At 42.4% G+C, this 72,089-nt stretch overlaps 1 protein-coding gene across 1 annotated transcript; it reads left to right on the top strand.

Annotated features, from left to right (window-relative positions):
* Positions 1–40,392: 40,392 nt before the first annotated feature.
* On the top strand, positions 40,393–48,508 carry nr2f1a (nuclear receptor subfamily 2, group F, member 1a). Its single transcript, XM_057327910.1, has 3 exons — positions 40,393–42,558; positions 43,397–43,924; positions 45,943–48,508. The coding sequence occupies exons 1-3, from the start codon at positions 42,126–42,128 to the stop codon at positions 46,215–46,217; spliced, it is 1,236 nt and encodes a 411-aa protein (XP_057183893.1). The 5' UTR covers positions 40,393–42,125; the 3' UTR covers positions 46,218–48,508.
* Positions 48,509–72,089: the final 23,581 nt, after the last annotated feature.

A 72,089-nucleotide genomic window follows, 5' to 3' on the forward strand; every position in this document is an offset into this window, starting at 1 on the left:
ACCGGTCACCAGGTTGGAACTCTTGGGGCTGAGCGGGCCCGGTCATACAACCTGCGTTGGGCGCGCTGGGCTTTGGCAAGGTGTTCCTGAACAAGGGGCATCACCCGATCGATCCGGGTCTTCATCCGATTGATCCGGGTCTTCATCCGATCGATCCGGGTCTTCATCTGCCATACGTGCTCGATGAGACTTCGGTGCGGAGCTGGTTGGTGCTCCTAGGCTTCTTTGGCCACATCCAGTAGTCCTCTGGGCTGCCGACCGAAGAGGAGTTCGAACAGGGTGAACCCCGTAGAGGCTTGGGGCACTTTGCGGACTCCGAACAGCACGTATGGCAGCATGAGGTCCCAGTCGCGCCCATCCTGTGCCACCACTCACCGCAGCATCCTCTTCAGGGTCTGATTGAATCTTTTGATGAGTCCATCCGTCTGAGGATGGTACACTGAGGTGCGGAGTTGTTTCACCTGTAGGAGGTGGCAGAGGTCCGCCATCAGCCAGGACATGAACAGGGTCCCCTGGTCAATCTCCGAGGGGATTCCCACCCGGCTGAAGAAAAGGAACAACTCCTTTGCTATGGCCTTGGAGGTGGCCTTCCTCAGTGGTAGAGCTTCCGGATACCGGGTGGCGTAATCAACGATGACTACAATGTGCTCATGTCCCCAGGCAGACTTAGGCAGCGGCCCTATCAGGTCCATTCCCACGCGCTCGAAGGGCACCTCGATGATGGGTAAAGGAATGAGAGGACTGGGGGGAGGCCACTTGGGAGACGTTTTCTGGCACACCGGGCAGGCTTGACAGTACCGCTTCATGTCTGCCTCCAGGCCGGGCCACTGGAAATGGTCCCGGATGCGTTGGGCCGTATTGGCGGGCTCCAGATGGCCTGCCATGGGGTGAGCGTGTGCCAGCTCCAGGATGGTGTCCGTTTTCCCCTTCGGCACCACCAGTAGCTGTTATTCCTCCCCCCGTCTCTGGGCGACACAGTACAACAGACCATTCCGGATGATGAAGTATGGGAGGGGGTGTGGGCCAGGTAGTTGGACTTCATCCTCAACCTCCCATACCCCAGCAGTTCCGGAGTTGTTCATCCTCTCTCTCTGCTCCTTTCCAAACGACCCTCCCCCGGTTACCTGCTGGAACAGTTCAGAGAAGAGGTTAGGATCTTGACACTCACCCTCCCGTTCGCTCTCCGTCGCTAGCAATGCCGGACGGTGCTCCCGAGGCTTCGGCAGGTGGCATAGTCGGTGGCGGCCCCCACGATCGGCAGTCCGGAAGGACGTGGCCATCAGCTAGTCAAAGCCTGGGTAGTTCCAGCCGAGAAAAATAGGTACGGGAAGGTCTTCTATGATCCCCACGTCCATATCCCAAGCCCCCTGTCGTGTGGCCACGGTAACCCGGCGAGCAGGGACTTGTCTGGTATCACTATGGACGCAGGTGATGGGGATCATGGCCGACCTCCTGGCCTGGGGAGGAACAATCCTGGGCTGGGCCAGCATCACCAAACTGCCCGAGTCCAGGGTGGCGGTTACTGGTTGGCCGTTGAGGTGTACAGTCCTCTGGGGACTTGGCGTGGCTGGTTCTGTAGGCATGGGCTCGTCCATAGGGGTGGGGGCCGGTGGTCTGTTGCCTGGTCAGGAGGTGCCCTCCGATGGTCGCCATGGTGTGGTTACCTTCCGGGTCAGAAGTCCCGCTCTCTCTCCTACCTCGCGTGCTGTTGATGCCTCAGCCAGCTCCACCGACTTGACCAGTTCCCTCAGTGAGGCGGGTCCTTGCATGCCGATAGTGTGGCGGAGACGTCGGGATAGAGCTTGCAGGAGACGGTTGACTATTAACTTTTCTGCCACTTGGGAGGCCGTGGGTGCTTCGGCGAGGTGCCAGAGGTGAGCGATTGTAGAGAGTTGTGCGACTGGGGTGTGCTCATCATACATCCATTGAAAAAAATTCTGGAAAGGATTTCAGCCTTGAGGGTATCGTAGTCCTCATAGGTCGGGGCAGGTAGGGCATAATAGGCCTGTTGGGCCTCCCCTGATATGAACAGAGCGAGAATCCTCGCCCACTCCGACTTGGCCCAGGCCTCCCGAGTAGCGATGACTTCGAACAGGTAGAGGTAGGCTTCCATGTCATCCTGCTCACCCAGTTTGGTCAAGAGGTGGTGCGCAGTCATCTGGCTGTCGGGTAGAGGTGTCCGGCCAGCCACAATCTCACTCATCCTCTCCACCGCGTGTTCCGTGTGATCTTGCCTCTTGGTCCGTGCCTCGGACAGCTGCTGTTGGCGAACGTGATTTCGGTGAGTCGGCAGACAAGGTCTTCCATACTCCCTTCGGCTGTTTTGAGAGAGGTAGAGAGAGCGATGATCTGCAGGGGAAAACAAAGAACGGGATAGTTGTCTAGTGGGTTGGTGCGTGTCGTTTCTCACCAATATGCCCGCATTCTCCACCAGTGTGGCACGTACAACAAAACTTAGTTTCACACGCCCCGGAGGGGAATTTATTAAAGTTAGGCCCTTGGCCGTTTCGGAAAAACTGAATATCCGTGTCTCCGTGTCCCAGGTCCGGGTGGTGAGGCGGTGTGAGGTGTCCCTTGTTCCCTTCGTGTCCCATGTGTCGGATATATCCCAGGTGTCCCTTGTGTCCTGGGTGCTCTCCGTGCACTTCGTGGTCCTCGTGCCCAATGGCCGGTGGAAGCATGATTCCGTGCTTGCTGCCGGTCGTCACTAGTCTGAACCTGTGTGAGGAGAAGGGAGACAACCATTAGAGAATTCGTATGAGGGAGTCGTAGCTCCCCGTGCTTCTGGTTCAGCCGGCTTTTATGCCGGCTGAGATTGGCTCATGACGACCGGCAGCTGCGCCTCGTTGATTCCCTCTGTTCCCATGGCGACACTGAATGTGCTATGGGTGACTCGCCACAACCACGGACATATACTGCGAGCTGCACAGTGTCAGTGTTGTCCTTCCGACTTTCTCACACAGTTGATCATATATGTTTTCTGACAGGTCAGAAATGTGCTCGGCCACTGTGTTAGCTGAAAGGCTGATGTTGCTAAACTGACCCTTCTTTTCCGGACAGACTTTACTTGCAGCTAGTAATGTACTTTTTGATGAATTCACCTTCTTTGAATGGCTTTCCGGCCCTAGCAATCATCTCACTCACCACATAGCTAGCTTCGACTGCTGCTTCATTCTCTTTGCTTGCTTTCTTGAATAAATCTTGTTGCCTTAATAGACATTTTTTTAAGATTGGCGACCCGGTTCTTTCTCTCGTCTCCCTGGTATATTGTATACTCCTCAGCATGTCTAGTTGAGTAATGACGTCTGACGTTGTATTCCTTATACACCGCAAATTTCTCTGTGCATATGAGACATGTAGGGGTGCCCATGTGCTCGACAAAAAAATATTCCGTCTCCCACTTTTCCTGAAATTGCCTGTGCTCGTCGCCAACCTTTCTCTTCATGGCACATTTTGAGAGAGACATGACTGGAACTGGGTAATGGCATATATTTTCCGTCCACTTGGTGTCACTCCAGAACACGTTTCAACCAAGTGACTAACGTTGATACTTCAGTCACACAGAAAGTGAAAGTAAAAAAAAACAAAGAAAGAGTTTTCTAACGTTGCATTAACAGCGCATATGCTAAAAAAAAGGTTGGAGACCCCTGCCATAAGTGATAAAAAAATAAAAGCGTGGCAAGACTCAGCAAAAAGGTGCGTTTGAGAACAACGTGCGAGCTGCACTAACACTAAACTTTGATGTCAAGTAGGGGGCCACAAAATATCATCCCACGGACCATAATTGGTCCCGGGTCGCGAGTTTGAGATCACTGGTGTAGACGTTATAAGGCGTTTGATATTAGCTATTTGTAATGATTGTTTAATTTTTGCTTTGTTGTTTCGAAAAGTTGCTATTTAGTGTGTTCTGAATCTGTAAATAAAAAATCCTGATCTGAAGTTTTATATAAGGTGAAAAACCAGACTGGTGTAGTCCTGTCCCCCTGCATCGCAATCTAGTGGACTTTCTAAAACGATTAACGTGAAAAACCTTATCCATTCATTGATTCTGTGATTTTGTATATTGTAAAACAAGTTTCGGTACCCCAAGACTCACCCAGCTAACCAGAATACGTGATTGTTCCGTAACTGCAACATAATCTGACAACCAAACTTTCATTGTGGCAACCTAACTAGTTACTAGTTGCATTGCATAAAAAAATATTTAATGTATTTCTGACGCTACATATGAATCCAAGTTCGAATCTGCTTTTTGACAAACTCTTCTATATCTCACATCACATATCAGATCACACAGGCATGTATTTTCATCAAAATTAAGGAAATATTTGAAAATGGCTAAAATGTGTTTAATAATAAAGTGTATGGTATTGTTAGGGGTAGTAGGGATGTCTTTATTGTCCCAATTAGTTGACATTCATTTAATAATTTTAATACAAATAATCATTTACACTCTATTGCTATTGTATAATACATAATGTACAACATTACTTTGTTTACCTTTCTGTGTCAAAACGGAATGAAGTTTAATTTATATGGACTCTCAATGAGCTTGTCAATGTCAGTCTGATTGAGGTGGCCAAACAAATGTCCAATCAAATTAAAGAAGGCATGATTTTCTATTGACAGTAGCCCAAGGTTGAGGTCTGCTTTAACTGTGAAAGAGCGCAATGTAAGTAGCTAAATGTTTAAAGAGTAAATATTTTTCAACGTACGTACAATGTATAAAAACAATTTCATTTTCTACTAATTGGCTACTAACCTTACTTCATGACTGACTCTCAAATGATTCATTGGGCGATTCATCTGTCTAATCCCTTCCTTTCTGTCAGCCAACTCTGATCTGATTGGTCAGATGGTCTAGTCTGCTGTGATTGGTCTACCGCGTTCAGCGTCGCAAATGGAACGTAGGCAGGCATTGCACCGAGTGATGCAAATCTGATCCAAGCATCACAGAGGACAGGAGGCAACTTGCTTCTGTAATAGGCCAGGGAAAACTCACATAACCCACACAGCCAGACAGTCGGTCATTACCAATCCATTCTAAACTGTGAGCTGGTGATATAAGTAGGTTTAAGACTCATAGCTTTGTTCAAGTAGAGCACAAGCTTTGTCCTGGGGGTAAATGTCCACTGTGAATGTGGCTGTCAGAATCTCGAGTTTACATTCATAAGGCAAAGTCAAGGGTTATTTTCTGCTATTTTTACAAGAAATGGGTTGATTTGTCTTAGGCCATTACCGTCTATTATGGTCAGGAGTCTCCAGGAAAGAGGTGGAAAGCAGCAAATGCTGGCATTCTGCCTAAAGAGAAATCAATGAAACAAATTAATCCTTCGCAGGCCGCATTGACACAGTAATCCATCATTCAGGGGTGCTTTTACACACCGAATCAGGGAGCAAGGACTGAGGGAGACAGCCCCAAGGGATCACTCGCGCTCACACAAGTACACACACACATGAGGCAAGACAACAAGAGACTGGTAGCACCCGCCACACAGCTGCTGTCCCATGACCCAATGTCTAAAAGGAAGAAATTGAAAAGCATTTTGTCAGTGCATGCAACATGATCCAATGCTGATGTATCCATACTAACTACTATATGTGTTTTCGGTTTCATAATTTTCAGCAATACTACCAAAAAAAGAAGATAAAGAATGTAACAATATAACATGATTGAAATGCTATGTGATAGAGAAGAGCCAAAAGTAATATAAATTATAGCCATGTAAAAAAATTAAGAGACCATTCCAGAGAGTTTTTCTGATTTTAAAATGTACCATTCATAGGTATGTGTTTAGGTAACTGTAACGAGGAAGGCGCGAGGCCGGTGACGCGAGTGATGATGAGTGTCAACTGCGCGTTGCACCGGTCTAGCATCTCTCACGGAGGAGATTGGAAGCATAAAAGGACGAGCGACAGGAGTGTACGATGAGAGAAGACCATGCCTGGACATTGTGTTAAGTTTTATTTATGTTTGTGTGGCCGGCAGTTGACTGTGAGGTTGGCCCTTTACTTTCGTTTTGTTGTTTGTTTATTTTATTAAAAGTTTAACGTTCGCCGGTTCCCGCCTCCTTCCTTCCTATTATTGGAATGTATTACAGTAACATTATCATTTTTGTATGATTCTGTGAACTACTAACAATATTTGTGCCAAATTTCAAATAAAAATATTGTTTATTATTGCATTTATTTGCAGAAAATGAACACTGGAGAAACAGATCAAAATAACAGAAAAGATGCACTGTATTTTTTCAAACCTCAAATACTGCTAAGAAAACAAGTTGATGTTCACTTTTGAGCAATACAAGGGTCATATTTTTACCTGTTTTTAGATTAAAGTAAAAAACTATATATGTGATGACCTTGGTTTTTATCACAGTTTTCATGTGCCTTGTCATGCTATCCGTCTTTCATATTTGCTATTGGATGATTTTGTCATTCCTGAGGTCTAATTTGTTGAAATTTACTGGACTGGAAAGACCACAATACATCTAGAAATGGTTATTTGAAATTATAATTAGGAATGGTCTCTTACATTACATTTTCGCAGCTGTATGTGATACTTTGCACTGTAAGGAGCAATTATTTGGCTGGTTTCCTGCAATAAAAAATAACAATGTGCTCAACATTGGCAGGACAGAATCATTACCTTACAAGAGAACAAGTTCTGTGAATAGGACACGGTCAAATGATTTTCACTGGTAAACATTTATTTGAACATATTACATTTACAACATATATCATCATCTGACTTAAAACAATTCATGTTGTTAGATGTAGTTTTTTCTTGAGACAGCACTGACACAACGTCACTGTGACAAAAACACTGATGACGACACAGCTATTTTTCGAATGGCCAGACTGTCAACAATGGTGATGTTCGGTTTATGTAAATTGACATCTTGAGCTATGCTAATTACTTAAAATTCTGTATTTTAATATAAATGCACATTGCTTTTAATGCACTCTAAAAAGAGTTGTGATAAAAACGTCTTTAACTGAACACGTTATTTCTGAGACAAGAATTTTTTTTATTTTTAACTTAATTTGTGCTGTACACTTTTTATCATAAGTTCAACACAAAATGTGTTTAAAATGAAACATAATGTGTTAAAAGGCATAACACAAACAATGTGTTTGTGAAAGTGTGATAATTTAATAATGAACACAATATTAATATCAGAAATCAGAAATACTTTATATGTGACCCGGGACAACAAAACCAGTCTTATGGGTCAATTTTTCGAAATTGAGATTTTTACATAATCTGAAAGCTGAATAAATAAACTTTATATAGATATATGAGTTGTTAGAAAATATCTGTCTGAGATACAACCGTTTAAATATCTGGAATCTGAGAGCGCAAAAAAATCAAAATATTGAGAAAATTGCCTTTGAAGTTGTTAATCAGGGGCACTGTGGCAGACCATCCACTCACAAAAATAAAGTTTTTATATATTTAAGGTAGGAAATTTACAAAATATCTTAATGGAACATGATCCTTACTTAATATCCTTATGATTTTTGGCATAAAAGAAAAATCAATAATTTTGACCCGCACAATGTATTTTTGTCTTTTACTAAAAATGTTCCCGTGCTACTTAAGACTGGTTTTGTGATCCAGGGTCACATATAACACAATTTATAATACAAATAGAAATATACATACAAAAATCAATAATTGGGCGCTGCAGTGATAGCTGCCCACTGCTCCGGGGGTACGTGTGTTCACTACTCTCTGGATGGGTTAAATGCAGAGGTCACATTTCGTTGCCTTGTACTTGTACATGTGCAATGACAATAAATTGAATCTAAAAAAAAAAAAATCCATCTCTAAAAATAAAAACTACTAAGATTTAAATAACTATACAAGTAAAAAATATAAGGTAACACTTTATAATATTTTTCATACTTAACCCTCCTGTTATGTTTGGGGTCAAATTGACCCTATAGCTACTTTGGTCCGTGTATCTTTTGGCCATTTGTTTTTCAGTTTGAACTTGAACAAAAGGGAGTGAGAAAACGGCGCCATTTTCGTTATTCGTTAATCAAAAAAACAGAAAAACGAGAATTCGGCTTTTTTTCGTTTTCAATTTAACGTTTAAAAAACGAATAAACAATTTGAAAACTAGTTTCTCACATGTGGGCGGTATGAAACGCCCCCTTCCGCTGACTGGCAAATCAAAGCGACGTCTTCGGTTGTCCCTCGGTTCCGAATAAATAGTCCTCCGCTGCTGTACAAATTATTTAAGAAAAATAATCTTGAATTGAGTGACTAAGAAAAAAGTAAACCTTAATTCAAGATTATTTTTCTTACCCCATTGGCAGATTTTTTTTTGCTTGTTTTAAGCACAAATTCACAGAAATGTCACATTTTTTTACTAAAAACTAGACTTATTTTCTTGCTCATCAAAAAAATGCATCTTGATTCAAGAATTTGTAGACATTTTTACTGGAAAACAAGAAAAAAAAACTAAGTAAGAAAGTCATTTTTTGCAGTGTAGTTACTTATTACTTATTTAATAGTTGTTAATAACAACTAAATGTTGTATGTCTCCCGCAGAACTATACAATAACTAAGAGTCATTTAAAATAACTATCCATTACTTACTGTCACGTATCTGTCTCTTGTTTCCCCTAGTTGTTGTGGACTTTTAGTTGCTGTTCCTGTTTCCTGTGTTATGTTGTAGTTCTTTGTAGTTCTTTTTGTTCATTGGTTCTCAGTTTGATTGTCTCCCATGTGTCTTGTTAACCCTCATTAGTTTGTGTATTTATACCCCTGTGTTTCTGCTGTTAGTTGTCTGGTATTATTGCATTGTATGGATATTCTTTCATTGTCTCTTTGAGTTTTGGACATGTGTGCTTTGGTTTTTATTAAATATATATAATTACTGCATTTGGATCCAGCTCTCCAGTCTCATCCTTACATTTACTAACAGTTGCGGAAAATAATTTTGCCAGCAAACCGCCTATTAAAGATACCTGTTTGGTATTAGGATTAATAGTTTTAATTAATTTGAACAAATTATTTTGGGAATTTCATAGTATTCTCCGTACTGTGATATTTTTTATTTATATTGATTCAAAAACAATCTATTGTGCTTTTCAACCAAAATAGTAAAAAATAATCCCCCTCTTAATTGTCACTAATGTTTCTGTGGTAAAATTGAAAGTTTTTCTTGTCAATCAATCATTACAGTAATGTAACCACAAATAATGCACTGTTACTTTAAGGGAGAGGGGCATGAACATAACTGCCCTGTATGCGGAAGTCACAGCAGCAGCGTGTTCAGACTGAAGGCTGCTAAAATGCTAAACCACGTCTTCAATCTACTTAATTGACATATTCAACATGAAATCACTGCTGTCTTTATAGTATAAATTATTTATACAGACAGGTGAAAGCTACAGAAAAGAGAAGCAAACAAGACACTGTGATTTACAGAAACAACTGGAAGCTAATAACCGAAACCTGGATTTACAGTTAATTGTGGAACTGCAAAATTTTGTTAGTATTTATTAAAATATATCTTGTGTCCATAAAAAATCAGCTCTGTTCTGGTGTGTGTGTGGATTGTAAGTTACTACAAGCTTTTGTTTTTACAGTACTGTTTTATTTATTGGTAATACTGGGGATTTTCATTTTTAATTTCCTTTACCCCAGAATTGCTTTTTGGGCCGAGTACCAAAACAACCTTGTAGCCAATCAGCAGTAAGGTGTACAGTGCACAGGACGGACATTAGTCGAGCTGAGCACTGACGACAGCGAAAGATGGGGGGGTGTCTGTTTTGGTGATTTGAACATCAACAATGGCTCAGATAAACGGACACCCCACCTTTAAGTTTCTTTCCTTTTAAATAAATAAAATAGAAAATAGGATAAAGATTCATTAGATTTATTTAATTGATACAATTGATATGAAAAATAAAATCTCGAAAAGGACAATATATATAGCAGCTGTTAATGAGTAATTGTGCAGGAGACAACACAGCATTCAGTATTTATTAATGACTTTTAAATAAGTAATAAGTAACTAATTGTTACTTACCTTAAACATATGGATGCTGTTACCTGCTGATTAGTTAATCTTTCTTCCTTATTAGTTATCAGTAATGACTACAGTGTTAATGCAGCACTAACCATTTGTTTTGTTGAAACAGTATTATAAAGTGTTACCAAATATAATATTACACAATAAAATAAGTTACTATACTGAATAATTATAAAGTCTGATAATCAAAGGTAAGAAAGATTTTCTGTGTCGCTCTGTGGAGCACCAAGGTTGAATAAGTCTTTGACTGAACGTACTCCTATATCTATCCAGGACATTATGAAATGGGTGAGAGGTGTGGTCCAAGATGGCCAGAAGCTTAGACAACATCATTCATTCTGACACTACAGTCAGATAGTCCAACTCAACCCCCATAACAGAAGCAGCCTAACGGATAAGTTTGTTCAGTCTATTGGCATCAGTTACCTTCAATCCACTGCCCCAACATAGAAGAGCAAAAAACATAGCACTGGCTACCACAGATTCGTAGAACATCTTCTGCATCATCCTACAGATGTTAAAGGACTCCAGTCTCCTCAGAAAATAGAGGCGTCTCTGGCCCTTCTTGTAGACCAGTCCAGTCCAGTTTTTTATTTATGTAAACTCCCAGATATATATTTATTATCCTCTACAATATCCACTGAGACCCCATGAATGGAAACGGGTCATATGTGCCCTAGTCCTCCTTAGGTCAACCACGAGTTCCTTTGTTTTTGTCACATTAAGCTGTAGATGTTTCCACTCACACCATGTGACAAAGTTATCCACTGTAGTCCTGTACTCAGTCTCCTAACCACCACTGATGCAACCAACCAGGTTTATTGCCCAATGTTTCCAGTCTGTTGTAGGTAAAGCCTTCTATGGGTTGTAAAAAGCATCCAACTTCAGCATCCAACATCCAACATCTAGCTCGTTCTTCTGAGACAAATCTCACCATCATGTCATTTCAATAAAATATAACTAAACAATAAGAAAAAACCTATTAATATACAAATATAAAATAAAATTTCAATGTAAACCCAAACAGTTTAACTAACTTATAATGGAAAGTACCTGGTACTCAAAATGTGCCAAAAAGTTGAACTAACTATTATTTTTGAGTTCATTCAACATCTATCAGAGATTTAAGTTAACAGTAAATATTTTTTTGAGTTTTTACAACTACGCTAAAGTTTAGAGTTTAGGGGACTTGAAAAAATAGATTCAACCATAATCAAATATTTTAATGTCAAACATACGCCCTCTAGTGGCGGTTTTTACCAAAATGTGGCGTCATCGTCAAGAGGCTCTTTTAGTTGAAAAACTTTTTAGTTTTTATCTGTCCAATTTGTTTATTTAAGCAGCCGTTCTCAGACACTACTCTCTTCCGGCACCTGAGAGTCCATTTAAAAAGCCATGAAGTCGTTGAATGTCCATACAAGAATTGCCAATTTAAAAGTAATGTGTACTCCTCATTCAATTCCCACAAGAGCAAGAACCACCAATTTCACTCCACCTCAGATTATAAAGATGGTCTAGTAGTCAGTCAGGAATCAGGTACGCCACAGTACTCTCATGCTACAACATCTGACACTACAGAAAATGAACCTGGTCCAAGTAATGACAGCCTTGATGAAGTAGAGATGCAGTGTGATATTGTCAAGTTGAGATGTCAATTAAAATTGAATTTGTCCTCATTATTTTTGAAGATGCAAAGCATCCTCCATGTCTCGGACACAGCTTCACAGGAAATCATTCAACACCTGAATAAAATATTTTCCTTATCAAGGCCAATAGTAAAAGAGACCTTAAGAGAGACACTTCAGAATCATAACTTGGCTGTTTCTAGTTCTGTTCTGGATGAACTAACTGAGGCTGTTATGGACTGTAATGTTGTAGTTAATGCCAAGTCAAAAGGCTCCGATTTGTCTACTGCAAAGCGCAGAAAGGTCTTTGTCGAAAAAAATTACCCTCTGGTTATGCCTGTTCAGTATGACTTGGAGATGTCAGGGAAAAAAATAGTTTATGTGCCAATTCTTAAAATGATTCAGGAGATGTTCAAAAACACAGATATTCTGCACAAACTCCAGGAGTCTGTTAGTTTACCTGGTCAGTATACATCCTGCTGTGATGGTTCATATTTTCAAATGAACCCATTGCTTTCATCAGGAGAGTTCAGTCTGCCACTCCAACTATACATTGATGATTTAGAAATCGCAAACCCACTTGGAACATCAAGAAAAATCCACAAACTATGTGCTGTGTACTGGGTCTTTGCCAGCCTTCCCAGTAAGTATCGCTCAGCCTTGCATACAATTCAGCTGGCACTTCTATGTAAAGTAGCTGACCTTAAAAAGAGTGGGTATAAAGCTGTGTTCTCCCCACTGTTGAAAGACCTTAGCATTCTTGAGGAAGAAGGTGTTTTCATTGAGTCATTAGGACAGAATGTTAAAGGAACTGTCTTTTGTGTGTCTGCAAACAATCTTGCAGCACACGGATTGGGAGGCTTCACAGAATCATTTAGAGCCGAGTATGTCTGTAGGTTTTGTTTAGCCACTAGAGATCAGATGAAATCTATGAGTGTAATTCAGGGGGATTTCCCCATGAGAACAGAGGCCAGTCATGACATTCATGTTCCTGATGTTTTGCAGAGTGATACAAAAAGCAGTCAGTTTGGTGTAAAAGGAGACTGTGTGTTGCGTGAAGGATTGAAACATTTCCACCCTGTCACCGGATTCACTCCAGACATCCTTCATGACCTTTTGGAAGGTATTGTACCAGTTGAGTTGAGTTTATGCCTTCAAAAGCTGGTAAACCAAAAGTACTTCACTTTAGACTACCTGAACAAGAAGATTGAGTTGTTTACATATGAACACACTGACAAAGCAGACAAACCACACCCAACACCAAAAACCTGTTTCACAAAAGGTAGTGTTGGAGGAAATGGTCATGAAAATGCCACCTTGCTTAGACTGTTTCCTCTGATGGTAGGTAGCAAAGTTCCAGAGGGAGATAAGACATGGGCTGTCTTAATGGAATTAAAATACATTTTTGAGCTGTCATTATCACCAGCATTTATGGAAGAAACTATCCAGTATTTGCAATGTAAGATCAGTCACCACAGGCAGATATTATTAGAGGTTTCCGCCCTAAACATCACTTTGTGGAGCACTACCCGCATCTTATAAGGTGTTTCGGGCCGCTAGTGCATCTCTGGACAATGAGGTTTGAGGGCAAGCATAGATTCTTTAAAAGAGTTGTACATGACACCCAAAACTTTGAGAATGTTACTTCTACTCTTGCAACTAGACACCAGCACATGATGGCATATCATCTTAGCTCACCATCATATTTTAAGCCACATACACATACTTCAAGTGTCTCTTCAGTGCTAGTCTCAACAATGCCTGATTGTGCTAAGGTATTCATTCAGGGACAGACAACTAGTAACACAGTCTACACCACATCTAGGGTCACCGTAGATGGCACTGACTATGCCCCAGGAATGTTTGTGTCTGCAGGAGCCTGTGGTAGATTGCTTCAGTTCTGGAGGATTGATGAAATCTTTCTTGTCAACAACATTGTGTCATTGCTCTGCAGTTCATTTGAGTCATGGTATGTTGAACATGTGCGCTGTTATGAGCTTTCACCAATGCCAGGAAGACTCTCTGTTTTTCAGATTTCGGATCTGAATGACACGATCACACTTGCTGCTTACTCCATTGATGGTCGGTTAATGCTGTCTCTCAGGAGATACATCTTGCTAAGGTATTGCTGAATTTCAACATGGGTAGTTTTATGGAAAATGTTACTGATAAACTGTGTTACAAAAAACATTTTGAGATGATTGTTCATGTAATTATTTTTTATTACTACTCTTCAGTCTATAGAAACATGGCAGCTTCTTCCTGTTTGATGCTTCGTGTCATTGTTGATACCAGGACTACTCGGAAGATCACGCTCACCTCCTATCCTGAATCATCGATGACCTGAAAAATGTGTTAAGAGAAAAACTGGACTTACACAAAAACTTAAGCCTACAATACGAAGACCCAGATTTTGATGGACAACTTGTATCTTTGGTGGACATCAACGAGTTGCCCCCAAAAGCTACTGTTACGTTTTTTTTTATGGAGAAACTAGTTCTACAACAACAACAGACACTGAATTATTATCTGATGTTTCCACACCCGAACGTGTTTCAGGGTGGCCTCGAGGCAATTTCCAGTGCCAGCATTTTCTTATGAGGTAGAACACATACTTAGAGAAGGAAATTCTGCCTTTGAAAAAACAGGAAAAGTGCTGCAGCTGACCAGAGACCAGAAGCATGACATCCTTGACAAAGTATCGGCTGCAATCTATAATTTTAAAGCCTACCCAAGTGATAAAGAGCTGTCAAAAGCAGCAGAAGCTCTTGTCACCAAACACCCATGTCTGAGAGAGCTGGGTTCAGACACCGGATGGTATGGATGGAAAACTAGCATCAAATTTAAAATGGGAAACTACCGAAACAAACTGAGGAGAGCAGGATGTATGGAGGTTGCAGTCAATGCTGGAAAACGAAGCAAAACCAGTCCAGACAATGAACCATCCCACTCTAACATAAAAAGGGCAAGACGTGCCAAAGTAAACTACTTACCAGACTTACCCCAAGGTCATGATGCTTCAACTCTAGAGCAGCAGAGGGTTGAAATTACAGAAGAAGTTCAGAAGGCTGAAAAAAATCTTGTTGTTGTTGATAAAAAGATGCAGATGACATTTGCATTACGCAGGAATGAGATTATTACCAGTCCATCACCAGTGAAAGAGATCCTTGGACGCTGGCCAGCTCTACGTTTGGAATCACAGGTATAATTAAGTTTAATTGTGTTTAAAAAATGTATTTAATATTTTCAGTCAGTTTGTGATGTGCTTTTCTTGTCTTCTGTTTCAGGTATGTGCTGAATTTCAGCGCATTACCAACCAGAATTTAGCAAACACATTTTACGCAGAGCTAGACCACCACAGTCTTCGCCTGATGTCTTTATATCGACAGAGAGTAGCGAAGACTGGAAAAACTGCTGATGCACTTGCTGAATTTCTTCGGGTTCATGACTTAAAGGTATTATCGCCAATTGTTGTTTAATGCTTCAACAGACATTGTTTTGACTTTATATACAGAATATTAAAAGTTGATCTAACTATATAAATCTAACTATGACTTGGATTTATCATGTACTAAGTGATGAGTAAACATTTTTTGAGTTTTTAGTATTTAGTGTAGAATACATTAATAACTTATGACGTGTCTTCGTGTCCTTTTAAAGGGATAGTTCACCCAAAAATGAAAATTCTGTCATGAATTACTCACCCGTTGTTCCAAACCTGTATAAATTTCTTTGTTTGGTTGAACACAGGTAGACATTTGGAGGAATGCTTGTAACCAAACATTTCTTGGCCCCCATTGACTACCATAGTAGGAAAGATACAATGGTAGTCAAAAGTGCTCCAGAACTGTTTGCTGTACTACATTCTTCAAAATATAATATTTTGTGTTCAACAGAACAACAAAATAAAAAATATTTTTCCTACTGTGGTAGTCAATGGGGTCTAAGAACTGTTTGGTTAAAAGTAGTGCTGTCAATCGATTAAAAAAAAATCAGATTAATCACACATTTTCTGTGATTAATCACGATTAATCACACATAACAATAATATTTTAAAATATACTTTTACATTTGAATAATTTCACGTTTAATCTTCAAATTGATGTAGAAACAACATATTTCTTTAACAGCGTCATTTTATGAATGAAAGAAAACATTTTGATATTAGTACTGTAACTGATGTCTCTATTAAATTGATTATTTTAACATTAATTATAGCCATTCAACAATATAATTGAGAGCTATCATGAAATATACAGAAATTGAAGGAAGTTCTCAAACACTTTACAGTCTTTAATGCTAAATTATAAATTAAATGCAGAAGAATTCTCATTAAAGCTACAAAATCACATTGATTTCTTCTTTTCTTTTGTTCTTTGATTAACATTAGTGACATGAGTCACAGCAGCACGTTTAAGAACGTGGCCCCTTTAAGAGCTGTCTCAGTACGCAGATCTGACCATCACCGCACTCCCATTTTCACAACTCTTTGCATTCATTTAAGATTTTATTTTACACTTTGAAGTCTTGCTTAAGAAAATGCTAGACAAAACGGGATTTCTCACATAATCTTGTATGGTTTTATCCATTCAAGCACGAAAGAGAACTTAACACGGATGCGATGTCTGACAGAGATTCACCGAAGCAGCCTTTAGCCCGTGACTGTTTACACCAGACTGGACCTCGCATTGCGTTTTGCCGCGTCTCACAGTTTAGAAGCTGTCTATCTTCATTGAACCTGTTTAAAATCGCGCTTAAGTGGTTTAAAAGCCTGTACACGAATAAGAGCGTGATTACATTGTCACGATCGTGGTGAGGAAAGAACCCAGATGCAGGCAGGCGTGAAGGGGTTAACAAAACAACAAGACTTTAATAAAAATACAAAACAAAAACCCACGAGGGGGTGTCAAACCAAGAACCAACTAAAATACAAAACTAGAACAAAAACTTCCCACGAGGGGGCCAAAAACAGCAGAATGAAATAACAAAAAAACAAAACACGACTAAACGTCAAAGTAAAAGGCATGGAAGTCCAAAACGTTAAATAATAATCCCAAAGACAAGGCAGGAACAAGACGAGAACTCACAGAGTAGCACTTACGGGGGACATTCACCAAACACACACATACACAACAAAATCCACGAACACAAGACAAAGAAACAAGAGGGTATTTATAGGGGAACACAAACGAGGGATAACGACATGGGGCAGGTGTGGTTAATCAAACACTCAGGGAAAGATCACAAGGAAACAAGAGGAGCGAGGCCAATGACGAGACACTGGAGAGAACGTATATTATTGTCAAATGGACAATAATATGTTTCTCTCCACACATAACCAAAGGCTTTGTCATGACTCTGCAACAGGACCAAGAAAAACATGACTAAATGAAGCAGAGCCATGACAGAAGCCCCCCCCCCCCCTTAAATGAGCACCTCCAAGTGCTCACCAAGGGGTAGACGGACGAGACAAGACCGACTGAGACAGTGACATGAACAGACAAAACATTGAAAACAAAATCAGTGGCAGACACGACAAAATAATAACAGGACTAGGGTGAGCCAATAAAAACAACAAACATGGGAGGGGGGGTGGGGCAAAACAAGGGCCCATAGGGGGCAGTCCATGGGGGTGGGGAATAGTCCCAGTCCCCGGCTGCGCTCGAGGGCGCTGAGTCCTGGGGGACTTAGGATAAGTCCTGGGAGGGACAGTCTTTGACCCTGGGAGTCTCCCAGGGACCGGCTGAAATGCCGGCTGGATCGCCGGACTGGACGCCGGCTGGAAGGCCGGCTGGACATGGCTTGACGCCGGCTGGAAGGCCGGCTGGACATGGCTTGACGCCGGCTGGAAGGCCGGCTGGACATGGCTTGACGCCGGCTGGAAGGCCGGCTGGACATGGCTTGACGCCGGCTGGAAGGCCGACTGGACGCCGGCTGGATCACCGGACTGGACGCCGGCTGGATCACCGGACTGGACGCCGGCTGGATCACCGGACTGGACGCCGGCTGGATCACCGGACTGGACGCCGGCTGGATCACCGGACTGGACGCCGGCTGCACCGGACTGGACGCCGGCTGCACCGGACTGGACGCCGGCTGCACCGGACTGGACGTCGGCTGCACCGGACTGGATGCCGGCTGCACCGGACTGGATGCCGGCTGCACCGGCCGGGAAGGAGACCACGCTGCCCGCCGTTGCCTCTTTCTCTTCAGCCAAGCCACCCGTCTGGAGGTCGGCTGAAGGAAAGAGGCAAAGGGTGCGGCTGGCTCCGGCTGAGACTCCTCAGACGTGGAGCCCCAGGACTCACGTCTCCCCCGCTTCCCGCCGAGGCTCGCTGATGGTGGAGAGGACGGTGTGGCGACGCCCCCAACCCCGATCCACAGGGGACGGCCCTCAGGGATAGCAACCAGCGGAGATGGGAAGGTGGGTTGAACTGAGACCCTGGACTCTGATCGATCCACGGCATACAGCCATATCGCATCAAAGTCCAGCGGTCTCAGTGACCTCATCTCCACACGCGTAAGTGGCTCCCTGAGACCGGCGTTGAAAAGCATCACCAACTCCTCCTCACCGAACACCGTCTCCTCTGCGACTTCGAGGAACCGGCCCGCGTAATCATCTACGTCTCCGGTTCCCTGGCGAATGCCGCAGAGGAGACGAGCCTGGCGGGAACGTATAGCGTCCATGCTGCCTGCTGGGTTCATTGGTGGTTGGTGGATTCTGTCACGAAATGCGGAGTGGAAGAACCCAGATGCAGGCAGGCGTGAAGGGGTTAACAAAACAATAAGACTTTAATAATAAAAATACAAAACAAAAACCCACGAGGGGGTGTCAAACCAAGAACCAACTAAAATACAAAACTAGAACAAAAACTTCCCACGAGGGGGCCAAAAACAGCAGAATGAAAATAACAAAAAAACAAAACACGACTAAACGTCAAAGTAAAAGGCATGGAAGTCCAAAACGTTAAATAATAATCCCAAAGACAAGGCTATGAAACAAGACGAGAACTCACAGAGTAGACATTACAGGGGGACATTCACCAAACACACACATACTACAACGAAATCCATGAACACAACAATAAAAACAAGGAGGTATTTATAGGGGGAACACAAACTGAGGGATAACGACATGGGGCAGGTGTGGTTAATCAAACACTCAGGGAAAGATCACAAGGAAACGAGAGGAGCGGGGCCAATGACGAGACACTGGAGAGAACGTATATTATTGTCAAAAGGACAATAATATGTTTCTCTCCACACATAACCAAAGGCTTTGTCATGACTCTGCTACAGGACCAAGAAAAACATGACTAAATGAAGCAGAGCCATGACATTACATAATGTAACGCTAGACAAAACATGTCAAAACAAACGGATGCTGCGTTAATTGCGTTAAATATTTTTCACGCGTTAATTTTAAAAATTAATCGCATGCGTTAACGCGTTAACGTTGACAGCCCTAGTTAAAAGCATTCTTCCAAATATCTTTCTCTGTGTTCATCAGAACTCAAAGGGAGTAAATGACAGATTTTTTGGGGGGGGTGAAGTATCCCTTTAAGAGTGAGGGATCTTACTGTGATCACTTGTTTTATGTACAGGTGCATCTCAAAAAATTAGAATGTCGTGGAAAAGTTCATTTATTTCAGTAATTCAACTCAAATTGTGAAACTCGTGTATTAAATCAATTCAATGCACACAGACTGAAGTAGTTTAAGTCTTTGGTTCTTTTAATTGTGATGATTTTGGCTCACATTTAACAAAAACCCACCAATTCACTATCTCAACAAATTAGAATACTTCATAAGACCAATAAAAAAAACATTTTTAGTGAATTGTTGGCCTTCTGGAAAGTATGTTAATTTACTGTATATGTACTCAATACTTGGTAGGGGCTCCTTTTGCTTTAATTACTGCTTCAATGCGGTGTGGCATGGAGGCAATCAGAATGTGGCACTGCTCAGGTGTAATGGAAGCCCAGGTTGCTTTGATAGCGGCCTTCAGGTCATCTGCATTGTTGGGTCTGGTAATGAACAGGGAAATTAATAAACAATAAAATTACACTTTTACCGTTACATACTCTCCCTCAAAACTAGATGTTGTCCTCAACATCAATATTTTTTTAAGAGCTACTTTACCATTTCCTTGAACATAAACAATATAATGGTTACAGATTGGAATTTATAATGGTACATTCATCCTCATTCAGAAATCAATATATCAGTGCTTTCCAACATATACCTACTGGTTACAGACTGGAACTCTTTTGATACATTCAGTTTTGTGTCCATGTTGAAACAACAATAGATCATTGGAATCTAACATACACATATTGGTTACAGACTGGAACTCTTTTGATGCATTCAGTTTTGTTTCCACATTATAAACCCAATACCTCAATTTTAGTTAATGTGGTGTATCCAGTATTGGATTGATAAACTGTTCGGTTGGACAGTAGGCATTAAATAAACCCAGTAATGTCACAGGTTTCAGACTGTAAGGTATGTGTCAAGTGTCCATATGTCTATGGGAAATGACACTCAGGTTTGTCCCATGTCCTTAACAGAAATCTGTTTAGCTTTTACACTCAATACTACAGCACTGAATATACAGCACTGAAATGGAGTGTGCAACTTGTCCATGTAGTTCAACAATAGCAGGCAATAATACTCGATTTAAAAGTTTCAAAAGTCCCTTTAAACTTTCAAGAGAGCACTGAAACAACTTGCATCCCATATGAATAGACAAGCTGTTGATGGGGCAGTGGCAACTGATATGTCCACACTTGAGGTACTGTTTGAACTGGCAGTGCAGTAACACCATAACAGGAGGGAGAACCAATTTTATCATATCTGAAGATCTTTGGTGGTCGACGTTCTTGCTGGGTCGTTGAGGCCTAGGCTCTTTTTCCGGTTCCGGAGTACTCATGTAGTGTGGTGGTACATTTTCCTCTGTCTGTGTATCGACTAAATTCTCCTCCATCTCGGGTGAGTGACTAGTGTGTGTGTGTCTTCATTTCTCTTAAGCTGGGTTGTTTCATTTACAGGCATTTCGAACTGAGGAGTCACTTCACATTCAGCCACAGCGTGTGGTACCTGAACTGAGGCTTGGGGTGACATTTTCACAAAGTAACTATCAACCTCATCGTCTTCTTCTACTCCCCCCCCTGAATCTTTCCCCACTTTAACAGGTCTATCAATGTATTTCTTTGGTTTCCCATTTCTTTCGGAGTCCCTCCATTTCTAATGGTAAGCAATCGCAGGGTAGTAGCAAATTTCTATGCATGACTCTCGATCTGCCCTTTCCATGTTCAGGTCTCAGTCCGTAGATGGGCAACTCTTTTCCCACTTGTCTGACAACAATATGAACTGTCTTACCAATGACTTCTTAGTTTTCACGTTCCTCCTCGTGAGGTCAGGTTCCGGACCAGCACTAGGTCACCAGGATACAGTACTGTGCTCCTCACTTTGCTATCATAATTTCTCGTTTCTCTGAGCCACCTTGCGTACATTTTCGCTTGCTATAGCATATGCTTCTTGCATTCCTTGTCTCCATTGTTCTGCATAATTTTGATGGCTGCCCTCAGCCGTATCAGCAGGGAGATTGAACAGCATGTCGACAGGTAATCTCGGGGAGCGGCCATACAACAGGTAGAAAGGAGAAAAGCCTGTCACTTCGGTACGTGTACAGTTATAAGCAAACAACAGCTTGTTCAGAGAACTCTTCCAATTGGTCTTTTCCTTTTCTGTGAGACTTTTAAGCATCTGCAGTAATGTCCGGTTAAACCGTTCTACTTATTCCCTTGTGGATGATAAGGGGTAGTTCTTGAGCCAGCCACATTGCAGAGCTTACTGGGGTGCGAGAAGAGTTGGTTTTCGAATTCACCTCCTTGGTCGTGATGAATGTGTGTCGGGAATCCAAACCGGAGAGCGTAATCATTGAATATTTTTTCTGCTACTACTTTGCCTGACTTAGTCGTTGTGGGGTATGCTTGCACAAAGCACGTGAAATGATCCACAATCACTAAAATATACTCATAGCCACCACTACACTTATCAAAGTGGAGAAAATCTACTGACACCAGTTCGAATGGTTGGGAAGTGGTGATGCTTACAAGAACAGTTCTAGTTTCACGGCTGTTTTTTTGTTTGTTTCAAGCATGCACAACTCATCACATACTGTTCTGTCTCACGCGGCATGTAAGGCCAGAAGAAGCGGTCTCTAATCAAAGATAACGTCCTGTCACTGCCTTGGTGTCCCATTTGGTTGTGCATCTCCCTCAAAACTGTATGGCTGAATTCGGTAGGTACTACCAATTGTTTCTTTTGGGTGGTTTTTCTCCATAGCACTCCTTGTTCATCCACTTCCAGTTTGTCAAATTCTCTGGCCAAACAACGACTCTGTCGACTGAAACCCTTCAGCTTCTGGTGTAATGGCTTTCCTCCCGACACTATACACTGTAACACTGATCCAATATGTAGGTCACCTTCCTGGTGTTGTCTAATCAGTTCTGGTGCCAATGATGAAATGGATGTGTCCTTAGGCACAAATTCTCGTTCAACCGATATGGCCATGGACCACGCTGCATTTACCTCGAACTGTACACCCATTGACTGAATAGCTGTGCCTACCGCATCATAGGAAATTTCCTCCGTGCACTCATCCATCAGAGCTTCTGCATCTACAGTTCCCTTTCTGTCGGTCTCTCGACGTTGTGTTGAGCCGACAGATGGGGTTCGCTCTTGAGAACCTATCAACTTCTGACTAGTTTAGAAAAGGCCAATGAAATTGGCGAATGAAATTTGCATGCCGGACTCCGCCCCCGGATATCCGGGTATAAAAGGGAGACGGCGTGCTGCATTCATTCACCTTTTGTTCTTCGGAGCCTTCACACTGATCAACTTCGAGACTTCAATCTCTACGCCGATTTACCAGGTGGAGTGTGCCGCCGCGGTGCACTCGTGCCCGCACGCGGCCATCTGGGGGGCTCGACCTAGACTCCCGTCCAAAGCATGTGGGTCTCGGCATACCTGTTGTCGAGAGCTCACATTGCAGCAGACCAAGCTGCCTCCTCTCTCCATTCTATGGCTCCTGCCAGGCCAAGGCGTTGAGAGAGCTCCACGAGGGTAAAGACAGACCCAGCGCTTATGCAGGAACTCTGCGCCGCCACCGACCTCGCTCTACGGGCGACCAAGGTGACCGCGGGGGCCCTGGGTCGGGTGATGTCCACACTTGTTGTCCATGAGAGACACTTCTGGCCGAACCTTGCACAGATGAGTAACGCCGAGAAGGTCCGTTTTCTTGACGCACCCATCTCGCAAGGAGGGGGCTGTTTGGTGATACTGTCGAGCTGCAGTTCTTGACAGTAAAGAAGCAGACAGAGGATATCAAGCATATCCTCCCCCGCCGCGACTCGGCCATTGAATCCTGTGCAACGTCTGCTTCCCAGCAGCCCTGGTCCTCTTCGACGCCCTCCGGCTCTGGCGTCCCCCACTCAGGCGGCCCCTCCGAAAGAGACATCGAAGAGGAGACCATCGGCCCATCAGCAGCCGCGGCAAAAGCGGCCCTCATGGGAAGACCCCAGGGAGATTGAGAATACCATCGGGCCCGACCCCAGCCTCTCCATCGCTGGGGGATCGGAGAGGGACGGTTCCTGCCCAGTCTCACCACCTCTGGCCCTCTCCGGGGGCTAGCGCCCACTTACACAAAAAGAGTTTCCTCTCTCTCTGGGTCATTACAGCCGCTCCCACCCTCGGCACGATGGTGGACGGCAACTTGACGTTGCGCCATGGCGAAGCACAACGTTGAGTATAAATACCAGCCCTCAGCACTCTCAGTCAGACAGTGCGTTGAGCTGCGCAATCGTCAGGCAGGAAAAACAGCAGAGCCGATCTCCTCCCCGGGGGCCTTCCCCCGGCAAGGGATCCGTATTGCTGGCCATTGAACCAACCCCCGCGGGGCCGATGAAGCAGATCAAACCCCTAGTCCCCCTGTCTCAGTTCCTGGGAGCTTGCCAGCTTCCCAGGCTGGCTAGGGAGGACGATCCGTCTCGGCTACGCGATCCAGTTCGCCAGACACCCTCCCAAGTTTTGGGGCATCCTCTCTACCTCAGTCAGAGGTGGGGATGTGCCCTTGCTTTGGGCGAGGTTGCCACCCTTCTGGCGAAGGGAGCGATCGAGCCCGTCCTATCAGCTGAGCTGTTCAATGGGTTTTACAGCCCGTACTTCATTGTCCCAAGAAAGGCGGGGGGCTGTGCCCCTTCTGAGATACGCGTGCCCTGAACAAGCACCTACACAGCTGCCATTCAGGAGGATCACGCAGAAGCGCATCCTGACGTCTGCCAGATGTCAGGTCTGGTCCATGGCAATCGACCTGAAGGATGTGTACTTTCATGTCTCTTTCCTCCCTCGACATTGGCCGTTCCTACGGTTCGCTTTAGAGGGGCAGGCATATCAGTACAGGGTCCTCCCCTTCTGTCTGTCCCTGTCTCCACGTGTCTTCACGAAGATCGTGGAAGCCACCCTCCTTCCCCTCAGGAGAGAGGTGTGCGGGTACTGAACTATCTCGATGACTGGCTCATTGTGGCACACTTGCGAGATCTGTTGTGTACACACAGGGACCTGGTGCTCCGACACCTAGATCGGTTGGGGCTACAGGTCAACTGTGAAAAGAGCAAGCTCTCCCCCATGCAGAGCATCCTCTTTCTCGGTATGGAACTCGACTCGGTCTCCATGACAGCGTGACTGACTACAGAGCGCCCCCAGTCAGTGTTGAACTGCCTGAAGGTTCTCAGGCAGTCAGCGGTCCCCCTGAAACAATTTCAGAGGGGGATACATGGCGTCCTCGGTGGGGGTGGCCCCCCTTGGGTTGATGCACATGCGACCGCTCCAACACTGGCTACAGAGTCGGGTTCCTTGGAGAGCGTGGCACAAAGGCAGCGGGCGTATGTTCACCACGCCTGTCTGCCGACACACCCTAACCGCCTGGTCTTCTATTACCTTTTTGCGGACAAGCGTCCCCCTAGGCCAGATTTCAAGTCACGTCGTGGCGACGGATGCCTCCCTGCAGGGTTGGGGTGCCTTGTGTAACGGGCATGCAGTGTCGGGGCGGTAGACGGGCCCCCGCCTGCCTTGGCATATCAACTGCCTAGAGTTGTGGGCTGTGCTACTTGCACTGAGGAGGTTACAACCTCTCGTGCAGGGCAAGCACGTGCTGGTCCGGACGGACAGCACAGCTGCAGTGGCATTATCAATCGTCAGGGTGGCGTTCGCTCACGGTCCCTAACACGACTCGCCCGACGCCTCCTTCTTTGGAGTCAGCAGGTAATCAGCTCCCTGCAAGCCACACATATCCCAGGCGTCCTGAACCAGACAGCTGATGCGTTCTCTCATCAGTCGACACCTCGTGGAGAGTGGTAACTCCATCCCCACGCCAGCTCATTTGGGAGCAATTCGGCCTGGCACAGGTGGACCTGTTGCCTCCCCGGACTCCACCCATTGTCCGCTTGGTACTCCCTGACCGAGGCACCCCTCGGCACGGATGCCCTTGTGCACAGCTGGCCGCGGGACAAGCGGAAGTATGCCTTCCCCCAGTGAGCCGCATCAGGGAAGAGGAGCATCAAGTGGTACTAGTTGCGCCTTACTGGCCCAACCGGACTTGGTTCTCAGAGCTGGTGCTTCTGATAACAACTCCCCCCTGGCCGATTCCCCTGACAGAGGACCTTCTGTCACGGGGTAGGGCACGTAACGGCATCCCAGGCAGACCCCTGGAACTTCCATGTCTGGACGGGATGAGAAGATCCTGAGTGGCCCACTCCCTGCGATGGTTGGGACATCTCTCAGGCTAGGGCCTCGGCCACTAGGCAGCTATACGTCCATAAGTGACGCCTCTTCTCGTCCTGGTGCTCTTCTCAAGAGAAGACCCATGGAGTTGCTCGATCGGGAACGTGCTGTCCCTTCCTCAAGAGAGACTGGAGAGTAACCTCTCCCCCCTCCTCACTGGGAGTGTATGTAGCCGCTACGGCCGCTCATCACGACCCAGTTGCTGGGAAGACTTTGGGACAGCACGACCTGGTCATTTGGTTCCTAAGGGGCGCGAGAAGGCGACGCCTCATCCGCACCCCGTACCCTCTTGCGACCTAGGTGGCGGGCCTCAAGAGCCCCCCCCCCTTTCGAGCTCCTCAGAGCTGCCGCTCTTTCTCACCTCACGATAAAGACGGCTCTCCTGATCACGCTCACCTCAAGAGGGTTGGGGACCTACAAGCACCCTCCGTGTCCACAGATTGCCTAGAACTCGGGCCCGGTGATTCTCACGTGTTCCTGATTCCCCGGGCCGGCTACGTGCCCAAAGTTCCCACCACTCCTCCTAGAGACCAGGTGGTGAACCTGCAGGCGCTCCCCACTGGGGAGGATGACCCAACCCCATCCGTGTTGACCAGTATGCACACTGCGCCTCTGCTTGGACCGCACGCAGAGCTTCAGAAGCTCTGAGCAGCTCTTTGTCTGTTTTGGAGGTCAGCAGAAGGGGAGGGCTGACTCCAAACAGAGGCTGGCGCACTGGATCGTGGATGCCGTCGCTACGGCAGACCGATCTCAAGATCGCCCCTGCCCGTTAGGAGTGAGGCACACTCCTCATGGGCACTGGCTCAGGGCGCCTCTCTGGCAGACATCTGCAGAACTACGGGGACGGGCTATGCCCATCTCCTTTGCGAGGTTCTACAACCTGCGCATCCTGCAAGGCAACATGTAGGACCGGCAGCCAGTAGGGCGTACGCCTGCGAAAGCCCTTCCCCCCTTCCTTAGGTGGGTCAGCGGCTATTTCTGCCTCCCTTCTTTCCCCACAGGTAAAGAACAGGCATTCCATCCATCACTAAGCACCTTCCTGGGGGCAGGCTGGGCAGAGCAGCCCTGCCCCCTTAGGCCGGGGAACAGTTGAGCCATCTACTTAACTCTAACCGGACCTAGTGCTCCAGACGTGGTAACCCCCCCCCCAGTGGGCGGTTCCGTCTGATGTATCCTCATGATTGTTTCCCACCTCAGTAACCCATGACCTCCCTAGGTGGACTTCCACCTTGCGGTTAACTCCTTCAGTCCGCACTATTTCCCATGAGTTCTCCCCTGATGTTGAGACCATGTTGGTGTATCCACTAATTCCTCCCTACGGAGGTAGTGGTCTCTGTAGCGTTTTTCCCCCAGGGGGGAATAATGCTTACCCAGTGGCCCTTACGGTGCCGGGCGGCTTCTCGTTGTTAGAGAATCAAGGCCTCCGCTCGTGACGGCCGGTGGCAGGGGCTTCCCACCTTTTCTTCAAAAGCTCTGGGACCCCCTACCTCTCCACTGGACAGTTACAATTTCGCGCTAGCGCTCGTCTGACTCGCCCAGGCCAGTCAGCGTCGCTCCGCTGGAGATTGTGACGTGGCACAGCGCTGTGGCGTTTTCCATAGGAACCCCATCTGTCGTCTCGACACAATGTCGAGAGACCGACAGAAAGGGAACGTCTTGGTTACGGATGTAACCTCAGTTCCCTGATGGAGGGAACGAGACGTTGTGTCCTTCTTGCCACAACGCTGGCTGCCCGCCGCAGCGGTCGAGGGATGCTCAGGCTCCTCAGACCAAAGGTGAATGAATGCAGCACGCCGTCTCCCTTTTATACCCGGATATCCGGGGACGGAGTCCGGCATGCAAATTTCATTCGCCAATTTCATTGGCGATTTCTAAACTAGTCAGAAGTTGATAGGTTCTCAAGAGTGAACCCCATCTGTCGGCTCGACACAACGTCTCGTTCCCTCCATCAGGGAACTGAGGTTACATCCGTAACCAAGACGGTGTCCTGGATAAAAAGTCAGCATCTGTATTTTCTTTGCCAGGGCGGTACTTAATAGTAAAGTTAAAGTCAGCTAGTTCGGCCACCCATCTACTACTGGTAGCATTTAACTTTGCAGTGGACAGAATATGCGTCAAAGGATTATTGTCACTGTAGACAGAGAAGAATGGGGCATAATAAAGATAATCACGGAATCGCTCAGTTATTGCCCATTTAAGAGCAAGAAATTCTAGTTTACCCGAGTGCATATGACAGTTTTTCTCTGATACTGACAATGCCCGAGATCCATAGGCAATTACGCGAAGCCTCCCTTGCTGATGCTGATACAACACAGCCCCGAGACCTTTATTAGATGCATCTGTGTGTAAAACAAATGGTCTAGAAAAGTCTGGAAATGCCAGAACTGGGGGGTGGATCAAGCAATCTACTAATTTCTCAAGAATCTGTTGGTGAGTATCAGTCCACTCAATGCGGGTCTGGGATGGCACTACTTTTGAATTTCCCCTACTACTGGGTGTCGTTTTCGGGTGCAGCTTTTCAGTACTTGTCTCCTCAGCAATCGTGGCAGTCCCTTTCATGCCACAGGGGACCAGCAATGCGGGAAAAATCCTTCACATACTGACGGTAATAGCTTAACAATCCCATCATCTGTCTTAACTCACCAACTGTTTCTGGTTTTCTTTCTTTCAGGATCCTTATGGCAGCAGTGTCGGCAGGATCCACCTTATTTCCTTCAGAGGACACTATCCTTCCAAGGTAACGAATTTCATTTCTGAACATCTCACACTTACTGGGTTTTAGTTTTATCCCGTTTTGTCTCAGCCTTTGTAGCTCTTTTCTGACATCCTCAACATGACTCTCAAATGTTTTACTGAATAAAAGGGTATCGTCTAAATACGGGATACAGATCTTATCGCGGAGGCCCTCCAGCCACTCCTCCATACAGCGTTGGAAGGCAGCCGGGGCGTTCATAAGCCCAAAGGGTATCCTAGACCATTCATACAATCCCCAGGGGGTCACGAAAGCAGTCAAGTGTTTGCTGTCCTTTGCACAGGTGACTGTGCGTGCAAAGTTGCACTAACTGGACACACAGATGCAACTGGTTGTACACTGCCAATAACTACCTTACTAGCAAGTCCAATATCATGGGCAGTTGAATTTTGCACTGTGAGAATGATGTGTGGGGGTCCTCCTTTCTTTACCTGAACTAGAGTGTCACAAAACTCCAGCCCCTCTGACCACTGGGGATTGTCATCAGGCTCAAAAATCAACATGATGTCCTCTTTTAGAGGCTTAGCATGTACTTTGCACTGCACTTGCATAATACTATGACCGGGTATGCACACTCTGTGAGTGGTTCTCACTAAATACTCACTGGTCCGCTCAACACACACAGCCTGAATGAATATTTTGGCTGTTTTTTTTCTTTAAATTTGGGAAAGCCTTAGTCACAGTCTTGATTAATCTTTCATCCTCAACAACTCCATGCCCTGTTTGACTGTTAATCACCAGCCATTCAATTACATTGAAGTCAATTATAGGACAAGGTTGTTGGTTGCCCCTCATGACGAGCATAGGAATATGAAATTCTTCAGCACTGCCGACCAGTCTAATGGTCACTTCTAGCCAGCCCACATATGGCATATCTGTGCCGTTTGCGGCTTCAATCTGCAATGGGTTAGCTGAGTCAACTATCTCTGCAATGTTCCTCAACTCAATTAGTGGTAGATGGTCAGCTTTCCAGGTTTCATCGATTGCACATACAGTACCTGCAAGCCAGTATCCCAAAGCACTTGAGTTCTCTTCCCTTGTATATAGCAGTTGACAAGACATATTTTTCCCACTAACTCAGTCACTGTAAAGACTTCTTCGTGACAACATTTCTTTTTTTGTCAGTAGTCGTTATGGATGAGTTGCATTTCTTTCTTTGTTCTGACTGATTTCCCTTTTTCTTCTTGTAGATGCTTCAGTGGGACACTTTGGCCATTTCAGTTACACCCTGTCCCCCGGGGGCAGCTGATCCATGTTTAAAGGAGCCCCTCTCTTCATATCAGGCGTTTCTTGGTATGCCCTGCAACCAGCACGAAAGTGTTCACTACTCCCGCATCGGTAGCAATGTTGACAATACTCTTCCCCTCGCTGCTGGCACCCCAAACACCTGGGTCGAGGACGTGGAATAGGTTACCTCTGTGGTGCGAACCTCTGCTGGAACTGAGCTGGTAACATGACTCGTCTTGAACTATTCCAAGGGGTGGGTGGCGGCTGAGCATTTGCTAGTGGGTGGTGAGCTGTCTCATTGTTAATTTCTCTACTGGCAGGGAAGTTCCATCCCGTAAAATGATCTGAATTTTGGACGGTCTCTCTGATCTGTGCTACCTCGGTTTTGAGCTCTTTTAACATTACCATATCTGCTTTTAGCCCTTTTAATTCTGACAAAATATCTGGGGGCAGGGAGACAAATTGCTGCTGTGCTTTTTGCTTTCCATCTCCACTGGCATCTTTAGACTGTACAACATGCATACCTGCTTGCCGCTGTGGTGTTTGTCGCCTCTTATATTGCCTCTCTTTTTCGTAGCTACATGCTATGTTAAGTCTCTCTAGTAGTAACTCATCTGAGGTGGTAGGATTCAACAGGTAGGGCTGGAGGTCACTTTTGATGTTATCATTCTGCAGACCTGTAAGTATAGTGTGCATAAACATGCTCTGTATGAGAACAGGATCATATTTTAGACTCGACTCTGCCTCTTGTGACGCAAACAATATTTTTTGTCTCAAGTCCATTGCTCCGATTAGAAAGTTCTGGGGAGTTTCTTTACTGCTCTGCACTTCGGTGGTAAGCTGTTTATAAAGCTCTGTGGCACTACGTTCCTGATAATGTGATCAAAGAATTCGCCTAAGCTTTGGCAGGGACAGATCCCTTTTGCCTTCAAGGTAGCTCCGTAGTTGTAGCCCTGGAACAATAGCTCGGATAACAGCATCAACTATGTCTGCTTCAAAATATCCCTTGCTGAGGCCATATTCAATCTGGCGGGCTAGGCTGGAGAAGGTGAGTCGATCCTTCTCTCCCGGTTCGCCAATTTTCCCTGAGATTTTATAGTCTTTATGCCATGTCAAGCTATTCATTGCAGTTGCTTGGGGGTTTCTTTGTAGTGTTTCACCGCTGCCCCTATTTTCCGTTTTCCTTGCTGCCAGTTCCCACATTTCACATTCCTTCTGTTGAACTGCTAGTTTTAAGCTCTCCAATTCTCTTGTTAGTTTGGTCTGTTCATCATCTGCTTTCATTTTTTTCTCTTTGTCATCTACTCTGAGCGTCAATATTCTTTTAACAAAGTCTAACAAACTTAACAGTTCTGCCATGCCTTCGTCTTCGAGTTCAGTTACTCCTTCACGGTCAACATACTGACTGGTGTGTGAAACAAGGAAACCTCGACTTTCATTAGCAACCTTTTCTTGATTAATCCCTGAAATGTCCAAAAAGTCACTCACTTGTATCAGCTGTTCAATAGTAAGTTGAAACAACAATCCTTTAACCTCAAATCGCAGATTCTCAACCTAAGACTCCATCCTGACAGATGAGCAGTGAGCAGGGCTATGAGTGTATGTTTTGCCTTGCCTAGTTGTAGTTGCCTCCCTAGTGGACACAGCACCTCAGGATGCACTCCTTCCAGGACTGAGCTCTCACCACTTTCGTAGTCAATGCGCTGTTCTACCTGTCACCTAGGTGAATTCTACAGGATAGTTGATGGAAGATGCTCCCCTCTGATGCAGGACACCATCCTCGCTCCAACCATCCCAGCGGAGCCTCCAAATGTATATACACACACACTAGAAAAGGGAACATATAACAAATGAGCACGAGCACGAGCACGTACTGCGTTTCCCTCAATCAGTGTATTTTAAGTGATAGAAAAAAAAAAAAAAAGTTCCACCGTACACAACATGAGAATGATGAAATGCATAACCTACACGTTATACAATAACATTACATGACCTCTACATGAATGAATCTACCATTGCCTTTAACCGAGCAGATTACAGGCATTAACTAGTAAAGGCAAAAGACTATAATCCAAACATGTACATCGAATCAATAACGAGACACTATTACTGTCTTACATATTTTTAGAAACGCGGTAATTCGTGCCAACCATTGCACAGGAAGTCACAATACATTCAAGAGCGATGTAAACACAAAAGTGAAAATGAATGTTAGAGACAAAACCATCGACAGTGTTATCACAATGAGCAGGCTTACAGCATAAACTTCATTAAAGTAGTTGCTTCATCAACTGTCAAGCTAAATTACTGTGCATAAATCACGCTAATATTAGCAGCATAGCATCGCTGTTATATTTGACCTGTGCTTCTCTCTCCTTTATCCTAAATGTGTGCTCTCACTGAGCGTGTGTGTGTGTGTGTGTGTGTGTGTGTGTGTGTGTGCGTACTTGTCTGTGTACGTACGTGTGTGTGTGTGTGTTGTGTGTTGTGTGTGTGTGCGTGCGCATCCGTGTGTGTGTGTGTGTCTCTATGTCTATGTGTGTTAGTACGTGTGCATATTGTGTGTGTGGAGTGTTTTGTATGTGGGTATGTCTGTCTTCTGTGTTTTCAACCTTTTCTTGTTTCTGCAGGTACAACTTTAATTATTTTGCTTATAGTCAATATGTCTCATGTACAGCTGCTTTGAAACAATGAAAATTGTAAAAGCGCTATATAAATAAAGTTGAGTTGAGTTGAGTTGAAATTAATAAACAATAAAATTACACTTTTACCCTGTTACATAGTCACTTAGGGAAACTCCAGCCTTTCAGTAATAACACCACTTACCTTAAGGCTTTTCCGATAGATGAGTAGCAATACATGTTGTTCAAATAATATAAAACGATTTTTTTAATAAAAACGTTATTCATTGTTCGTATTTTAATGGTAAGCTGCATTTAATGATAGTCTAGTCTAGTATGGAAGAACTTGACTTGTCTGCTTATAGCCCAGACCCGAACCCAGCTGAACATCTCTGATGTGATTTGCAGGGTTTCAGCCAAACACTTATTACCCATTAATATGTATTGTATTGCATTAATATTTGTTTTGTTTGATAAACATGTTTATTAGAAGGGCGTGCCCCAGTACTTTTGTCCATATAGTGTAATTTGAAGGACAAGTCAAATTGTTGTGCTTGTAGTCAAGACCACCAAAACAAGACCAAGATTTTGAGGGGCTGAGATCAAGACAAGACCAAGGCATGGCAATACCGAGTCAAGACCAAGACCATCACTCCTTAAATTAATCTAATAGAGCTACATAACCCTAAAAAGCCAAAGCGGAAGTTGGTTCGCCAACCGCCAAACTTCAAAAGAAAAAGAAGAAATGTGGAAAATGTCATTCAAAACAGCATGTGGATGAACTTTGTAATCAAGTCTCAGAAAAAAAAGAGAAAAGCTGATAAATGTTCAAAACAACAGTAGGAAGACTTTGTTACCAAGTAATTAGATCATCAAATTGTAAGTTATTTATGATTTATTATGCCGCCATGCCTCAATTCATGCTGGTTGCTGAAGTGCACACTTGTTTATGTTGACAAGTGATTTTGACTGTGGTCAGTCTTCAATTTAACATATTGTGCATATTTGCTGTTATTCTGCATAACAGTGACATTTTATCAGATAAATGGTATATTTACTACGGTCAGTTCCATATGTTTAGGTCACTGTAACGTTACCAGTTTAATATTGAGATTTATTATAATCATAGATTATTCGCTGGTGAATCTCTGTTTACTGTCTGCTAGTGTAGCACCGGTTTTCTTTGCTGAGAGCGCTCTCATGAGGTATTGCTTTTTAATCTGGCATTGTGTACGTTTGTCTGTTGGTTTTATGATCAGACTGGGAGGCAATGTCTGTCATGTGGTCCATTATTCTGTTGAAGAGCAAATACACGCGGCATGCGAACATAATGCATATGTGATTTGATGATTTGTTTTATTTTTGTGATAACTGTCTTGCTGTGCTGTTCGGCTTGTTGCGTTTCAAATCTGGAGTAGCATTGTAAATGTATCATGTGGTAAGGATGTATCATGACAGGATTTTTATTTTGGGGTGAACTGTCCCTGTTAACTACAAACAAGAAAAATAGTCCATAGAGTCTTTAGTTTTATCACAATTATAAAAGACAGATACAGCTGTACGATTATTTCCGAAGACATACGGCGCGTGTAGGGGGATGGGTGGGCAGAACTAAAGCACGTGCGCACCCATTGCCAACAAAACACAGACATGTGACTCAGTTTCATTTAACGCGTGCAGCATCTTTTAACGCTGGGACCGCGCCATCTGTCAGTTTCAAACGATCTCCAAATCCAGCGTTATATCCACCATTTATGTAACATCCATCACTGAAATGCCATGAACAAACAAAGACACCTCCACTTCTCTCACTATTGCAAGAGTAACAAGCTGCAGGCCCACAGTGCAGCCAATCTTTAAGCAGCGCAGCATATCTTGATGGTAGGCTGGAGTTCCTATCTCGTCGGTTGACACATGAGCAGGCTATTTCTTTTGTTTTTCAGTGAGAATTGCCCAATAAGGGACTAAGAAAAGTTGTTACGAAACGGATTTTCATGTTCGATTTTTTTTTCCAAAACCTATACAAATGCTAGGGGAGTGTATCGAGCACAGAGATACTATGTCATACATCCAACTAGTTTTTTGATAAGTTGACCATGAGAAGCATGAGAAGACAGCACGTTTAACATTGTAAATAAGTCAGAATGCATGAAACACCTTTGCACGGCTGCTTTAAAACTCTAAACCAGGCCCGGCTGCTCACCGTCACAGAACTCAAAAATTGCTGCAGGAACGTCAGCTTCTACAGTGAAATGGCATTGGATCGTATGTTTCTTGTGACTGTTTGCCTTGTTTTCAGAGGAATCCACGGTGAAATGAAGCGAACAAATGATCAATGTTTTAACTTACCCACGTGAGCTGGAACGTCTTTAAAGATAAACTTCAACCATGCATTCCTAATATCAGAATCCGAAGGAAGCGACTGTGTTCTTACACAACCAGGCGCTGCACAATATGTTGCATGTTTTTTGCTTGGTCGCTCTAAATAAAAGTAACAGTGAAAGAAGTCCTCACTTTTGCACATATGACACGGGGCTAGCCGCTCTCGAGACCCCTTAGCTAAAGTGACAGGGTTGCCAGATCTTTACTGAAAAAATAAGCAAATAAAGACGAAAATAAACGTTAAAATGCAAATTGTTCATAAATTTTATAAAACCAAAAAATCTCAAAATCTGCAACTGACCATTTATTAAAACCTAAGTGACGAAGCTTTTTGATCTAAGACCAAACAACAAGCATAAAAGCACTTACTAACGAACATGGCAACACTGCAAAAGAGCACTGTGTGATGCAACCTCCCGAGCATAAACACAACACAGCGAGTATCATTTAGTCATTTCGCAGACACTTTTATCCAAAATGTATCAGTGGTTTAGTTTAAACTGACGGACAAAACAAACCTTTAGCCGAAAAGTATGTCGCTTTGGTTATCAGTTTGTGAATCATCACAAATGCGAGAGTGTGTACTGTGTGTACATGACTAATTCACGAACCAGTGGGCGGGCTAGAGAAGTAGTCGATGATATTCTTCTGTGGAGGCGGTGTTCAAACCTCAATGATAGGTGTATTCCAGGACCTGGCGTTCGCTGGGGCTGGTGTCAATAAAAGTTGTCAATTCAGTAACAAGGACGACTTCAGTTCTGACACTTACAGGATGTTCATTTGAATACGATGAGCTTTTACACAACAAAATCTCAGGTTAAAATTGATTTCTTAATTCATGACACCTTTAAAGGAGCGATGAATTAAGACATCCATTTTAACCCATGCTTTTGTTATATAAAGTGAAGTGAAACAACCTGTAAGTGTCAGAACTGAAAATGCCCTTGTTACAGAAATTACAACTGTTATTGACACCAGGCCCAGTGAACGCCAGGGCGTTCTGTCAGGTTCTGTCTTCTGTTAGGTTCGCGATCACGGGTCTCAAATGCTGACAGGTACGGATATCATTACACCATACAACTATAGGCTATACAAGCTATACACAAAGTTATCTAATCCCATGCAAATAGGGTGAATGTGTAACCTAACGTTACGTCTCTAACCAAATTCACAGAAGGCTCCAACTAAGTTTACTACGCCAACTGCTATCCAATCATAGCAGTGGGCGTTTACTTCCAAGTCTTCAATGTGGCACGCCCATTGAAACCGAGTCGGCCTCAAAATCCGGGTAGAAATAGCCAATTACTTATTGATTTTGATGTTTTTAAATGTAAAAACAACGTGAATGTCATAAGTAGACCGCATACAGTACAACAGTATAAAACAATAAACAAGCCCAGTTTATGACACCTTCAACTTCTTAGAAAAAAACAAAAGACATAATTGACATTTTCTGACAATCTAACATAGCATTTATTTCATTTAAGTTTCATCGGTGTACATTGCATAGAGACAAACTTGTAATAATACCATTTATCTTAATACCTTATACTCACTTTAATGTTCCCCTTTTTACTTACGATGTATGTAAAGCTGCTTTGCAACAATGAAAATTGTGAAATATAAATAAAATTGAATTGAATTGGCAACAATTATAAGAAACCATTTTGCTAAATGACAGGAAGGTCAATATGTAGGTAAAACTTGAATGCTACTTTTAATCTAATTCTTGTTTCTGTATTTTTGTAGTCAGTTCTAAACAGTAAAACTTTTACAACTTTTACAATTACAGCTGTTTTTCCTGTATTTTAATTTTTGCACTGCACTGAGTTGTAATTTAACATTAATGGAAATTAAATGAACAGATAATTAATGTTAAATGTGGCTCAGGTTTTTAGTAATCCATGTACATGGAGTCTGCAACTGTGTACAGACTGAACAGATATACATTGTTTACTTGCTGTACATAATGTGCACCCCACTCTATACAAATAGCCCTGTCATTTGAGTTTTGAATCCTGAATCCAACAAAATAGATCTTCAGCAATCCATTCCATACAGTAAATATTTAAGTGACTTTATAAGTGTTAGCATGATTATATTTCAGCTAGGGTTCTGAGTGGAATTATTACAATTGTTAATCAGTGTAAGTCCAATCAGTCAGACTCAGGATACCTGAGAACCATTTTACTTCTGGAAAAAAAATCTGTTTGAATCTACACTACACCTCTGTATAATGTGTTTTGTTTTACTTTTTTCAAAGCACAGCTGTCAAGTAGCCTTAATCACATTTTCTTAGGCATTATGCAATAAATATCACATTTACATGTGTACTCATGTGTGTAACCAGTAGGCTTAATACAGTTTTACAAATTTGTAATACTGTTGATTATAAAACATGTACTGGAAATATTGTTTAAGCTATTGATGCCATCCTGTACTTTAATAAAGACACTAAATTTGCATGATTAAGAAGGTCATAAAGTTAGCAGCCTGCTGGAGCTCAAAATTCTCAGTTATAGGCATTATGAATGTTCGATATAACTCTTTTTACCTAAAACAATAGAAAAGGCGATGTGCATTTTCTTAAATGCGGCCACTTATATTTACTAAGAATTCTATGGATCAGTGTAGTAGTGTACTGGTTGATACATTCGTTAAAAAAGTTATAAAACCCATGAAAGGCACGATGGCAGACATAGGCTAGATAGGCATCTCATCTCTGTCAACGGATTTAGAAATATTAGGATATGGTGTTAAATGGCTACATACAGTTACTGTGACTGTAAATTTGAGTTTTTAAATTTAGTTTCCTAATATTACCTAAATTAAAATTAAATTAACGGTTAAATCATGTATAAACGTTTAATAGTCTGCCAAAAGATTTGAAAAATAAGTGTTACATTAGGCATATATTGTAAATAATATAAAAGTTTTGCCTCCACGCTACACGACCGTTTCCTTGTACAAATATTTATAATAAATATTTACTCGTGCATTTTCTCAAAAGAATGAAAACCAACACCTATAGGTTTACTTTCATTATGCGCTCTTTAGACTGTTTCTCGTCTGGTGTAAAGCAGGCAGGGCCCAATGACTTATCTGAAAGTGGATCTATCTTCTTTAGAATTTGCTGACAGCATATGAAACGTGTGCTTTGATGTCCTCTTATTGTGGTTTGCATGTCTTTGAGAAAATGTCATTGCTATTGAAGTCTAAACTGCTTGTATAAACTGCTAACGTATGTATATAGGCTACCCCTGCCAATTAGCACAAAAACGCTAGATGGTTAAGCAATAAAACCATTACATACTCCTGCCACAAACTAGGGCCTCCATTTAGAATACCTGCTATTTTATAATGATTTCGGAATAATTTTCATTTTTGAAAATGCATTCAATTTTGTAATCCACTCGATATGGCTGTGAAAAAAAATCTACCTGTTTGACTGAAAGCACCTACCCACATAAAAATCGTCTAAGCATACGTTTTATTTGATTTGATTTTGAATATAATTAGTAAATCCTTTAAATCAGAAATGTTTTAATATTCCCATTTGCCCCTTTCATTAATAGTTATAATACTATTTACTAATGATACCGAATAACAGTTGAAGATATTTTGACTACCCATTTCATTAAGAGCGATTAGATGATGTCCTTTGAAAGTTGCTGATCCATGAAACTAGGAGTGGGTAAAAGCCGGCTTCAATTGACCTGCTCGTCCTTTTCACACCAATCTGAGCCCTCAAACTGTTGGGATCAAACTAAACAAAAGGCACCTCCTCTTCCCTTTCAACTTAGTTCTTCTACAAAGTAATAAAACCCACCATTGCATTAGAGTGGCACGCAACGGGGTAAAAACCATTGGAGAGACCAACATGTAAAAAATCTGTCATTACAATAAAATTGTTTAAATAAAAAGCCAATTGCCAATCGCGAAAGATACATTTAGATCATAATATTCTGGTGAATATAAATATATACATTTAATGGATATTACAATTAGTTACAATCATCAATAATCTTAAACATGACAATCCAGTGATTGTGTTCTTTGCTAACTTTTCACATTGAAGCTTACATATTTTTATATTACAAGTGTTAGTATTTTATAAGTATACCTTCATGTACTCTATATTTGCAAATGCCTTTTATGTACACGATCCCTGTTTAGATTGTCTCAATACGTGAAAATTAGACCCAGTTCTTAACATTATACTCATAGCAGGCCTTGTTTGAAGCAATGAAGACACTTTTCAGCCATTTATTTATGTAATTTATCCAGAAAAAAAACGTGTCAAATAAATCCTGTTTCTATGCAAGTTATAGTGCACTTGACCACAGAGCTCTTGACCACTCTTATGGTCGTAGCCTAAATAAAACGACAGAACTAAAATATGGGACTATTACGTTTGTTTTTACACCTGGAATTAATAACGATCTTTGAAAAGCAACAAGAAATACGTATTTTATGCGTGCGGTTAAATGTCGCAGCATAAGTGTATGATACAATTTGAAAGGGGGAAGTATTTATCCAAGCTTTTTTTAGACTCTCGCCATTTAACAATATAGCGTCTATTCCTTCGTTTTCATTTGGTAGTAGGTCTGTTATTCGTTCTGTTTAATAACTTGAGTAGATCTTATGTAGCATGTATTAGACTTAATTGCATGGACTGAATTGCATATTTGAAGCAATTAATTGTTGTTATAACTATTATTATCATAAATATTGAGATGTTATTATACCAAATGATGATAATATCTATCACAAAGACTCTGATCTGGTTTTAAATATTCCTAGCATCATCACTGCTTAAGCTTTTTGTGTATTTACAATTATGCTAATACTTATTGCCACTTACTGTATATTGACACGAAAGACATTGTGCTATGCTTTACCTTTGTAAAATATTTTTGTATACTTTATTAGACGTTGTACTTCTTAGTTTCAGTTTTTTTTACAATGATCTTAATAAATATGCTCTGTATCTTTTATCTTGTAAACTATATCAGATTTTTTGTCCAAATTATTCTTTGCGTGCACCAGCCCCTCTAAACTGTATCCTTTTTTTATCCGTTGATCGATCTTCCCATTATGAGATCCCACAAGCCGAAAAACAGGTGAAAGGCGTTTCTAAAAGCCAATGCTCATCATCGCTATATATGTATAAACAATCGGCCAAATTCTGCACAGATCTTACGTATTTCTTGTCGTCTTTACCAATACTATATTCATATTGCTTTAACCTTGATGTATCACGGTTTAAGAGTTTACGCACATAAGAGTTGGCATTACAACTAGTGTTGGTATTGTTTAAAGCAATAAAATGAACTTGCCTTTTAAATATGGACCAACTTGAGAAACCGCCGCTGTTAAAACCGCCACCGGTAACTGGGCGCTCGCAATTTTAATGTCCAAGTGTCCACTTTACCATTCCTTCAGCGCTGTTTTCATGCTTTCCTTGTTTTCTCATTCGCTGCCCCTCTCCTCCGGTCCCCTCTCACTCCCTTCCCTGTCCGTGGAGTAAAACCGTGACGGTACATTTACAGAAGTTTCTTTTTGTTCACTTTTAATCTTATTCGTTTCACTTTTTCAAAGGACAGAGGACAGCCTCGTGCGTTTTGCTCCGCAAAAACACATTTGTAACATGAGGGTTTCGGGAACAGTCAGATATCGATGTTTTCCTTCTGTTAACATCTTGCACTTTGGGGCTTTCGATACGGAATTTGTTTAGGAAATGTTCCGATGATACAACCTTATTATTTGATATACTAGTGGGTTTATTTCTTTCTGTCTTTATATTTATTTATTTATTGTCATGACGTTAAATATAAACCAGTTAGATATAAACCAACAGAAAGGCTTGACTTAAAAGCAATAGATTCTATAAAACAATGCTAAATAAAAAAGAGAGGTAATGGTGAAAAGTTACTTCATGGTAAATAAAGACAAAAAATACAATTCTAAAAAAAAACTTTTCTAGGATTAAGTTGGTAACATAATGGTAACAATTGGTGACAATAAATTACTTGTTATATGGCTGTAATTGTCTACTGTACACTAGATGGCAGCCCGATCCAGACATTAAGCCTGTCAAGCGCAGCCTTCCGTTTATATGCATAAAAACGGTTTCCAATACGTATTTTTTAGTTTGTTAATAAATCAGTTAAAATGCGTTACATTGTATATAAATCAACATATAGTATTAGTATTCTTATTTTCGTATCTCATGTTTGCTTGATTCGTCTAACCTACTACTGATCTGCCATACCGTTATACTGATGTATTTCAAGTCAAACTAGTGGTAGTCCTTGCACGTCGCAGCACTTTTCTTTCATCGTTTACACGGTTTACTGAGAATAATAGAGGTAGCCTATAGTACTGAGCATAATATGTTTTATGCATGGATCTAACCCGTTCCGTGGACTAACCGTCCTATTAAATTACATTAAAACTTTATAGAACATTCGTAGTTTAATCTTAAGGTGGACAAATATGTTGCACTTAAGACCACAGCTTTGAACAAAGCCCTCTAAAAACTTAGAGGGAAACACGCCAGTCCTCACGCGCTTTTGTTTGTATTTCAAATGCGCTCATAGTTCCGTCATTGCTTGCATCCTGTTTTTCGATGCTTCTTACTGGGGTTTCTTCCTCTTGTTGTGACAATAGACGGCACATTCTAATCGTGTTTCAAAGTAAATAGCAGGGCAGGGTTGAGCGCAATGTATATTGTGCTTGTCAGAGCCCTTTAGTCGTAGATAGCGAGGACTCTAACCAATGGAGTGAAGGAGGATTGGCTAACCTTAGCCTCCCATTTTCTCCATCCCCCCCATGCAGGGTTCTGACCAGTCAGTCGCCTTTGATTATCAGTTGCCAGCAGCCCCTCTCTTGGCTCATTGACAGGAGCACCATATAAGGCGCAGCGATCTCCATAGAAACGTGTTAGTTTCAATAGTAGTGTCAAAGTTCACTATATACAGACGTTCGCGCAGATCAACGTTTAGGAAACACTGCTTCGCTGGTACTCCAGTTTAAAGGCGTTCTTTTTGGGTCTCTGCTTTTTACATATTCGATTAGATGTTTTTTTCTGCTCCGTTCCTACTGGTGAGGTGAGACAACATCTGCACTCAGACGACGTTGTTTTTTCCTGGACCACTTGAGCTTCATTCATGAACATAGATAGAGAAATACGTTCTTCGGTGTTTCCTCCTCTCCAGCCGCGAAAACGGAGAGAGGGGCAAGGAAGAAAAAAGAAGGGAATGTATTTTACACTCCACCAGAAAGCAATTATTTTTGCGTCAGCGTCAATGTGAAGCAATTTTGTTGCGATATTTTATAAGAAAACTGTTGGGTTATTTTACGTCTTGGATCGCTTTCACTATACGATCGGGTTCCCGAATGGCTGGCTGCAATTTACCTTGGAACTGGCCTCCCGACAATTGCATATCCTGATCGGCGTTCGTATTTTGAATGTATTGATCGTTTTCTGCTTCTGCTTTTTCTTATGAAACTGTGTGCTCCGATTTGACTTCGCGCTGCCATTCGTCCAATACTTCCCTTTTCCCTGCTCCGATATCCGAGCGACCAGTTCGCTTGAAAGCACTTTTCGGGCCCAAGATATGGCAATGGTAGTTAGCGTTTGGCGAGATCCGCAGGAAGACGTGGCCGGAGTACCTCCAAGCGGTCCCAATCCAGCAGCTCAGCCGGCGAGGGAACAACAGCAGGCGGCGTCAGCAGCGCCGCACACTCCGCAGACCCCCAGTCAACCAGGTCCCCCGTCCACACCAGGAACGGCTGGTGACAAGGGAAATCAGAATTCTGGACAGAGTCAGCAGCATATAGAATGTGTTGTTTGTGGGGACAAATCTAGTGGCAAACACTATGGTCAATTCACCTGCGAAGGATGCAAAAGTTTCTTCAAGAGGAGTGTCCGGAGAAACTTAACATATACATGTCGTGCCAACAGGAACTGTCCTATTGACCAGCATCATCGTAATCAGTGCCAGTATTGTCGACTTAAGAAGTGTTTAAAAGTGGGCATGCGGCGGGAAGGTGAATATATATTCTTTAAAATTAACACGCTATTGTTCCATATAGTTTGTAGAGCACTATAATCCGTCTGCCTAGCAATATCAGCAGGCATATCAGCATGCAAGTCATTATATTTACACTGCTTGATATCGTGTAGGCAACCATTTACAAGAGATATGAAAGTCATCCATGGACATTGTGTGTGCGTGTGAGTGTGTGTGCGTGCGTGTGTGTGTGCGTGTGTGCGTGTGTGTGTCTGGAAGACTGCACAAGACACTGCACTCGACAGCTTTATGCTGTATACTAAACTGAAGGACAAGGATTAGTTTTTTTATTATTATTTCTGAAAATAAGTTGTGTAGAGCCGTTATTTTATACTGTTGCTTAGAGTAAACGTTTAGAGGCATGTGTGTATTCTTTTATCAGCAGCTTTATGAGAACAATGGCTTTAGCAACTTGCACTGTGTGTTTACTGAGAACAACATTTTTTTTTTCATTCTATGCAGCTATACATAGATAAGTAGTCTAACAAAGAATAATCTATATCGCATTGATGTGTGTGCATTTGTGTAAGGACCCCCCAACCAAAAATAAATGAAAGAGAGAGTGTGTGTATGTGTGTTCGTTAGTGGTATTCCATTCTGATGGAAATGTAAACATTATCATATACAATCGATAATGGGACATGATGTCTATAAAGACACGGTTAAATATGTGATTTATTTAAATGCCGAATTGAATTTAGTAGCTGTTAAGCAGTGGTTTTGACTATAATTTACCACCAGTAAGGTTCCAAATCAATAATTATGTTTCTCAGTTCTGGATGTACATTTCCTCTCCCTTTCTTTCTTTTTGTCAGCGGTTCAGCGAGGACGAATGCCTCCAACCCAACCGAACCCGGGCCAGTATGCGCTAACGAATGGGGATCCTCTTAACGGCCATTGCTATCTCTCCGGATACATCTCGTTGCTACTTCGGGCCGAACCTTATCCTACGTCTCGCTATGGCAGCCAGTGCATGCAACCGAATAATATTATGGGGATCGAGAACATCTGTGAGCTTGCAGCTCGTCTGCTCTTCAGTGCTGTAGAATGGGCCAGAAACATCCCTTTCTTTCCCGACCTGCAGATAACTGACCAGGTGTCCTTGCTCAGACTGACATGGAGCGAGTTATTTGTGTTAAACGCGGCTCAATGTTCCATGCCCCTGCATGTGGCCCCATTGCTCGCAGCTGCCGGTCTGCACGCTTCGCCTATGTCTGCCGACCGCGTCGTGGCCTTCATGGATCACATTCGTATATTCCAGGAACAGGTCGAGAAACTCAAAGCTCTTCACGTCGATTCTGCAGAATACAGCTGCATCAAGGCAATAGTGATCTTCACATCAGGTGAGTGTGTGAGCCTTCTCAGAGATAACAGAGTAATACGGGACGATACGCAACAATATCAAGGCTATGACTGACTACTAGTTTTTGAGCATGTTTTATATTTGTAAATACATTTAGCATTATGTATTATGTAATGAAGTGGGATCTCTTACGCGATTTATTATAAACCACTTACACACATTTATTTAATACAAAGTGTCAAAATGCAAAGTGTGCACTGAAACACATCGGCAGGCATAGCTGATGTTTACATTTTTTATATGCATGTTGCACAACATAATGCATAAAATAAAGTACAACATATTCAATCTTTGCTTTGGACAATAGTTTGGATAGTTATATGCGTATCTGGCCATTCAATTTATAAACGAATGTTAAATAAAATGTGGATATCAAGTTTGAAAACTGCCAACCTTTCTCAAATATATTCAACCAGTTAGGTTCGAAAATAATGTATGATAATGCAATGCCCATTAGTGTTCTCACAGTTGACAAACTATCGAGGCCTAGTTTAGTAATAATCGATTTCAGGCTGTGTTATATTTTGAATATGCCTTATGAATTAGTATAAAATAAAATAAAAAAAACGGTGGGTGTAAATTCAAAGACGAGTTAATTTAACAATAGAAATAAATATATAGAATGGGCTAAAAGCTGTAACCATTTTTTCAAAGCACTGTAATTAATGTTTATCATTGAGTAGGCTGTACCTTTCTCGTTAACGTTAAATAGCACAAACGATAACAAATGCAACATTGTTACGATGGCATAGAACATGTTTATTTTAATATATTTATAGTACAAGCATAAATTAATTTCATTTTTGCAATAGTGATAGACCTTAAGCTATTGTTGCAATTATTTGTATTAAATAGATCGAATAATATTTCAAAAAGTTTGAATTATATTGAGTTTCCACAGTTAGTTTCTAAGACCCTACAAAACAACTTTTTACTGGTGGCCAAATGTTCAAACAAAGGAAATATTTTATCATTAGCAATTAGGCAAATGTGTGATTTATTGCTTTTGAGACATAACAAGCAGCTTCTTGTTCTGTCTCAGAAGAACATAACACGTTTTGCCATTTTGCACCAAAGTAAAAATGGGAAGTAGGCCACTGGGCATTGTGTGTTCTGTCTTATAGAGTTATTGTTAATGAATATATGAATGCATGTCAAACCGTTAATCTAAATATACGTTTATTTTTAGATCCAACCCATCGATAAGCTATGTAACGTTGCATTTATTTCTCAGCGACGCAAGTCTCTCTTAAAGCCTTATATTCATCAGAAGGTGTCCATAAAGTCACATTTCTGACAGGTTTTTGCAAGGCAAGGGCTTAGCAGAGTTCAGAAGTTCGTAAGGTCATTATATTTGACGGCACCGCGTTCCAGTCCAGTGCAATTACTGTAAGAGCAATGCCGGACACCACAACCACACACTCCAATTATCTTTAAATGTCAGTCGCAATATTAGAAATATTGGCCACGTGATGGTTCGCATAGAACAACGTTTGTCTAAACGGATTTTAGCAGCTTAAATAGAATCATGTGGTGTGTTTGTTCTTTGATTTAACGTGCTATTTGTAAACAAGTTTCTATGTAATGACTGATTTCTAATGAACTGGATAATTGTGTTTCTGTACACTTCTAAAAGCTGGGTAATGATAAAATGACTCGGTAGCATCTAGAAATTAATTTGTTCTTAATTCCACTAGTTAAGTATATATCACAAGATATGACTGCCTTCTTTATCCTCCCCAATCAATATTAATTGTGCATCCTCTTTTATACGTAACATTTGTTTCGTCTGATTTGTGAGCGTGTATGTTGGTATGTTCCCTACAATGCTATTGAACTGCTGTAATTGTAATGTATAACACAGGCAGCATCATACGCTGTGTGATTCATGATGTTACGTTCGTGTTTGCTCATCACATTCACTTTGTCAACAACATGTAGCGCTGATGCTGAATGATAACTCGTGTCTCTTTTCTGTACTGTGTTTCGTCTGCTCAGACGCTTGCGGCCTGTCAGATGCAGCACATATTGAGAGCCTACAGGAGAAGTCACAGTGCGCCCTGGAGGAGTACGTTAGGAGCCAGTACCCGAACCAGCCCAGTCGCTTTGGCAAGCTTTTACTGCGATTGCCGTCTCTCCGCACTGTATCTTCTTCAGTAATTGAACAGCTGTTCTTCGTTCGCTTGGTAGGTAAAACTCCCATAGAAACCCTCATCAGGGATATGTTATTATCCGGGAGCAGCTTCAACTGGCCCTACATGTCCATTCAATGATACGAATGAGTGAATGAAACAAAAAGACTAAAGGACCAACATTCTGCAACCTCTTTCAAGAAGACTATATATAGGACTTAATTTTTTACCACAGTTTTGTCTTCTGGGACCGAAACGGAATATGTAATGTACAAAGGTTAAAGAACTGGACGTACTTCCGTGTAAACCCTTCGCCGTCACCAAGAACACTTACACATTTGTAAGATAGTCTTTCTTTTTGTTTTGTTTTGTTTTATAAAGAACAAAAAGCGTACAAATAAAATGAAGAGCAACATATGCGCAGTGAACGAAAAAGACATAGCGGGAAAGAAATGTTCAAGCGATTATAAGATATGTCCTGTCTCTGTATCTCTGTTTTGTATTTTTTCTGTGATTCTATACTAATGATTTTTGATATAACCATTTGCTTCTTATAATGAGTGCGATATATGTTGTTTAAGCTATGTTCTCCAAGAAAATTTAACTGAGAATTAAAAAAATAAAGAAAAAGTTAGACAAATTAGACACAGTCTATTCGCAATGGCATTATCACTGATGGTGGAACCTTCCCCCAACTGATGCTATGGATATGCAACCTCGGACATTTTAAGCACAGGACAACTGGTGAAACATTTCTTGAACGTATGTATGGACGAGTGTGTGTGTGTTAAGTCAATCGTTAGTCAGATTTTGAATACATGACAATTCTAAAGCACTTTTAATATATCATTTTCAAATACATTTTGTTTGTTTCGACTTTATATTTTCAATCATATTTTGAATACATGACAATTCAAAAGCACTTTTAATATATCATTTTCAAATACATTTTGTTTGTTTTGTCTTGATATTTTCGCTATTTTTTATTTTACTTGATGTTGCCTTTCATTTTTGCTCAAGTAAAGTTGTGTGATGGCGACTATACTATTAAAAATGAAACAAGCAGCACTGTCTTGCTTTCAGGAAATCTAATGTTGATCATGCTATAAGCAGTTGGGGTGGGCCGCCTTTCGAATCTGGCTTACACAAATTCAGTGGTGCAAATACAAAGACTTTGGTGGCCTATGAAAAGACAACCAAAAATACATGTTTTTAAAGCGGTGTGCTGTTGACATATTGCAAACAAAATATACGACCGGACAGAATTTGGAGATCGTTTTCAAATATTGTTTAAACCTTTGAAAAAATGAATATAGTAGCTGCCATAGAGGATTACAAATGCAGGCATTTGGTTACATCTCAGCAGCATATTATCATAGATTTTAGTGAACATGTAAGTTTTATACATTTTCTGGATTCATTAAACCGCGCACAGGATAAGACTTCTGTGACACTGCTACACACTGTTTTAAAGAGCTATGCCTGTTTTAGTGCATTAGTCTAATTTTCCCAGGCTGGACTGAAAGGCTCGCGCGCAGTCTAAGAAAAGATAGCAGACATTCTAGTCCTCTAAACTCCACCTAGTAAGTCTAAGCTCACATACTATTATTACTTTGTGGTAGCTTGTGTTAGGACAAATACTTTCTCTAGCAACGCAGCTGTAATATGTGTGTAAAATATGTATAATGCCGCATGTAAACCAGTCGATATAGTTGTGATTCATGGTACCAAGAGAAAGAAATTCATGAGCATTGATTGACCAGAACCAGGGAAATTTCTTGCTACTCATGCCTGCGTGATTGCTCTCCATATGCACGAAAAAATAAATTCAGCTGATACGCATGCGGTTGGAAGGAAGGTTTGCTTATACACACAATGGCAATAATACATATTCATAATTTAAATTAATAATGTGCTGCTTACTGTATCAAAGAATTATTTTGGTTCTCAATGCTTCCGAAAGAGAGAGCGCGAGTACATAAATAAAATGTTGCAGGTTTAGACCAATCCTATCCGTGATTTAGACAGGTAAATCTAGCATGTAATATTGGCGTTTACATATATTTAATACAGATATCTGTTCGCGAATGCGTCGTTATCTTTTTGTGGTTTAGTGTGTAAACTGGAGTCAAAGTGGTTCCAGAAGTCACATTAGCAACATAATCTATTTTCACTCTATTCGAAACATGCATGTTTTTTTTATTTATTTACGTTTGTGAAGGGAAAGAATACATATTGTAGCGTAATTACATTACACAATTTTGCTATATTTATAAAGGCGGTGTGAGCCTGTGGCTGATTAACTTGACGTTAATATGCTTCTGATTTTGTTTTCCCTTGCCTAAACCACTATACACATTACCACTGTTACAAGAGTTTTTTTTATCAGAAAAAAAATAAAAGACACTAACGCAAGCAAGACTGTATGGATCTTCTACCTGCTTACTTAAAAAATCGCAATGCCTACAAATACCTAAGGAAATGTAAAATGTTTTAAAATCAGTAAGTTAATTGATTTTAACAAATAATGAAAATTTAGAGTAGGCATGGAAATGTTCAAATAGAACAATAAAACCAGGAGTGTCTTTGTTTCTCTATATAATGCCTTTATATAATTTTATATAAAATAATATAGTTTCGCTGTTGATCATCGCACTAAGCCGAAATCCATAACAGTTTTATATTAAGCAGTAGTGTCATTAAAATCCCCGAAGGATTTTTCTCAGCATGAGGTAAACGCATTCTACTGAAATTTAGATTTGTTGGACCTATTTGTAAGGCTGTATAAAGAAATAGACGAAGACTGAATTCGTTCATGCTTACTAATTGACATAAAATGCATCGATAAAAGATATGAATAATATCCAACAAAAATAAGCTATTGTCGCCTCTGTAGGAAATACACGCCCATGTCATCTTAAAGAGTATACACCACTGAACTTGTATTTGTATTTATATAATACTTTATACATTTTAAATGCACTTGATCACGTTATCTCATAAATTAGCCCTGAACTGAGCTAATGCGTACGTATGGTAATACAAAAAGACTACCAGAGCACTTTCGAATGACTAATAAATCATATCAAACTTTCCTGAAGAAAGTAAAGAATAAATGTGTTCTTGAAATATAGCTGGTGTTAGCTTACTTGACTGGGGTACTAATGTTTATCTGACACATTTAGGATGTTCGGACATAATTTATGTTTTTTATATTGTCTGCATGGATAATTCATAAATGAATTAAGCCAAGGCTATCTATCTAACTAGAAACAAACAAACAATCAAAAAAAGGTGAGACAACATGTGGAAAAGGCTGTTTAAAGTTTATACCTGCGATTGCATTTAACACAAATAGTTGCCACAGAGGCCATATGCAACCCGGTAAATGTATTTTAGCAGTCTACATGATTACTGCATAAGTCCACAGAGCTCTTAGCAAGCTTAAGTTGTAGACCAAATCCAACACAACAGGATATAAAATATCCTCAGCTGTGAACATAACATGAGGCGACGCATGTGCGTCTATGGTTGTGTGTGCGTGCGTGACTTTGTTAAACCGTAGAGTTGTCTGTTCCACGTCGAGTGTGTGTGTGGTCGGTCCTTGTGTGAGGTATAGGGAGGCGAGAAAGCACAGATCGCTGTGTAGGCGATCCCTTTGTGTTGATTTAGGTAGACGTGTGCTGTATATAACGTTCAAGGATGATAATATCATTGCCTCTCCAGATAAATAACGCTTTATCCAAACCATAGGGTCAGTTATCGATCCCTTCTGCTTGCAGAGAGAAAAGGAAGGAGACTGCAAAGTGAAGGGGTGGGGCGGAGGGGTCTCTTATTAGCATTCCATACCCATGGCCTTCCACTGACAAAGTAAAAGAGATATCTAGCACGTCATACATCTCCTGCTCTGCATAGTTTTACATTGTAATGACAATAATACACTTTATTTGCTATAGCAACTCTAAAATTGAAAATTAATAGAAAATTAACAACAGTTTACTATAAGGAGAAACTAATAGTAAACTATTATGAGATTAAAAATATACTCTTGAATACACTTCCTGCAATATTTCCGAGTGTGTGTTACAATATTTCAAATACAAACCTTCTATTAAAAACACAAATTACAGTCGAACAAATTCTTTACATTTGTTTATGATACGTTTAAATTAAATAACGTTTAAGGATACTTGAATACAACTTTATACAGTTACGTTAAAACGGCAGACATAAAATGAGAGCAAATCACTTTGAGAGGGGAATTGTTGAACAACTTAAAACGCGATCAAGATCTTGTCCAGCAATGACAGTTGTTTATCAGATTTACTTAGAGTTCTCTCCGAATGTTTTTTTTTCACTCCCACCATCGTCCTTGTCTTTCTTTGTTGTTTTAAAATATGCACGTCTCTCCGGAATGCCAGTCACGGTACCAAACTTTGCTTCCAACCTCCCACATGAAATGATCCCCCTTTAAGGGGGCTCAATATGTCTCAATCTGCACTTCAATTTACTATAAGCATTTGGGTACAGGAACAGACTCTAGCCTAAATAAAAAAGTCATCGAATCGCGCCTTTCTCAACACTTCATGACAACGAATGGAGACAGCGACAACAGAACTTCCGAGTTTTTCCGCGAACGTCCTCAGGAAAGTAAGAAAATCAATTTTAATTTTGTCCCACTCAAGCCCGCGTGTGTTCGGGTGCCTGTTGAAGAGTGTTCGTGCGCCTGTTGAAGAGTGTTCGTGCACGCGCGTTGTCTTAGCAAAGCTGAAGAGAAAGAAAGAGAGTTAGAGAGAGAAAGAGAGAGAGAGAGAGAGAGAGAGAGAGAGAGAGGGGGAGAGAGAGAGAGAGAGAGAGAGAGAGAGAGAGAGAGAGAGAGAGTGAGAGAGAGAGAAAGAGGAGAGAGAAAGAGAGAGAGAGAGAGAGAGAGAGAGGGGGGGGGGGGTGGAGGGAGCTCTGTGAGAAAGCAAGAGACTAGTGGATGTGGCGATGTGACTGTATGTATAGTCTGACTGTCATTAACAAATCAACCAACACGTGGCACTTAAACTTGAAAGTGCCAGTTCTCCGTGTTTGTCTGTGTTGAAAAAATACATAATTGACGGGGAAAGGCTGTGGAGAAGGTAAACTTGCTCTGAAAAGAGGTAGGCTAACAGAGAGGAAGCGACGCTAAAATTCCAATTATATATACAAAAACTGTTTTTTACAAATAAGGTAAATCAGTATATAAAACAGAATGTCATGATTAATAGTGGACGTTAATCTTAAAGAAATGTTGCCAATAAATGTTCGACACCGTTTCTAAAAGTATGCCCATTGTTAATATAGGCCGTTTACATTCAGATAAAGAACAGTGTTTTTCATTCAATCGTCCCTTCAAAAATATGCTGACATCATCAGATTACTGTGAAAGCTTCCAGAAAAAAAACGCGTGAAATTAGTGCATTTATTCATTGATCCGAATAGTTGCATACGTATACAGTTTTCCCTATACAAATGGGCGGTAAAAATGCAACATACTTGATAGAACGTCCTGGCTTTTCAGCAATATTTACTGCCCCTTTTTATAATACACAACAGATTGTTGGCGCCTGTGCTACTGCAGCCAGCGACACTCCCGATTTGAATGTATCAATCTATCTATGCACATTTATGTTTGTCTTTACACAAGCACCCACAACCACAAAACAGATAAACAAGCTTTTTGACCTGCCTGACAGGCTTGGTGAATTATGTTGTGGTTAATATCGCTCTAATTTCGTTTTTATTTGCCTAATTTCTCAGCATGACTTCTATTTTCCTTCATAATAAATGACTGAAGCGTTTTGTCGAGGGATATTTTTCATCCCCGTTATATAGAACGGGTCTTGACAAAGGCATTATCTCTCTTGCTCCAGTGTTCGTCTCTGCCACGGCGCTCTGATTCAACGCCTTTGCTTCTTTATTCTGCCTGTCTTGCCTAGTTGTCGCAATTTGTGAGTTTGATAAATACATGCGCATTTGCTCACATGTAAAACTGTTCCTTGTAGTTTCACACTGTTGTAAAAACAAAAAAGACAGCAAATGGCAACTAAATAATCAACGTGTGCACACATTACAATACCGGTTAAGTATTTCTATTTGTATGCTAGCCCATTGAATACATGTCATTCTTTATATTTGTGGTGGAGGCTGCTATAGCTGCACAGTAGCAACAAACATTTTTGCTCACAAAGACATATAAATTAGAACATAATCATAAGGCAAGAAGATTTACTGCTTTTAAAACTTTTGGTTTATGTTCCCATTGAACATGTCATAAACATGTAATAGGCCTACAACGTTATTTTTAAGTAATTATACATTTAAAGGCCATATTATAAAGACATGTCTTTGATAATGTATCGGATACGACACAAAGACATTTTTCGTGCACTAGGATGGGGCTCGTTCTGGGATAACTGTCGAGAAGAGATGTTTGGGGGAGGGGTGGGGGTTTGAATGACCTGTCCCCGTTTTTAAAAGACAGTCCAGACATTAACACGTTTGTGTGCCATTCCATCTATTACAAATGAAAATGTGCATCTGAACCATCACCAAATGCATTACCATGTATCATATGGTATTGAGCCAATCTTGGTGTGGTATTTATCTAAACTCAAGCTCCCTTCCCCCACGTCTAAATTAATTTGCATTCGTTGATGATATCAATAAAGAATAGCAGGGTTCCTATTTAGTTGTGGGGGGCCGGGGGGAAGGTGGCTTATTTGGTCACAACTGGACAGAGTGGACGAAGACCCTAAGGTCAACTGACCATTTAGTCTAAGGTGGGGGGAGGAGGGATCTGTAGAAGCAAGCGTGTTTGTACCCACTCAATGAAAATGAGTCAAGGACAATCTCATCATACTTCAAATACACCCCATCACGTACGTCTCTACTCGTAAACCAGTAGGGGTAAAATCTAGGGTAGCCTAAGATATTGTCTACAGTAGGGTAATTTATGAATGTCAGCGAAATCAAAACATTAAAAACACACCAGGATTACATTTGTACACAGCAAAAATCTTTGACAATGTGTGTATAACACCATATGTTGTTTTATTTTTAATTATGTCACAAATATGTCCCTGTTTTTTAATGTTTGCAATATTGCAAACCAATTCTTAAAACAAATAACGAATGCAGTATAGATATTTTTTCTATTTATTTTGTATATTACAATATATATAATATTTATATATAATTATTTTTTACTTTGTCCATAATCCATAAAATCAATATAGAAGGATAACGTCATTAATCATTTTGTTTAATATACGTCTATAAAGCAAATAAAGAATAGGCAGGTTAAGGTTTTTGCAAAGCATGTGCTATAATGACCTTGCGCATTTCCAAACGATGGTGGATGTTCGGACTATTAATGACTTGATTTGCATATTTGTTTATTTATTATTGTTGATGTTAATGATTTGCCATTTTTGTTTTATACCTGACAGCATTACGGTATTTTTGTAATTTTAAGTATAACTTGCTGATAACAGTTGGGCACAAAATGCCAATTTTCCTTAACATTACATTATGATCATAATGACTTATTATCTGGACAACAGTACATTAATATAAAGCCAAAGGCTATTTTAGATTATATAGATTTTCCCCATGTGTGAAACTATGGGAGTAGGTTTGAGACTTTATTAAGGTGCTCTTGTGTGCTCATGACTTGCAAGGGGAGCAGTTTGTTTCTTCTCTTGTTTGCTAGATGGCGCTCTCTGTTTGGGATACTCTTAAAAAAACGGTACACAGTTTATTCCAGTTTGGGCATTGTCCAGTCTCACTTAATTGTATTGATTTTTTCTTCTAGTCTTTCACACCTAGGAATCTTGAAACACACATTTGAATGTGAATAAAAAAAATACTATGTGGTTAATTTCAAATGTAGGCTAATTAGATTGTGTTGGTTTGTGCTGGTTGTTTTCGAGTGATTTTTCCTTTCCGGTGAATAACAGGACATTGTTCTGCTTAAAAAATACATCGGATAAATTATGTTGCTTCGGATTTTGAAATTCATTTGTTTTAGGCTGTTTACATCTTTTTGGAATAATTAAAGTTTTCTGATCAAAACGTATGTCTATTAATATCGTAAAACAAACGTTCTTTACATGTTAACAAGAAAACAAGATAAACTGCAGCAACACTTTTTCTAAATAGCGCTTTGCCCATATGACGTTAACGAATGTTCTCACAATGTGAAAAAAAAACATTTAATGTCTTTTTATCGTTACGTTTATTTAATTCAAACATTGAATGACACATGATTTGCATCATGTTTAAAACTGTTAATTTCTGACATCATGCACTAAATGAGAAGGGATTGTCTTGTGTACATTCATTCACATCACCCTGTATGAAAAACTCTATTTCACCATAATTACCTTTACGATTGTCCCTCCACATGGGCCACCCGGACCTCTACGACTTAATGCACCTTGTTAAACTATTTGTATGTGTTAGCCTGTATGTTTGTGACTGTTCTTTCCTGAAAGTTGGTGTGCAATGATAAAAATATATACTTTATCAGGGAGGTGCACGCATACATTGGCGTATTTATGCACGCAAAATCGAACTTTGGCGTACGTATTTCACGATAATGCAACAGCGTGTTATTTATACGCAAATCGATGTGAACGGGTTGGTCTGTGCCTAGTGAGACCTTGATTTGCTGGTTCGCTTCTGTTTGATTAGGGATGGAGCTATACTTTACAGGACTGGCCCTCTAGAACCGAGTCTGCTCATTAACCAATATTTTGCGCCATCGAAATTTTAATATAACTGGATTGATTGTATCATGTGGGAATGGAAAAGTCCAGTCTTTTAAGAGATTTACAACCACCACACGTTAAAGGAACAAAATGCACAAGTACACTTTATAATAGCACACGTGCATATAAAGAAAATCGATGTAAATAAACGGGTTACAAAGCTATTCTTTGGTTGTGACATTGCTCGCTGTCATGGTACTTGGACGGTGGCTCCAGAAACTCATCTCTTGGGGGTTTTAATTAACAAGCTGTCTCAAAGCTGTAAGATCTGTCAAACAGTCTCACCCCACTCAAATACCCCTTTTGTTTTAGCAGTCTCACTTTTTTTTGGCGTTGCTTAAGAGTTCTCCCTATTTATAGTTATTGCTTTGTTTACTGTACGATAGATTACTTAACAATGTAGTTCTTATTTGCTTGGCCTTGGGTTTGTGTATGCATACGATTAGTGAGAATTTGAAAAAAATGTATGCGACCATGTGCCTTTAAGCAGATAGAGGGGTACGAGGATTTTTGTGATTTCTTTATCTTTTGCATAACCAAACACTTACGAAACGCAGATGCAGTTCTGTCGTTTCACTTACGTGCATGTACCACTCTGTGGAACAGACAGCGTCGAATACAGGGTCAACAAAGAACGCTGTCCATGGTCCTATTTTGAGGGGACTGGGGGCTCTTTTTAAATTAGATAGGACAAGTTTCAAAACGATCACATCGCCTGTAGCAGTACACTGCCAACGGTTTACAACATTTAACAAGCCATCCTGAAAGTAAGTGATCCAAGTGCAAATGCACACCTCTGTCACAATGATGGAGCTATTGTGACCATCCAACACCAATGGACAAAGAAGACATGATGAGATAACACACAAGATAACAGGTGAGAGTGAACTGAATTACGTTAGTAATAATACCATAACGACCGACCAAGCACTTAAAAACGTTGGTAGGGAGAAATAAACTTCTGGAATAAATGTATTCCTAATGGTATTAAGTTATGTAAAATTAACAAAGTCTATTTTCCGCGATCAAGCAAGCAAGTTTTCATATAATATGAACATGCAAAGCTGCTTTGTAACAATGCACATTGTTTTATATATAATTTTGAATTCATACAAACAATGTGCCAGATTCTAAAAACAATCATCAATAGCCTACCGTTCTTTTTCTTACCTATTAACATATTAAACAATTCGTGAACGTGTTTTACTTGAGAGCTTACTTACGAAGCAGCAATAAATATTGGGTATAAATAATTTGATGAGTAGTTGATCCTTATTTTAATCGCCAAAGGAGTGTTCAATTTCTCGCCAAGAAAAATGAAAGATGATGAAAAAAGACAAAATAATTATTAAAAAGGGGAAAAAAGACACGGAAAAACAATTCAATAAGCAGTGTAATAATGTTGAAACATGTTTTTATCTCAATTAAAATTGAATTCATAATGCATGTATTTAATGCAGTAAGTCTGCAATAAAATGTAATTTATGTACTTTAAATACATTTACGGATTCGGTGTTGCTGTGTTTTTCCAGTTTTCGAACAATGAATATTGCTACAGCTGTGTTTCTGTGGACGGTATGAGAAACTCATCATTCTCACTTATTTAAGAAAAATATGTACGTTTTTATTTATATATTTTTTATTTTGCCATTCAATTTTTTTCGCCAATTTGATTTCATTGTTATTAATTTTTACATTTAATCACGTGTTGCGCCAAAACTGAAGATAATATGTTTGAGCTACAATATAACAAGTAATAACTCAAGATATTATTTTAACGTTTAGAAAATGTTTATTTATTAATTTAAAATAAAGTTTCTTTGGTGTCTTACACACTGGCATTAAATCTGGGTGGCGTTTTACATGCTTAATGTTTATTCAGAAGCAGACAAAGGTAGTCAAATGAAAGAACACGGTGGTTTGAAGCAGTGACGGTTGTCACGGAGATGAGAAACAGAGTGGCTGTCTATTCAGTAAGAACAAGTCTCTGCACACCGCACCCAGAGGGTGAGAGACGACACGGAATTTAAGAGATGGGAACGTCCGAATCGTTAATGTATAGCCAAGAATCGAGTCAAATAGGTCAAGGTAAACAATTAATGGATAGCACACTATCCATGTCGGGATGTTTTAACAGCAGTCCGCCAGATGGGCACCTTTGTGGCCCCGATAATTTGAGTTCATTGGATGGCAATAACTTAATTTAGAGCCTCAACTTTTGGGGCATTTCTTAATGAGGATGCGCAGCAGAGGCGATGATGTCTGTGCGGTGCAATAACTCACTGTGTTAGCCTCCAAGGAGCCCGTTAGGCTTGATGAGACTCATCTATAATGCGTGATTGAATATCAGGGTGCGCCATTTCCATTCTAAGACACCCGTGTGCAACTATCTCTTCTGACTGAAGATACTTTAAACCTTTCCTCCACCCCCATATAACAATACACGGAGTTGTGAATCAGACGTTTAAGAAACTGATGACTGGTTTCTTTCAAAGAGCCTCTCGTTGTTATAAAAGAATGTGAATCGTGTCCTAAACCAGGGTCGCTAGACACCATGGGGACCTCATTGGCACTCTATGTGGGAATTACATCCCATAGCTGTAAAATGAAAAGTTGTCATGCTCCTTGCTTAATATTGAGCGGTCAAAATGTTGGTTTTTGGGACACGTGAGGATTGTTCAGCTGTATAAAGAGGTGTATAAACAACCATGGTTGAATTGAAGTGTTCGTTTTAAAACCTTAATTTGATAAACGCAGGAACTGCTATGTCCTTATACATTTTGCTCAATAATTTTTACACTACTTGTGAATTTGTTGTGTGTGGAAATAATGCTAAATTACACGTTATCAATCATTACCTTCTGGGGGTGGTTATTATTATTATTACACTTTATCGTTCTAGTGCTGTTCTATTATTGCTTTATTGATAAAAGTAACAAGGAGGAATTAACAAATCCTTAAACTGACATGAAAATAAAGTCATGAGTCAGGATACTGACTTATAAATATTCCAAAAGTTAAATACGTAACACTGGAGGATTCGTGTGAAGTTTACGTTATGTAAGTACTGTGTTACATTTAGGCATTGCTCTAATATTTCCATTCAAATTTCGTTTAAACGTACAATATAGGAATATTGTAACCACGGGAAAAAGGTTTTTAATAAGATGGACCTTGTTGATTCATTCGCTCTTTTCCCTTTCCTCACAAAAACTGAATTCACGTTTTTCTGACTTACAATGAAATCAGTTTATATAGGCGCCTACTCATATTGTTCCATTTCAAAGTCCGTTTATCCTTGTCCAAGCAAGAGCGGGGCAATATTTATCCAAAAGAAATTCATTTGTAATTGTCTTTATTGTTATTATTTTTACGGATCTGCCGGCAAGTAAAATTAAGCACCTGGGATCCCAAGATGTATGAAACTACCACAATTATACCCCATTAGCTTACTCTGTTATGAGTGTTTCCAAAAACACTGCATAGGAACACGGGACAAATTAAATCCTTCTTAGTTGTATTTTTTTTATTTTGCCTGCGCTTATACTGCGACCCCTTTTGAAACTTAGAAAGACGCCTTTACTTTTCCCACAAAAAAAAAGAGAAGGATGTCAACCTTTTTGAGAGATGTTGGATATTCTTTCACGCACAGTTTGTGCGTGCCACCACAAATTAAGATTAAACATTAAAGCAACAATTAAAAGCAATGACCTTATCAGAAACTGCCCAGTATGTGACGTGATCTCCCAAAACATTTCTGTCACACATTGATGAGACATTACAAGAGCTTTCACGGAAGAAAGAGTAACTTCAGGTGAGGATGAAAATGGTCTATGACAGACAGACTCTCAGAGAGTAGTAGAGAGAAAAATAAATCAAGTGGAAAAATATGAGATTTTTGACATGAGTATTTTTTGAGGATTACAGGACACAATTTCAACACATTGTTGCCGTTTGCACACCCAGAACTTTTGGGGATAGTTTTTATATGACAGCGATCTGGTGAAGTTAACCCAAAGACAAAAGCCTGAAAGAATGACAATCTGGGTTCGTCTCAAAGAGTTTGTAATATTTAATCCGTAGAAAAAAGATTGTATAAAAATGGTTAGTTTGATGACACATTAGCATGTTGTTTAATATATTATTAAAACGTTCCATATAGTTCTAATTTACTCCATTGATCATTTGTTACACTCGCACAGATTAGTACAACTTCCAGCAAATCTATGGGTCGTGTTCTAGAAATAAAGCAACACCGAACGTTTAAAGATTTGTCACCAAAGATAAACGTGTTAGTTTTTTTAACAACTTTTACTATAATTCAATGAATTTGTATAAATAAAGTTATGCTTATCCAAAGGTTAACAGGTTTTACATAATTTGTTCAGCTATGTCATTAATTCTTGGTGCACAAAACGGAGAGCGTTCTGGGATTCCAAAGATTTTTTTCCAATTAAATTGAAAATTAAATAATTTAGCAGCATGGCATAAGGCCGTTATTTTTTCTGCAATAATCAAAAATGCCTTTTGCGGCACATTTAAAGTGTCATTTCTGCTGCCTTTGTGAATTGTCTACAACATCCAGATAAAACACAAAACCCATGTGCTACAGATATGGCTTCATCCGATACATCGCTGTCTTTGACTGACACTTATTTTGGTTAACATTGGTTTCATTGTGGTGGCCTGGACTTGATCTATACACAAATATCAGCTTTCGTGATAGAGTTCCACACCTGTTATGTGAGAAGAGCGAGCCATTCTCTGAGCAGACTCACCTTCTCTGGGAACAGACCTGAGAGGTTAGCCGTTGGAGGAATGAGCTTTATCGGGCTCTGAGGATCTTTTCTCAGTTTGCTTGAACTTTAACCCAACAACCTGAAAAGTTGAAAGTGATGCCTTTACTATCATTACGTTGTAAATAAGAGTAGCCTGTGCACTGGGGTTTTTTAAGTGCAAAGTGAGATATGTATATCAAACTGGTTGCAAAAGTTTAGAATGTTTTAGGTATGAGCGTATGCTTAATTATCTAATGAAGCAAACAATAAAGCATTACATTATCTGGGCCTTCGTTTAGACCAAATCACAGACGAGAAAGAATTCAAATAGTAATGTAATGTCATTCTCATAATTTAAGTTTTCTAACATTTTATTTTAAAACAGCAAGTATCAAAATTATACTCAAATATCATGGAAGCAAGTATAAAAATGACACTCAAATATCATGGAAACGAAGTGATCAGGAGAGAGCAGAGCGCAAAACTACCATTTACAGTAAGATGGTTTATGAACTTCGAGAGAGAGGAAACTTAAATAATAATATTCAAACAAAACATGACTTAAATTAATATGATTTCATTTAACCTGTCCCAACCAAAAGCAAATAAAGTGGTGAAAATTCCTTGCACATTAAAATTGCTTAAATTATTTGTTAAAAAATATTAACTGTTAATATGCATCCTAATTTGATTGATTCGATTTTCTATTGGCTGCACCATGAACTACAGTATATATTCACATATGGTTTGTCAGTCCACACTAAGAAAATTTAATAACAACTTGTTTGTTTACTCATAAGGCAGCAACATTGAGACTCTCTGGAGACTGAGTATAACAGTTCCCTTTCTGTCGGTCTCTCGACGTTGTGTCGAGCCGACAGATGGGGTTCGTTCCTGAGAACCAATCGCTTCCGACTTCTTAGAAAACGCCAATGAAATTGGCGAATGAAATTTGCATGCTGGACTCTGCCCCCGGATATCCGGGTATAAAAGGGAGATGGCGTGCCTCATTCATTCACCTTTTCTTCTTCAGGGCCTTCGCTCATGATCAACAGACTTCGCTACAAGATAGCAACTACAAGACTGCCGGATTCTTCGACGTGGTGCAGCGGACTGTCCCTTCCTGCGGTGACCTTCCCTGGGCGTCTCGGCGGTTCCAGAAGTGTTCGAGTTTTTTCCTCTAAGAGAGCAAATTTCTCCAGCGTGGCATGTCCCGCTGTTCGCACCTTGTCTCGCTTGTCTGACCGTTCCCCATGAGACGGTCCCACCGTCTTGTTCCTCAACCACGTATTCGGAAAGGGTGCGTGATGATGAGATGTCCATTGCAGCATCGGAGGGTGACTTACTGGCATCGGACTCCGACGATTCCTCGGAGCTCCCTCCCTCGGGGGGTCGAGCCCAGGAAGAAGCGGACATCGAAATGTCAACCATGCTTTCCCGGGCCGCCGGCATTGGGTTGCAGTGCACCGCACTGCCTCTCCCAACGCTCGCAGCTGGATACATGGTACCTCAGGTTTGAGAGCGGCTCCAAGCCGCACTCGCCCCCAGTGCCGTGTTTTCCCGGCGGTGCATGAGGAACTTAGTACGACCTGGAATGCCCCCTTTCGGCACGTGCACGTCAACTAGTTGCATCGCCCTTTCTTCCCTCGATGGTGGGGCAGCTAGAGGATACGTCGATGTCTCCCAGGGGCTCGACATAGACTCCCGCCCAAAGAATTCCCCCAGCCAGCCATTCCATCGCTGGTTGGTCGATCCGGGATGGTCCCAATGTCGAGGATAATCATCAGCCTAAGCACTCTCAATCGACGGTGCGTTGTGCTACATCATCGTCTGGGTATTATCACAGCCGCTCTCACCCTCTACACGACAGTGTTCGGCAACTCAATGTTGAGGCGAGACCCAATGTCGAGGAAAATCATCAGCCTAAGCACTCTCAATCGATGGTGCGTTGTGCTACATCATTGCCAGGCAGGTAAGACAGCAGAGCCGATCTCCTCTCCGGGGGCCCCCCCACGGCGAAGGATCCGCACTGCCGGCCATCGAACCACCCCCTGGGAGGTCGATGAAGCAGAACGTACCCCTAGCCTCCCTGAATCGGTCCCTGGGAGCCTGACAAGGCTCCCCAAACCGTCACGGTGACTACGGGATACGATTCGTCTCGGCTATGCGGTCCAACTCCCCAGATGCCCGCCCAAGTTTCGGTGCATCCTCTCAAACCTCAGTCAGAGGCAAGGATGCTCCCGTGCTTCGGGCCGAGGTCGCCACCCCTCTGGAGAGGAAGCGATCATGCTCATGCCTCTAGCCGAGATGTTCAACGGGCTTTACAGCCCATACATCATCGTCCCCAAAAAGGGGGGTTGCTAGATCAGCGTACCCTGAACAGGCACCTACTCAAGCTGCCGTTCAGGATGCTCACGCAGAAGCGCATCCTGGCATCTATCAGATGTCAAGATTGGTTCATGGCAATCGACCTGAAGGACGCTTACTTTCATGTCTCGATTCTCCCTCGTCATCGCTCGTTCCTACGGTTTGCTTTCGAGGGTCGGGCATATTAGTACAGAGTCCTCCCTTTCGGTCTGTCCCTGTCCCCACGAGTCTTCACGAAGATCGTGGAAACCGCCCTCACTCTCCTCAGGGAGAGCGGTGTACGGGTACTAAACTATCTCGACGACTGGCTCATTTGACACACTCACGAGATCTGTTATGTACACACAGGGACCTAGTGTTTCGGCACCTAGATCGATTTTGACCACAGGTCAACCGAGAAAAGAGCAAGCTCTCCCCTGTGCAGAGCATCCTCTTTCTTGGTATGGAACTCAACTCTGTCTTGTAGGGTATGGTCGGATCAAAGTTTACCATCTGTGATCGTAAAATACAGTAACCTCTCAGCAGGACTACGACCAGGCACCAACAAGTCTGGCCAAATGTCCTATTATCAACACCTTCATCACTGACCAGGACAGATTAGGATACTCTCCCCTAGACTTCAAAGGAGGTTCTTGGGGGAGGACAGGACTGTTCACCAAAGTGAGAAAAGCCATGTGGCCCCCAGGGACTGAGAGCCTCAAATTCTTCCAAAAGAATGTCTCTTTCCTTAGCCACAGAAGACTGGTTTAAAGTGTATACACATGAATCTCCACATTGTATGCTTGTCTCTATGTTATTCTCTTTCACCTGTAACCTCAAAGGCATATGTGCTTAGTGGTATTCTGTGTATATTTACATTCTTGTCCAAACTACAGGTCAATGTAATTGTAACCCCTTTATGTTTCATATCTACGTGTTTCCCTTTTCATGTCTTAGAATATGGTGTATAGCACAGTAATGTATTTTATACCATACTCATTTTATTCTATTCTAAGTCTATTCCTGCTCCAAACTCCCAGGCGACCATAAATGCAAATGAGTTAGTGTGCCGGACAAAGAAACATGTTTTCGCGCCCAAAACTATCTCATCACATTTGATCGCCCACCTTGGAGCGGTGTGACGCCCTCTGTGTTAAAACATCTGAACACGCAGGAAAGCTTGCTCTTTTGTGCATGTTCGTTCACCTGTGTGCGTTCGCTCGTTCATGTTCTTTCAACCTCTCGAGACCTGCCTCTCCTCAGAGACAGTTTTCTTCCGGCAGTTTAGTTCAGCTAAATCCGACGGACTCACGGTCTGCTCTGAACACATCCGGACCCTTTGGTATGCGTGCCAGCACGTGTCCCGCGAAACAAAGAAGCCAATGCAAGTATCTGAACTATTGCTTACCAGTTGTGTATAAGCTTTGCCCCTTTTAAATATGGAGATTTGTCCTTGATGGTTCGTGCAGATGTGAATAGCTGATTTAATACTGCCATTTTCTTTGCTTTATCCATTTCTTTCATTCTCTACTGTTTTACGTTTTTATGTTTGTTTGTTAATGTTTGGTTTGTGTTAGCTAGTTTATTTTAGTTCCCCGTAGGGTAGATAAATAAACCGCATGTGTATCCACGCTCGAATTGTTTCTGTGTTTATTTATCACATATAAACATCACTTAAACTGCTTGATTTCATTAAGATTTCTGAAGTGGTACTGTACTGTAAGAATATTGTTTTTCCAGGCCAGGGGAGTAATATTTCTTAGAGTTGATATACGATCTGCTGATCACTCGGTGGACGAGTGTATTTAGGTTGTCGCTGTTATTTGCAATACAGACTGAGCGAAGAGAGCAATTGGAGCAGATGCCAGAGAGGAGCTGGTAGGAAAACTCCAACATGCAGAAGCTCTCTTCATAATGGCCCCGGCTGACAGCAATACAATTACAAGGCCAAGGCCTATAAAGGCCATCTGCAAGCAGTCCACGCTGAAGTCCAAGCCATGACTCAGCAATGGAACCAAAATGAACTGAACTTATCTTGCAGACTACAATGTGAACAGACAGGAGAATGCAACAGAATCTCCCCTGTCCAGCCTCCCAGCTCAAAGCCCAAAGGTGCGAAAGGGGGGATAGCAAAAGCCCACTGTTCACACCTTACTAGCCAGCAAACACAGAGGGGTGGGGCAGGAATCATCCAGAAGAACCTGCAGACACACACCCTGCGTGTCCCCACAGACCTCAGCAAGCTGGCCAGAAACATGACAGCTGTCACCACTTAACGCTGTCACTCTAAACACTGCAGGGGGCCACAACAAACTCCTACCTGAAAAACATTGACTCTCAGGCAGGAACACAGCCCAGTCTGACCACACAAGACAGATAACCTGCTTAGGATCACCTCCAGCCTAGAGGACCACAGCATCCTATGCCAGCAGTCAGAAACTGTCAAAGCGGATTACAGCAGCTACAACACCTCTGCTACATCCAGCATCCGAGCCTACATGAGAGGACGGAACAGGCTGAAAGGGAAGACGGCTTCAACGCAAAACTCTCCTGCTTCAGAAATCCGCATCACACCGTGAGTCATCACCTAAGCGCTACAGCCTTCTTCCGCCAAGATCACCTGATATTTGCGGAACTCAGCCAATAAGGCCTACAGGAAACATAGCGCTGCCTCCATAAAGACTGTTTAAATCTTGCCCATCTCTGCACATCACCAAGAACTAACTCTAGAGTGTGCACCACAGCAGTAGATCTTCAGCAGAGACTCATCAGATGTTACAGCCTGCCGGGAACAGCCAAGCACCAGACAGGATGCCCTGAGACAACATGGAGCTGACCACTTTCGTCGGACACGAAAGACGGCGCCCCGTGGAAACCCAGCTGGTAACCTAGGAGCCACTGACCTGTTCCGGCCCAACAGTCATCAAGGAATTCATCTCAACACCATGGATGACACCTGTCCAGAGAGCAAAACCGTGCAAATACGTCTGAGCCAGCAGAGATCTTGAGAACATCAAAGGAGCTGATTCTACAAGAAACCTCAACAGGAGGATGTAAAAATCCAAGTCAGACTCTTTTCAACCACGAGTGGCATGAGAAACGAATAACCCTCATGAATGCCCTCCTACTGAGAAAACATCCAGATCTCTGCAACCTGCTTGTCGACCACAGAGACAGTCATCCTAACACAAGATGAGCTTGGCACCCAGACCACACCTCATCAGACGGCTGACTACCCAGAACAAGCCGAGACACACACACGTGGCCATCAACTCAGGTATGACTGAGACAAGAAGTTCCAATACACCTGACCAGAAGCTCCACGGGCATGTGCACCCCATGTACATATCACAGATGGACGCGCGCCCTCTCTTCACCAGCGGAGACCTGCTGAATTGTTTTGAGCCTCTGAGAGAATTTAACCATTGCAAAAGAGTTGGGCTCAAGTGCGGGAGCTTCCGCTTCCCAGCCAGTCAACTCGTCTGGAATGCATTGTCAGGTCACAAAAGTTAGGCATGACATATCAGCCGGTCGCGAGAACTCAGCCTCAAGGTCGAACCAGCCAACGACCCAGACGTTTTCTGCCCTTACATGCCAAAGGCACATTACCAAGTGGCACGATGATAGCAGGCACCATAAAGGAACTAGGGGCAGTTATCTCAGACATCAGCTTTGCACTGATCCCACGCTCTCCACAACACCAGCAGCATCAGACATTTCCTCTTCTGTCAAGTGCACGCAGTTTCCATTGGACTCATGCCTGTCAACCACGGCCATGGCCTAGGACACCCGTGCTTTGAACTTGATAGGAATAACCAATGCTGTAACTGCTACTGCCTTGTTCTCGTGAATCTCAAAGCCCCATGGGGGGCCCTGTCAAGTGCGAGAACTTTCTACTAGACTAGAACAGCCCAGAGCTTTGCACTCTGCTGAATAAATGAGACTTTAGCACCTGCATTCACCGAAAGGGTTCATTGTTCAGCTCAACACACAGTGGGACCAAGCCTTCAACCACACATATTCAATGGAATACGTGGAGCATGGCCCACTCTGGAAGCCACGCCTCCTTTTTACTGAATACGTCATCTTTTGCAGCGTGCATACTGTACAAGTGAGTACATTTACCAAAGATTTGAACAACGTCTTTATGAAGAGAATGACAGCGGGTTACCACTCCAAGGAGATGGACCACGCCTTGCAGCTGCCATCAACTGCAAGTGCTAGAGCTGCTCTTCACAAAAGACAATGATACAGAACTAATGTCAACTATGTGGCCCCACTCACAGAACCACATGACATTACATCCCAAGCTAGCTGCATCCCGGGCTACACAGAACACCACCTACAAGGTTCGTGAACTGATAAAAGAACTGCCCACTCATTTAAATGAGTGCTCAAGATGGTGCCATGTACACACCAAATGGCACCTGCGCTTCACCACATGCCTGATCTACCCTTGCTGAATGGAGTTCCATCTGAAAGCTGGACTTGCCAAACAGTGCCTTAACACTGGTCTACACTGGCAACGTGACCAGAACGAAAGGGGGGTAGCCGAGCTCCAGCTGAATACGGCTCTTACCACAGCCTGAGCACCCAGATGACAAGAGCTGCTCCGTACTTCACAAGCCATCCAGTGATGTCCCATTCACATCAGAACACAGAAGGTAATCATAGAGACCTGCCACCAACCTGTGATGTTTCTAACAGTCAACGCCTCCTCACCACAGATCCCATGCACACAAAGCCACATGGTCAATGACACAATGGTGAGGCACTGCACGCCCAGAGCAGGTGTTTTGTGGAAAATGACAAGCCTGTCCCACTGCAACATTTCAAGCTGGGGCCCCAAACATCACAGCACAAGTGACAGCTATCTGGATTAATCCTTCAAATCAGCTCACAAAAAAAAAAAAAACTCCATCAGACAATTACCTGCAGAGACTCAAAGTAGGCTAAGCTAAGTTTCACACGCTATCACTTGGCAAGAAACATAGCTAATCATAAGCCAGTTGAGCACTAACACCTGTTCCAGACACCTAGTGTCATCACAAAGGAACACGATATGCTCCTCTGCGGGAAAAGGTGAAAGAACATTCAAAGTAAACCTGTGAAAACTGAGGCATTTTGCGGCAACCGGTGGTCACCAAAAACCCACCCGCCCATCGCACGCATCGCTTCTAAGCCACAGCTACCACCTCACGCCGCCCGCATCACACCCACCCACACTGGCTCTGCCTAAAATACAGCTTCGCGTAAGCAACCACCAACGCTCACAAGCGATGCTAAACACCTTCCTTTCACGATGTCCAACCTTGCTGCGTCTGATAAGCAAAATCCTCTAGTCTGTTCCTGTAACAACACAGCGCCACGGCGTGCAACTTTCCAGGAACAAAGGGGGGTCATGCTGATGTATGCCTACGATGCACCATGGGCCAGACACCATGACACCAAAGCCACTAACACACAAAGAAGTGGCGCACTGCCTTGGCATGCAGCGACAGAGCACATCAGTAGATATTGAATTGGTTCTAGCTCCAACCAGCAAACTTCATACCCTCACTATGAAGCAAAACAGCCACCTCCCCAGGGTAGAACATTAAGGAAGATTGTGTGTGACCTGTGCCCAGGTCAACAAGGGGCAACTATGACTTTTTACAATCACACGCAAGTTCACCAAGTGGGTAGAGTACCACCCAGCATCCCACGAGACAGACCACTGCATCACAGCACACCTCCACACGTTCTCCAGGTTCAGACGGCCACTGATAACCAGCTCAGACAGAAACGCCCACTCCAGGACCGACATCAGGCACAGAGGTTTTGGAAACCAACAAGCATACAAGCCTAACCCCATTCTCGGAACCAGTCTCAGCCGGCCAAGTGTAAGGAACCAACTGAACAACAAGCAGTACGCTGGAGAAGTATGTGTCTGTTAACATGTAAACTGGGACGGGAACAGCCCCCTTGTGTCCACCGCCATCAAAGGGACCTCAAACCAACCGACGTGTGTGTCTCTTTTTGATCTGATGGCCTAAGATCAGACAATACCACCACAACATCCAAAGTGCCAGCCAAGAGACTTCAACCTCGTCACACCCTACACCGCTCACCAGTACTTCAATGAAAGACACCGGAGCATGACACCTGCTTTTGCTCTGTAATCACTGCAGAAAACGTGAAGGCCAGAGAGCATGCTGCACCCGGCAAGATTCACAAGAGGAACGTGATGTGGATGACAAGATTTGATGTCATAACAACTACGTGAGACAACCTCCCATCTGTTGTCCAAGAAACTTCTGCCACCTTAGGGCCAACCAACCAGCTTCAAGCCCATCTTGCATAGTCTCTGGATAGTGCCATCCCTCTGCATATAGCCCCGAGCAAGGCGAGATGGCATTTCTACTGAACCTACCTTTTATCGAGACCTTACAGGCTCTGAATCGGATGTCTGCTCTTGCCAACTCCCCTGTGGTCCGGTCCTGGACCGCCGCGGACACTGCACTGTGCCTAACCACCACATTAGGGTATGCCCTTATTCTTGGCTTGTCCTTCGTCCTTTACAGAAGGGTCAACGTAATGCAGGAGTCAGTGAACAAGTGTACGGCGGCGTTTCCTCGGGCATTCAAACAGAGCCGCAAGAAGACAGGCACGCAAGCTGAGCCCGAACCTAACCTCCTCGAGATTGACCCACTGCCAGTGCGCCACAGCACTGAGGACCAGTAAGACCCACCTGTTACCTTGACCATTACGATCCAGGCAACCATCGGCCGTCTAAGCTTCTACAAACCCCGTCGTCCGAAAGGGGGGATATGTAGGGTATGGTCGGATCAAAGTTTACCATCTGTGATTGTAAAACACAGTAACCTCTCAGCAGGACTACGACCAGGCACCAACAAGTCTGGCCAAATGTCCTATTCTCAACACCTTCATCACTGACCAGGACAGATTTGGATACTCTCCCCTAGACTTCAAATGAGGTTCTTGGGGGAGGACAGGACTGTTCACCAAAGTGAGAAAAGCCACGTGGCCCCCAGGGACTGAGAGCCTCAAATTATTCCAAAAGAATGTCTCTTTCTCTTTCCTTAGCCACAAAAGACTGGTTTAAAGTGTATACACATGAATCTCCACATTGTATGCTTGTCTCTATCTTATTCTCCTTCACCTGTAACCTCAAAGGCATATGTGCTTAGTGGTTTTCTGTGTATATTTACATTCTTGTCCAAACTACAGGTCAATGTAATTGTAACCCCTTTATGTTTCATATCTACGTGTTTCCCTTTTCATGTCTTAGAATATGGTGTATAGCACAGTAATGTATTTTATACCATACTCATGTTATTCTATTCTAAGTCTATTCCTGCTCCAAACTCCCAGGCGACCATAAAAACAAATGAGTTAGTGTGCCGGACAAAGAAACATGTTTTCGCGCCCAAAACGATCTCATCACATTTGATCGCCCACCTTGGAGGGGTGTGACGCCCTCTGTGTTAAAACATCTGATCACGCCGGAAAGCTTGCTCTTTTGTGCATGTTCGTTCACCTGTGTGCGTTCGCTCGTTCGTGTTCTTTCAACCTCTCGAGACTGGCCTCTCCTCAGAGACAGTTTTCTTCCGGCAGTTAAGTTCAGCTAAATCCGACGGGCTCACGGCCTGCTCTGAACACATCCCGACCCTTTGATATGCGCGCCCTCACGTGTCCCGAGAAACAAAGAAGCCAATGCAAGTATCTGAATTATTGCTAACCAGTTGCGTATAAGCTTTGCCCCTTTTAAATGAGGAGATTTGTCCTTGATGGTTCGTGCAGATGTGAATAGCTGATTTAATACTGCCATTTTCTTTGCTTTATCTATTTCTTTCATTCTCTACTGTTTTACGTTTTTATGTTTGTTTGTTAATGTTTGGTTTGTGTTAGCTAGTTGATTTTAGTTCCCCGTAGGGTAGATAAATAAACCGCATATGTATCCACGCTCAAATTGTTTCTGTGTTTATTTATCACATGTCAACGTCACTTAAACTGCTTGATTTCATTAAGATTTCTGAAGTGGTACTGTACTACAGTAAGAATATTGTTTTTCCAGGCCAGGGGAGTTATATTTATTAGAGTTGATATACTATCTGTTGATCACTCGGTGGATGAGTGTATTTAGTTTGTCGCTGTTATTAGCTGTGCTGCATCAGGTAAAGTGTATAAAATAATTAATGGTTAATCACGATTAATTATTTGTAGGTTACTGTGTTTGAACTCATAGTTTCCCCGAAATACACTACAGTCTCCATTTCAGTGCAACTGACTACAGAGCGCGCTCAGTCAGTGTTGAACTTCCTGGAATATTTCAAGCAGTCAGCGGTCCCCCTGAAACAAATTCAGAGGCTCCTGGGCACTTGGCATCCTCGGCGGGGGTGATACCCCTAGGGTTGATGCACATGAGACCGCTCCAACACTGGCTACAGAGTCGAGTTCCCTGGAGAGCGTGGCACACGGGCAGCAGGTGGATGGTGATTACGCCTCTCTGCCAACGCACCCTAACCCCTTGGTCTTCATTGCCCTTTCTACGGATGGGGGTCCCTCTTGAGCAGATCACGAGGCGCGTCGTGGTGACAACGAACACTTCCCTGCAGGGTTGGGGTGCCGTGTGCAACGGTCACGCAGTGTCGGGGCAATGGACGGCCCCCCGCCTGTGCAGGCATATCGACTGCCTAGAGTTGTTGGATGTGCTACCCGCACTGAAGGTGCTACAACCTCTCATGCAGGACAAGCACATGCTGGTCCGGTCGGACAGCACAACTGCCGAAGCGTATATAAACCGCCAGGGTGGCGTTCACTCAACACGACTCACCCAACACCTCCTCTTGTGGAGTCCGCAGGTGAGCAGATCCCTGCGAGCAACACATACCCAAGGTGCCCTGAACCAGACAGCCGATGCGCTCTCTCGTCAGTTGACGCCTCACGGAGAGTGGTGACTCCACCCCAGTCCAGCTCATTGGGTACAGTTCGGGCTGGCTCAGGTGGACCTGTTCGCCTCCCTGGACACCACCCATTGCCCGCTAGGGTACTTCCCATCCGAGGCCCCCCTCGGCACGGATTCTCTAGTGCACAGCTGGCCAGGGGACAAGCGGAAGTACGCCTTCCCCCCAGTGAGCCTCATTGCACAGACCCTGTGCAAGGTCAGGGAAGAGTGTACTAGTGTACATCAAGTGTACTAGTTGCGCCATACTTGCCCAACCAGACTTGGTTCTCGGAGCTAATGCTCTTGACGACAGCTCCCCCCTAGCCGATTCCCCAAACGAAGGACCTGCTTTCCCAGGGGAAGGGCACGTTTTGGCATCCCAGGCCAGACCTCTGGCACCTCCATGTCTGGCCCCTGGACGGGACGAGGAGATCCTGAGTGGCCTACCCCCTGCGGAGGTTAAGACCATCACTCAGGCTATGGCCCTGGCCACTAGGAAGCTATACGCCTGTAAGTGGTGCCTCTTCTCATCCTGGTGCTCTTCTTGAAGAGAAGACCAGCGGAGTTGCTCGATCAGGAACGTGCTGTCCTTCTAGAGACTCGAGAGTAATCTATCCCCTTCCACACTGAACGTGTATGTAGCCGCTGTTGCTGCTCATCACGACCCAGTTGCTGGTAAGTCTCTAGGACAGCACAACCTGATCATTTGGTTCCTAAGGGGCGCGGGAAGGCTACCGCCTCACCCGCGCTCCGTACCCACTTGCGACCTTGACGCGGTCCTGGAGCCTCTCGGAGATGCCGCTCTTTCTCACCTCACAATGAAGACGGCTCTCCGGATGACGCTCAAGAGGGTAGCAGACCTACAAGCATTCTCCGTGTCCACAGATTGCCGAGAACTCGGGCCCGGTGATTCTCATGCTATCCTGAATAGTTGAATAGTTAGGCTGACAGAGAAGATCTCTGAATTAGAGTCTCGCATCCAATCTTTATTTGAGGATAGTACGTGTGTAAGGGCCATTAAAAACACTTTGGATGCGAGTAACATTAGCGTGCATAGTTCAGTTCCGGTTGAAGATCCCCTGCAGCAGGGAAACTTCGTGACTGTGATACAGCGTAGTCGCAGGTCAAAACATCACTCAACCAT

The sequence above is a fragment of the Triplophysa rosa genome, unplaced genomic scaffold (assembly GCF_024868665.1).
Source record: "Triplophysa rosa unplaced genomic scaffold, Trosa_1v2 scaffold316_ERROPOS208835+, whole genome shotgun sequence".
NCBI classification, from domain to species: Eukaryota; Metazoa; Chordata; class Actinopteri; order Cypriniformes; family Nemacheilidae; genus Triplophysa; species Triplophysa rosa.

Excerpts from the sequence above, each read along its gene's own strand:
- nr2f1a (XM_057327910.1), top strand. The coding sequence starts at position 42,126 with ATGGCAATGGTAGTTAGCGTTTGGCGAGATCCGCAGGAAGACGTGGCC. Across the intron at positions 42,559-43,396 it reads AGTGGGCATGCGGCGGGAAG|CGGTTCAGCGAGGACGAATG; the intron begins GTGAATATATAT and ends TCTTTTTGTCAG. Across the intron at positions 43,925-45,942 it reads AATAGTGATCTTCACATCAG|ACGCTTGCGGCCTGTCAGAT; the intron begins GTGAGTGTGTGA and ends TCGTCTGCTCAG.